This window comes from Oryza sativa, chromosome 11, assembly GCF_034140825.1.
Source record: "Oryza sativa Japonica Group chromosome 11, ASM3414082v1".
NCBI classification, from domain to species: Eukaryota; Viridiplantae; Streptophyta; class Magnoliopsida; order Poales; family Poaceae; genus Oryza; species Oryza sativa.
The window spans coordinates 22,939,286-23,011,215 of NC_089045.1; the positions used below are offsets into that span (position 1 = coordinate 22,939,286).

General features: G+C 42.9%; 4 protein-coding genes and 3 pseudogenes across 6 annotated transcripts; 5 read left to right on the forward strand and 2 right to left on the reverse strand.

Annotated features, from left to right (window-relative positions):
- The first annotated feature begins 1,981 nt into the window (after window positions 1-1,981).
- Window positions 1,982-6,729, forward strand: LOC136354212 (LRR receptor-like serine/threonine-protein kinase FLS2; annotated as a pseudogene).
- Window positions 6,730-12,865: 6,136 nt separating this feature from the next.
- On the forward strand, window positions 12,866-14,922 carry LOC107279386 (receptor-like protein EIX2; annotated as a pseudogene).
- Window positions 14,923-26,399: 11,477 nt separating this feature from the next.
- Window positions 26,400-30,040, forward strand: LOC107278245 (receptor-like protein EIX2). Its single transcript, XM_026021737.2, has one exon. It carries the CDS (start codon window positions 26,699-26,701, stop codon window positions 29,753-29,755), a length of 3,057 nt encoding a protein of 1,018 aa, XP_025877522.2. The 5' UTR covers window positions 26,400-26,698; the 3' UTR covers window positions 29,756-30,040.
- A 93-nt stretch (window positions 30,041-30,133) lies between these two features.
- LOC136354213 (probable leucine-rich repeat receptor-like protein kinase IMK3) lies at window positions 30,134-30,958 on the forward strand (annotated as a pseudogene).
- A 5,256-nt stretch (window positions 30,959-36,214) lies between these two features.
- On the forward strand, window positions 36,215-39,440 carry LOC4350737 (receptor-like protein EIX2). Its single transcript, XM_015760373.3, has one exon. It carries the CDS (start codon window positions 36,302-36,304, stop codon window positions 39,149-39,151), a length of 2,850 nt encoding a protein of 949 aa, XP_015615859.1. The 5' UTR covers window positions 36,215-36,301; the 3' UTR covers window positions 39,152-39,440.
- A 1,857-nt stretch (window positions 39,441-41,297) lies between these two features.
- LOC4350738 (wall-associated receptor kinase 4) lies at window positions 41,298-45,061 on the reverse strand. Of its 2 annotated transcripts, none has more exons than XM_015760262.3 (4): window positions 44,875-45,061; window positions 43,047-43,973; window positions 42,800-42,937; window positions 41,298-42,583 (listed from the first exon to the last, which is right to left on the reverse strand). In XM_015760262.3, exons 1-4 carry the CDS (start codon window positions 44,894-44,896, stop codon window positions 42,576-42,578), a joined length of 1,095 nt encoding a protein of 364 aa, XP_015615748.1. In that variant the 5' UTR covers window positions 44,897-45,061; the 3' UTR covers window positions 41,298-42,575. The 2 variants fall into 2 exon arrangements, with proteins under 2 accessions (XP_015615748.1, XP_066161262.1); XM_066305165.1 differs by having other exon boundaries at window positions 41,298-42,659.
- A 1,290-nt stretch (window positions 45,062-46,351) lies between these two features.
- Window positions 46,352-51,565, reverse strand: LOC4350739 (uncharacterized). 2 transcript variants are annotated; one of them, XM_015762495.3, is made up of 7 exons: window positions 51,341-51,565; window positions 49,995-50,033; window positions 49,028-49,165; window positions 48,404-48,540; window positions 48,243-48,325; window positions 47,375-47,490; window positions 46,352-47,113 (listed from the first exon to the last, which is right to left on the reverse strand). In XM_015762495.3, the coding sequence occupies exons 1-7, from the start codon at window positions 51,545-51,547 to the stop codon at window positions 46,694-46,696; spliced, it is 1,140 nt and encodes a 379-aa protein (XP_015617981.1). In that variant the 5' UTR covers window positions 51,548-51,565; the 3' UTR covers window positions 46,352-46,693. The 2 variants fall into 2 exon arrangements, with proteins under 2 accessions (XP_015617981.1, XP_015617980.1); XM_015762494.3 differs by having other exon boundaries at window positions 47,375-47,529; window positions 51,341-51,560.
- Window positions 51,566-71,930: the final 20,365 nt, after the last annotated feature.

A 71,930-nucleotide genomic window follows, 5' to 3' on the forward strand; every position in this document is an offset into this window, starting at 1 on the left:
AAGGCAAGAGGCTAACAGTGTATATTACCATAAGTCTAGAAGAGCTCTGTGCTCATATAGTCATATATACATTTATTTGTTCTATGCCATGACTGCAACATCTGCTGCATAAACTTGCAATACTAACAAGATAGAACTTTTGCATTTCGCTCTTAATTGAAACAGTGTAAAACCCAGGCCACCCCAAACCCCTTCCTCTCTCGTTTTCGCTCGCCTCACACCCGTCGCGCCATTGTTGACGCCTTGCCGCCGCTCCCACCTCTTGTCTTCGTCTCTTCGCCCGTCGCACGCGTCGGAGGCCGGTGCATGCGTGAATGCGAGACGAGGACTCCGGGCGCCCTCGATCTCCTTCCTCTTCCCCGGCCTGAGGCCGACGCCCCGTGCCGTCGGCCATCTTCCGGCGCCTCTTCCCGACACGGTAGTCCCTCCGTTCCCATCCCTTGACCTCTCCTAGCTCGCTAGATAGCTCGGCATTGTCGCCCCGATCGCGTAGGAGCTAATTCCTAGCGGCGCCACCGATCGGCATGGCCGCCGTCGCCGCCCGCTCCCGGAGGTCGCCGCTGGTCGCCAGCCTCCCTCGTAGTCCCCTCGCTCCATCCGAGCCCGGGAACGAGTCCCTCGAACCCTGGAGATGCTTTCGTCGCCTTGGATTGAATCCTCGTCTCCCCTCCGCTGTATCCCCTTTGCTCACCGCCGACGATCACCGTCGAAATCCTCCGCCGTCAAACTCCTTCCGGCGAATTAGAGCCTTCGGATTGATTCCTCTCGTATCCCTCTTCACACCAGTGTGCTCCCTTTGGCCGAAGACGTCTCGTCGAGGTCGAGCTCCGGTGAACTCCGCCGCCTCCCGCCGTCCGTTCCCCGGCCAGCCTCCTTCGTTCTCCTCTCGCCAGTCCACGTAGCTGCCACATAGGTGCCACGTCGGCGCCACATTGGTCGCAACCGGGTCAGCAAGATTGGTCAGCGCCCCCTCCGTCCCTTTTCTTTGGTGCACGCGGTCCACAAGAGCCGTGCGGCTGCAAGTGGGCCCACCGCCATTTGGCCTTCTCGGTGCACCTCGCGCAAACCGCACCCACCAAAACCCTAGCGCAGCGCCGCATAAAACCTCTCCTCGGTGAACCTGGCCACCGACAGGTGGGCCCCATCCTGGGACCCCGCGTCGTGGACCGAGGTCCACTGGCTTCCTGCCGCGCGTCTTGTCCGTTTGGGCCGCGCCTCGCTCGGCCGTGGGCCGTCACTCCCGCGCGCCGACCCACTCGCCTCGACCGCGCACGCAAATTCCTTGGGCTGCGCCTCACGCTTGGCCTAAAAGTCTGATTCCGGTCCCTCCTCCATTATCTTTTTCAAGGGAATTAATAATTCCTTTTCCTTTAGACAGAAAATCAAATAATCCTTAGAAAATTCATGTCTCCCGATTCGTAACACCGATTGACTCCGTTCCACTTCCAATAATTCCGTAAAATTGAGATCTATCCAATGGAACTATTAATTAGTCTAAATAGGATCTTTCTTTTGCTCTTTTGTTTAGGATTTCGATTGTTTGCGTATAGTTGCGGTTACCGGATTTTCGTCAATCGTGGATTTCTCGAAGATTCGTGAAGCTTCGTGAAGACCTTGAGCAAGGCAAGTCACCCTTTGACCAATTGCCCCTATAATTAGAAAATCATTATTATTTTGTTTGCAACTTGCTTTATTAGAATCACACGTTAACTTGCTTGGCCTCGGTTTGCGTGCCAAACCGACGGACCTACCCAGTAGTCGCACTAATTCGTGTAGGTTGTACTACCCTGATTCCTTGTCGCTCCACCATTGTGATACTTGGGTATCTTTGGTGGCCCTCCATATTTCTTGCTCCTCGCTTCCAGGCAAAACTCAGTCATTGACACAACGAAACCTCGCAAAACTTGTGGAGCTTGATGTCTCTATTAACAAGTTTGGCTATCCAGTTGAAGCCAGCCATGTCCCAGAGTACTTTGGTTCAATGAAGAACATAAGATATCTTGATGTGTCTGAAACATCCATATTGTTTGGTAGAGTGCCTCCTCAGCTTGGTAACCTTTCAAATCTACAACACCTTAACCTCGGTTTCATGGATACTGATATGTACTCAGTAGATATCTCATGGTTAACCAATCTACATCAACTTAAGTACCTTGACATGAGCAGCGTAAACCTAAGCGCAGTAAATGATATATTGATCACCTCTTGTGGTGAACACAATTCCATCCCTTGAGGTTCTTATTCTTTCGGGTTCCTCACTTTCAAGTGCAAACCAGACTTTCACACACATAAACCAGACAAAACTTGAGAAGCTTGATCTCTCTGGGAACCACTTTGGCCATCAATCGCATCAGGTTGGTTTTGGAAAGTGTTGTCGAAATGATAACTGCATATGTCGAAGGACGTGGTTACTCAACAGTGGTTGGAAGGAAACAAAGTGTATTGAATTTTTGAATTCTTCTTCTTGGATCCCCCCATTACATGGCCCTAGGGGACTATTTATAGCCCCATTACAGGTTCTTACTACTAGGCTTTAGGTTGTACAGGGGAATTTACATGATTACCCTCACAAAAGGGACATTTACAGGGGTACATAATGTTATAGGGGCTCATGGGCCCCTGATGGGCCATCTGGTGATCGCCGGCCCTGTAGGCCTTAGGCTTGATGGGCCGGAAAGGCTTCCTCGGCCCTCGTGGGGGCGAACTTGCTATGGCGAAGTCGTCTTCCTTCGGCAGATAGTCTTCGCCTTGCACCCTTCGCCTGAGACGCCTCTGGCCTGGCAAGGCACTCGTACGACTCTTCGCCTCACGCCGTTCTTGCTCCATAGCCTTCGCCACGGGTTTCGGCAGATTTAGTCGAAGGGCCTCATGCCATCCGCCAACAGAAAGTAACAAGCCTTAAGATCCTTGACCTCTCTCAAACCTATCTTGATGGTCCCTTTCCTGAGGCACTAGGAGGAATGAGGTCCCTCCAAGAGCTATATTTTTTCGATAACGGTAACAGAGCCACAATGACAGTAGACTTGCAAAATCTTTGTGAATTGACAACACTGTTACTTGATGGGGGGCTATCATCTGGGAACATAACGGAGCTTGTTGAGAAGTTGCCACGATGTTATTTAAGCCCATTGAAATACTTGAGTTTGCAAGGCAACAACATGACTGGAATGTTGCCAAATGAGATATCTCACTTAAAGAGCATAAGCTTTCTCAATCTTAAAAACAACAGCATTAGTGGACCTATAGCAGTAGGTATACAGAATCTGACTTGGTTGGATTCATTATTTCTCAATTCAAACAAACTAACTGGGCAGATACCAGAGCTGCCGAGAAGACTCCGGAAATTGGATGTCTCCATGAACTTCTTGTCAGGGAATTTGCCATAAAAATTTGGTTCTCCATGTATTAAAGATCTAATACTGTCCTGCAATCATATTACTGTTTGCAAGTTGTAAAACTTGTATATATTGGACTAGTCAAATAATTTAATTGACGGAGAACTTCCCCCTCTGTTTTAGAATGCCAAACGTATTTCTCCTACTCTTAAGTAACAACAGAATTTCAGGAGAATTCCCGTTATGCCTCCAAAGTATATCATTACTAACTTTCCTAGATCTTTCAAGGAACAAGTTCTATGGAGCATTACCAGTATGGATTGGAGACTTGGTGAACTTGCAATATCTGCAGTTAAGTTATAACATGTTCTATGGGGATATTCCAAACAGTATTACAAATCTTGACAGCATTCGATTCTTGAATTTAGCAGGCAACAACATATCAGGGTCATCCTCAACATTTGATAAAATTAACATCAATGACACCAAAACGTCACATGATATTAACGGAGGTTAGTTGGTACCAAGATGTCATAGGAAAATATGTACCCATGGAAATTTTTTCTCAAGTAATGAAGCATCAAGAACTAAAGTATGGTGCAGCTGAAATTTCTTATATGGTTATCGTTGCCTTGTCACTCAACCAGTTAACAGGTGGAATTCCAAATGATATAGGGATCGACGAAGGAGAGTGTGGAGGGGAGGGGTGGAATAGAAAGAAGATAAGAGAGGAGGCTGAGCGCGCGCGATACGAGGAGATAAGGAAAGAGAGAGCGCGCGAGAGATGGAGATGACACGGGAATAGAGATATTTATTCCCGGTTGGTATCATCAACCGGGATTAAAGCTCGTTAGGGGCCTAGCAACTATTGAAACTGGATATAAACATCATTCAAGCATCAATCCAAATCCAGAGCATCACAAACACATAATATTGGCATCAATTCAAATACAACACATTGGCATCATCAACAGAACAGATTAACAACACACAGATTAACTTAACATCCTTACAAACCAAAACACACAAGAGAACCCTAGCCGCTGAAGCCATCGGGGACGAGCCGCCGCTACCGCCGTCATCTGTCGGCTGCCTCTCCTCCAGCCAGATCTGGAAGAGGGTAGGGGAGGAGAGGGGTGGGTACGGAAGGGGAGGGCAGTGGCGCCACCCGTCAGGCAGCGTCGTCGTCATCGTCGTCGTCAGCTCCGCTGCTGCATGCATGCACATCTGCCGCCCGCGCCGCCAGCGGGGCAGATCCGTCCTCCCCGCCGCCACCTCTGTTGCGCCGCCGCCGGCGGCCTCCTCCCCTCGGACAGATCTGGGAGACGGGATGGGAGGGCAGGGGCGGCATGGGGAGCCACTGGTCATCGCCGCCGGTCACCGCCGCCAGAGCCGCCGCCGCCGTCGCCGGTGGGGAGGCCAGGAGGGAGGAAGAGAGTGAGGAGTGGATAATGTGACCAGATATGGAAAAAAGAGGAGGGGATGTGGAGAGAAGGAGAAGAGGATGAGGTAGGTGGGTGGTTTTAATGTGACAAGATATTTTTGGATCACTGACCTGGGTTTTCACTGGCGGTTTCGTTTAATGGCCGGCAGGAAAAATTCGACCACCAGCGAAGATTATCTATTTTCACCAGCGGCGCACCCAAGTGACCGCCAGTAAAATTCGACCACCAGCGAAGATTATCTATTACGACTTTGCTGGCGGTTTTCACATTTTTCCACCAATGAAAATAATAGGACAATGCTAGGAAAAATGGTTTTTCTAGTAGTGGTACCAAATCGTTTCCGATCGTTGGATCTAACAATAACAATTTTGCTCAGCTATATCCAACGATCGAAAACGATTTGGTACCGTGAAGTACCAGTATCTCGATGTACTTTTTGCTAGACCGAAGCAAATCTCTTAGTTTTATCTATAAGGCTTATGGTGCAAAGAATATACACTACCAACCGAAACGATTTGTCTAATGCTTTTTTCTTTATCTTTTAGTATTACCTAGTAAATTTCTAGGCCTTGTCTTTATAATGTATTAATACAAAGGTAGATCGATGAAAGAAATATATGCTCAAGCACAAATAACCACGGGCGATCGAGTTGCATAGGCAGATAGCTTGGATCACTGCTCGTTACCCATATCGCCACTATGCAATACCCCTCATCAGCTACCAAGTCTTCATGGCTGCTTCTCGTCGTCATAGCAGCCTGCACCGGCAGCTTATTCCTCGTCGCCGATGCACTACATGAGCATCATCATGGGCGGCCAAATATTGCCGGCGCGACCTGCGTGCCGCACGAGAGGGACGCGCTGCTGGCCTTCAAGGAAGGTGTCGTCGGCGACCCCGTGGGCCGCCTCGCTTCGTGGCGTACCGGAGAAGACTGCTTCCGCCATTGGAGAGGTGTCAGGTGCAGCAACCTCACCGGCCATGTCCTTAAGCTCCACCTCCGCAACACGGATGGTGGAGAGGCAGCTATGTCCGGCAAGGTTAGTAGCTCCTTGCTCTCCTTGCAGCATCTGAGGCACCATGATCTTAGCATGAACAACCTCCAAGCTCTCCCGAGATTTCTCAGGATAGCCGGAGAGGGTCCTATCCCAGAGTTCCTATTAGAATAATTGGGCTAGGCCCGATTTATTCTATTAAAATCTCAAAGGCCCATAATAAGTGTTAAGGATAATAATACCACCTTAGGATTTAAGCGAGGAGTATCTCAACCTAAATAGGGAGTTATTGGAGGCTCCCTGTTGACCAGTTGAGGTGGGAGTCGGAAAGCCACACGCGCGCGCGCGCCGGGCCGGGCCGAGGCCGAGGGCGTGGCTGGCGTGCGTGCGTGCGTGCGTACATCACGTCTCTATTCTTTTGCAACCACATTCCCACGACTGCCTCCGTAACGGCCCACGATCCCACGACGCGTGTGTTGCAACTAGCGGAATCTCTCCTGCTATCTAAGGAGGCCACTAGTCCGATCAGAACGATTCGCTTGCTTTTCTCCCTGGTGTTCTTCCTCCGCGCGCGCCTGTGCTGTCTCGCTTCTGATCGCTTGCGCGCACGAGAGATCGGAAGGAGCAGGGCCTCCGGAACCACACCTTCGCCTGAGATCTGCACCGGGTAGGCGGGTGATCAAGTTTTTGGGGACTGCTTCCCGCACGACTGCTCTGTTCGTCCACCATGTCTGCGCCTGGAGCCGGAGCTGCCGCCGGCGCCGCTGCTGCCTCTGGAGATGGCGCGCCGGGAGCCGGAGCCGTTCGAGCCGGAGCTGCCGCTGGCGCCGTTGCTGCCTCTGGAGATGGCACGCCGGGAGCCGGAGGCGTTGCGAACGTCAACTCCAACGGAGGCAATTCTGCCTCACAATCCAGCGGAGGGCCATTCTCGGGGTATGTCCTTCTCCTGTTATTAATTCATTTGTTCATACCGCTGTTAGTCATGCTAGTCGCAAGTCAATTGCGTCCTTGGTATGGGTATGTGCATGATGCTCATGATACCTTAAGCATGTTACTGGTTATGCTATATGTTGTCACTAGATCACCCCACATTGTTCATGCCATGATTATGATTATTGTCTTAATATTTTGGATTAAAATATGCTGATATATGACCATATTTCCAACAATCCAAAAACCTGATAGGTCATTTTCGGTAGTGGCTTTGCTGCTGCACTGAAACCACATGCTTTTGATGGTTCTAACTATAAGAGGTGGAAAGCACGTGCACTATTGTGGTTGACAGCGATGCAATGCTTCTATGTTTCACGGGGCAAACGAAGTGAACCACCTCTTTCTCCTGAGGAAGAGGCTAAATTCAAGGCTTCGGATTGCCTGTTCCGTGGAGCATTGATCAGTGTACTCGCTGACAATATAGTGGACGTGTACATGCACATGCCTTTCGGGAAGGACATGTGGGATGCACTTGAGGCCAAGTTCGGAGTTTCCGACGCCGGCAGTGAGCTGTATGTCATGGAGCAGTTTTATGACTACAAGATGGTCGATGACCGTTCTGTAGTAGAACAAGCTCATGAGATTCAGATGCTGACTAAGGAACTTGAGAACAACAACTGTGAGTTGCCGGACAAGTTTGTGGCGGGTGGCATTATTGCCAAATTGCCACCTTCTTGGTCGGACTTTGCCACTTCTCTAAAGCACAAGAGGCAAGAGTTCAGTGTTTCTGATCTCATTGGCTCTTTGGGTGTTGAGGAGAAGGCGAGGGCAAAGGACAACTGGGGCAAAAAGGTTGAGGGAGGTTCTAGTGCCAATATGGTACAGAAGAAGAACCGTCATGCATCCCACAACAACAACAAGAAAGTCAAGCCTGATGTCAAACCCAAGGTTGCAACCAACTTTAAGAAGAAAGGCAAGGGAAAGGCAAAGGGCGACTGCTTTGTGTGTGGCAAGTCTGGGCATTGGGCCAAGGACTGTCCTGAGCGCAAAGACAGGAAGTGTGCCAACATGGTCATTAGCGAGGGCGGAGGAACATCGGGGTACGGTAAAATATTACCTATAGTTCTCTTTGTTTTTCACTCACCTGATTGGTGGGTGGATACTGGTGCTAATATTCATGTGTGTGCTGACATTTCTCTGTTTTCTTCTTATCAGGTCAGGAGAGGTTCCTCCTTGTTGATGGGAAACGGGTCGCTTACGGCTGTTTATGGTGTTGGTACGGTCGATCTGAAGTTTACTTCGGGAAAGACCGTGCAGCTGAAGAACGTGCAACATGTCCCTTCAATAAAGAAGAATCTTGTTAGCGGCTCTCTATTGTGTAGAGAAGGTTTTAGACTTGTGTTTGAATCCAATAAATGTGTCGTATCTAAATATGGAACTTTTGTTGGAAAAGGTTATGACAGCGGATGCTTGTTCCGCTTTTCTTTGAATGACATGTGTAATAATTATAATGTTGTGAACCATATTAGCGAGAATGATGAGTCTAATGTATGGCATTCGCGATTGTCATGTGAATTTCGGTTGTATGACGCGCTTAGCTAACATGAGTTTAATTCCAAAATTCACTTTGGTCAAAGGTTCTAAGTGCCATACTTGTGTTTAATCGAAACAACCTCGCAAGCCTCACAAGGCATCTGAGGCGAGGAATTTGGCACCTCTAGAACTTGTTCATTCCGATTTGTGCGAAATAAACGGCGTGTTGACTAAAGGGGGAAAGAAATATTTCATGACACTAATAGATGATTGCACTATATTTTGTTATGTGTATCTATTGAAAACAAAGGACGAAGCATTGCATTTCTTTAAGACCTATAAAGCTGAGGTAGAAAACCAACTTGAAAGGAAAATCAAACGGTTGACGTCTGATAGAGGTGGGGAGTATTTTTCTAATGAGTTTGCATCCTTTTGCGAAGAGTTTGGAATTATTCATGAGAGGACGCCTCCCTATTCACCCCAATCAAATGGGGTGGCCGAAAGAAAGAACCGTACTCTAACTGAGATGGTGAATGCCATGTTAGACACTGCGGGGCTTTCCAAGGAATGGTGGAGTGATGCAGTTTTGATTACGTGTCATGTCCTGAATAAAATTCCAATGAAGCATAAGGAAGTAACACCATTCGAGGAATGGGAAAGGAAGAAATTAAATCTCTCATACCTACGAACATGGGGCTGTTTGGCCAAGGTAAATGTACCTATAGCCAAAAAGCAGAAACTTAGACCAAATACTGTTGATTGTGTGTTCCTTGGTTATGCTATTCACAGTGTAGGTTATAGATTCTTAATAGTAAACTCTAGAGTACCCGACATACATGTTGGTACAATTATTGAGTCCAGAGATGCTACATTCTTTGAGAATGAATTTTCCATGAAACATACACCTAGCACTTCTAGTCAAGAAACTGTCATGCCCCATAAGCACTTTGCACCGATAGAACACAATGATCAAACGCCTGAGGAAAATCCTGAGGAGGACAACATTGTAGATACTCGTAAGAGTAAGAGACAAAGGGTTGCAAAATCCTTTGGAGATGACTACATTGTATACCTCGTGGATGACACCCCAAGAACCATAGAAGAGGCATATTCATCTCCTGACGCTGACTACTGGAAGGAAGCAGTACGCAGTGAGATGGACTCGATTATGTCTAATGATACTTGGGAAGTCGTTGAGCGTCCATATGGGTGCAAGCCTATAGGATGCAAATGGGTTTTCAAGAAAAAGCTTAGCCCTGATGGTACAATCGAAAAGTACAAGGCAAGACTTGTGGCCAAGGGTTATACCCAAAAGGAAGGCAAGGATTTTTTCGACACATACTCACCAGTTGCTCACTTGACAATGATTCGAGTACTACTTGCTCTGGCAGCCTCTCATGGTGTTCTCGTCCATCAGATGAACGTTAAGACAGCTTTCCTAAACGGAGAGCTGGAGGAGGAGATCTATATGGATCAACCAGACGGGTATGTACTAGAAGGTCAGGAGGGAATAGTGTGTAAACTGTTGAAATCCTTGTATGGCCTTAAGCAAGCACCTAAGCAATGACATGAGAAGTTTGACACCACGCTTACATCTGCAGGCTTTGTTGTGAACGGAGCTGACAAATGTGTGTACTATCGCTATGGTGGGGGAGAAGGAGTGATCTTGTGCTTATATGTCGATGACATATTGATCTTTGGGACCAACCTCAATGTGATTGAGGGGGTCAAGGACTATCTGTCCAAGAGTTTTGAAATGAAGGATTTGGGAGAGGCTGATGTTATTCTTAACATTAAACTACAAAGAGGAGATGAGGGTGAGATTACACTTGTGCAATCCCACTATGTGGACAAGATTTTGAGTCACTTTGGATATAGTGGCTGCAAGCCAGCTTCTACTCCTTATGATCCCAGCGTGCTATTAAGGAAAAACCGAAGAATAGCAAGGGATCAACTGAGATACTCCCAAATAATTGGTTCATTGATGTACTTGGCTAGTGCAACGAGGCCTGACATCTCATTTGCTGTAAGCAAGCTGAGCCGGTTTGTCTTAAATCCGGGAGATGATCATTGGCAGGCTCTGGAAAGAGTAATGCGCTATCTAAAGGGCATTATGAGTTATGGAATTCACTATACCAGGTATCCAAAAGTACTAGAAGGGTATAGTGACTCAAACTGGATATCTGATGCTGATAAGATAAAAGCCACAAGTGGATATGTGTTCGCACTTGGAGGTGGCACTGTTTCCTGGAAGCCTTGCAAGCAGACCATCTTAACGAGGTCAACAATGGAAGTAGAACTTACAGCACTAGATACTGCGACAGTTGAGGCCGAGTGGCTTCGTGAACTCCTGATGGATTTGCCGGTGGTTGGAAAACCAGTGCCAGCTATCCTAATGAACTGTGACAATCAAACAATGATTATTAAAGTGAACAGTTCAAAGGACAACATGAAGTCATCTAGGCATATCAAGAGAAGACTGAAATCTGTCAGAAAGCAGAAAAACTCCGGAGTGATAGCATTGGACTATGTCCAAACGGCTAGAAATCTGGCAGATCAGTTTACCAAGGGGCTACCACGTAATGTGATAGACAGTGCATCGATGGAAATGGGCTTGATACCCACCTAAGGTTGCACAATAGTGGAAACCTGTCCATTGTGATCGGAGATCCCGTGAATTTGGATGGCGAAACAAACTATTGTGTGACTGAGAGAAGAGACCCTTGAAAAAGGCTCATTTTCATGATGTACTTCTCTTCTTTTCTGCATGGTAGGATGGCTCAAACCTTAATGTGATCCGAGTGGCTTTTCCAAGCAGAGATGTTGACCTGCAGAACATCTCAGAAGGAACACACCTATATGAGTTCGACTGCTAGTCACAATCTATGAGGTTTGGGCGATCTCTAGATACTTATGAAAGGCCTGGAGTTTGACTTATATGCTCCAAACAGAGGGGATGCGAACGGCAGCCCAATACCAGTTAAGGGTTTGAGTGAAACCTGATCACACAAGACTGACAATTCAAGGCATAGTCCATTGTTCAGTTGTGGTCTGATGTAGCTCATTTCCTAGGTGGAAGTTCAACTTAACAGTCTCCACCAAAACACTGCTATATCAAACAGGCACAACCTTGAGAACATTTCTTCTGAGCCTTGAAATTTGGTGGGGATTGTTAGAATAATTGGGCTAGACCCGATTTATTCTATTAAAATCTCAAAGGCCCATAATAAGTGTTAAGGATAATAATACCACCTCAGAATTTAAGCGAGGAGTATCTCAACCTAAATAGGGAGTTATTGGAGGCTCCCTATTGACCGGTTGAGGTGGGAGTCGGAAAGCTACGCGCGCGCGCGCCGGGCCGGGCCGAGGACGAGGCGAGGCGTGGCTGGCGGGCGTGCGTCACGTCACGTCTCTATTCTTTTGCAATCACGATCCCACGTTCCCACGACTGCCTCCGTAACGGTGCGTGCACGATCCCACGATTCCACGACGCGTGTGTTGCAACTGGCGGGATCTCTCCTGCTATCTAAGGAGGCCGCTAGTCCGATCAGAACGATTCGCTTGCTTTTCTCCCTGGTGTTCTTCCTCCTCCGCGCGCGCCTGTGCTGTCTCGCTTCCTCGCTTCTGATCACTTGCGCGCACGAGAGATCGGAAGGTGCAGGCCTCTAGAACCACACCTTCGCCTGAGATATGCACCGGGTAGGCGGGTGATCAGGTTTTTGGGGAGTGCTTCCCGCACGACTGCTCAGTTCATCCACCATGTCTGCGCCTGGAGCCGGAGCTGCCGCCGGCGCCGCTGCTGCCTCTGGAGATGACGCGCCAGGAGCCGGAGCCGTTGCGAACGTCAACACCAACAGAGGCAATTCTGCCTCACAATTCAGCGGAGGGCCATTCTCGGGGTATGTCCTTCTCCTGTTGTTAATTCATTTGTTCATACCGCTGTTAGTCATGCTAGTCGCAAGTCAATTGCGTCCTTGGTATGGGTATGTGCATGATGCTCATGATACCTTAAGCATGTTACTGGTTATGCTACATGTTGTCATTAGATCACCCCACATTGTTCATGCCATGATTATGATTATTGTCTTAATAATTTGGATTAAAATATGCCGATATATGACCATATTTCCAATAGTTCCTAGGCTCTGTGAGGAGCCTAAGATACCTTAACCTCTCTGGAATACCGTTTTCGGACAAGGTGCCTCCTCAGCTTGGTAATCTTTCGAAACTACGGTATCTCGACATCTCTGGCATGTCACATTTCAGTGAATCTTCATTAAGCTTAGATGCAATCAAACCGTATTCCACGGATCTCTCTTGGTTGACACGTCTACCTTTGCTAGAGCACCTTAACCTGGGGGAAATCGATCTCAGTACAGTGGTCAATTGGCCTCAAGTGGTGAACATGATTCCATTTTGAGGGTCCTTGGTCTAGGTGGTTGCTCACTCACTAGTGCCAACCAATCCCTCCCACACCTTAACCTTACGAATCTTGAGGAGCTTGACCTCTCCTACAACTACTTGGACTCAATCGAGTCTTGTTGATTTTGGAACCTAACGAGCCTCAAGAAACTCAACCTTGATGCTATTGGCTTGCATGGCCTATTTCCAAATGTGCTCGGAGACATGGTTTCACTCCAGGTTCTAGTATTATCATCAAATGAAATGACCATGAAAACAACAAATCTGACCACCCTGTGCAACTTGAGGGTCCTACAACTCAGAGAGTCATATTCATACGGTAACATATCTGAGCTAATTGAAAGTTTGCCGCTGTGCGCGTTTGGCAAATTGCAGGAACTGTATTTGCAAGGGAATCATTTCACAGGAACCCTACCAAATTGGTTGGGGCAGTTGACTAGTTTGGTCATCCTTGACTTGTCCATGAACAACATTACTGGACCTCTGCCAGGTATTTTTGGGAAATTTACTGATTTAAGGGACCTTAATCTTGCTGGCAATCAACTGACAGGGCATCTGCCATCCCAGATCAGTATGCTCAGTAACTTGACCAGGTTGGATCTAAGCAACAATATCTTGGATGGCCTCATCACAGATGAACACTTTGTTGGTCTAAAGGGCTTAGAGTATATAGACTTGTCTCACAATAGATTGAAGATTGTGCTGGGCTCACCTCCCTTTAGGTTGAAGAAGCACATTTTACAAACTGCCAGATGGGTCCTATGTTTCCTGCATGGCTTCAGTGGCAGGTGGATCTTTCTTACCTTGATATTACAAGCACAGGTATAGTTGACAAGCTTCCAGATTGGTTCTCCAACTCCCTTTCAAAGGTCATATATTTGGACATTTCCAACAATCAGATCAGTGGGGGATTGCCAACAAACTGGGAGATCATGTCAGTGGAACAGCTCTATCTGAGTTCAAACCAATTTACCGGCGAAATACCCTCATTGCCAAGAAACATTATCACCTTGGACATCTCAAGCAACTCTTTAACAGGTAATCTGCCATCAAATTTGTCTGAAACTCCAATGCTAGATACGTTGATTCTATTTTCCAACAACATCACTGGTCGAATTCCGGAATCGATCTGTAACCTTAATCTCTATGCGTTAGATTTGGCCAACAATCACTTTGAAGGTGATCTTCCTGAATGTGCTGAGATGGAAAATTTAGATATTCTTATGTTAAGTAACAACAGCTTCTCTGGCAAGTTCCCATCATTTTTGCAAAGATGCTTTTTTCTGTCCTTTTTGGATCTAGCATGGAATGAATTCTCTGGAACGTTGCCAATGTGGATAGGGAATTGCACATCGCTGCGGTTTCTACGACTGAACAACAACATGTTCCATGGGCATATTCCAGGCTCTATCACTGGACTAAGAGATCTTCGCCATTTGAATCTTGCGGAAAATCGGTTATCTGGTATGATACCTCCATGCCTATCGAATCTAAGTGCTATGGTATATGAATATAGTGCAGCAAATCCATATCCTCCTGCCTCAATTCGTTTTTATCGACTTAGGCTTGGTGAACTGTCTGTAATAACCAAGAGACTACAGCTTAAATACTAAGGTTTTAGTGTTTTGGATATAACGACCATTGACTTCTCACCTAACAATTTATCTGGTGAGATCCCAATGGACATTTCAAGTCTTGAAGGGCTGGTAAATCTGAACTTATCTTGGAATCAATTGAATGGGAATATCCCTCACAAGATTGGGAGTATGCATGCTTTGGAATCAATAGACCTCTCAAACAACAATCTTTCAGGAGAGATTCCTCCCAGCTTATCAAATTTAACATATTTAAGCATTTTAGATTTGTCCTACAATAATCTGACAGGACCAATACCATCAGGCGGGCAACTTGAAACACTGTACACGTATAACCCATTGATGTATAGTGGTAACAATGGTCTTTGTGGGTTTCCTCTTCAAAGGAGTTGCCCCGGCAATAGCACATCAAAGGATGGTGATCTTTCTAATGAAAAGCATGGGGATCAGCAGATACCTGAACTACATTCTGATGACCAAATGTTCTTCCTCTTTGGCTGTGGCGTTGGTTTCGTGGTTGGTTCCTGGGTTGTGTTCTTTTCTCTGCTGTTCGTGAAAACTTGGAGGATTGCTTATTTTCGCCTCTTCGACAGTGTTTATGACAAAGTATATGTGTTTGTGGTTGTTAATTGGGGTAGCCTAACTGGAATGAAAGTTGCAAGTTAACTAGAACTGTTCATGCTACTGCCATTTCTTCAGAGTAAGAGCACTGGTTTCCTATATATGAAGGTGGATGAACATTTTACAGCTTCTGTTAGGTTCGAGGATTTAGTTTTCATTGAATTAATATAATAAATAAATATTTTCTAGTGCTCGTGATTTGTGTAATTAAAGTATTTGTTGGCATGATGAAACCCTGTGATGATTTAGTTTTTCAGTACAGCTCCACTCTGATCAATATCTATCTGTTGTGCGTGATTATGTATGATTCAGATAGTCGCATACAATGCCATTTTTCAACTCATTTGGAACTTGGAAGAACTCTGCCTTTCGTCGAGCAGAGTAGCAAATACTCTTGCAACTGGGGAGGTTATCTCGATGAAGTACTCCATAGTTACATTAGTTCTTCGATTACAGGAGTCCGGCAAGAGAAGATTTTATTTCTAAACCTTGCCAATCCCCATGATGTGACAACGTTGTTTAGTAATACTGGCGATACTGGAATAGCATGGTTTTGTCACGCCAGCTAGGTTGGCTTGAAAAAAAAAACTGGCACACTCACTGTGAATGGTCTGATAATATTGTTGTGCCACGCCAGGTGTGATAGCATTGCCAAAAGATTCAGGTATGAAAATAAATTTTGAAAGAGAATAGTTTAAAAAATAATGAGAATTCTCGTTGTTATTCTGTGTTGGTGATGTAACAATGAGTGTTTCTGTGTTGTACGCTGTTTTTTCTTTTTTTGAACGGAGAACAGCACGAGTGTGCCTTTTTATTGAATAGAGCAGGAGAAAATACAACCTTAGGGGTAAAGAAAAAAGTGAGGTCACCGTAAGCTATACACTATACAAAGTGCGGAATGAACTCGCACAAGCGCTTAGCACCTGCAAGGGTCCAGAGGCTAGCCTCTTCTTTGATTTTTGTCAAAAGGAAACTCGTCGCCATCTGTTTGTGGTTGAAAATCCGCGGATTCCTCTCCTTCTAGATCTCCCATACAACTAGCAGAATCAGGGATCGAAGTCCTTTTTTTTGGGATACTGTACGTATTTGCTAGGTTCTCTCACCACTGTTCGACTGACTGGGCCTCCTCCCATTGACCCGGTTGCATTTGCTGGTAGCCCACCCATCTAGCTACAAGATGCCAGATCCTGCTGGTGTATCTACACGTGGCGACAAGATGCAAGGCTATCTCAGCTTCGCACCGGTAGAGGGGGCATTGGCCGTTGTTTTCCAACCCCTGATCGCGAGCCGGTTAGATGTCCAGACCCTGTTCTGAATGATAAGCCCAGCATGGAATTTGCATTTCCCTGGCACCCAAGCTTTCCAAATCAAGAGTTGAAGCTTGTGCTAGGCGCCCGCAACACTGCGCGCAGTAGGCCGAGGAGGCCGTGTAACGTCCGTTGCTTGTGAACTTCCAATCAATCTGGTTTGATTCTTTGTCATCCAGGTGTACACCCCGAACCACTTCCCACAAGGCTACTAGGTGGTCAATGAGGTTGACTATGATAGGTGGGTTTGCTTCAAGGGTCAAATCTTGTACCCAAGCGTCGTTGTCCTTTCCTTGGGGACTTTCCTTCCTTTTTAGAGATCGCATAGACTAGCGACATGAGGTCTTTCGGTCTGCGCCCATCAATTCATGTGGAGTCCTAGAAACGCACTATGTTTCCATCACTGACAGTGTTGTACGTTGTTAATCTGTATCATCGTAGGTTGTTAATTTGATAGTCAGTCGTGATAAACCTGCTGTTCTTTTCAGATCAATTTGTAGTGTCAATCCTTCATTACATCACAGATTCCTAAGCTACAAGGAAGAGGTCACATAAGTATACGCCGCAATCGAGGATCAGTATGCTCAGAGCATGTTCACTTGTATTCTGTTCTGGTGGTTATGAGTTCACTCCTTGTTAGAAACCTACTTCAGTGAATCACAGGAACATTCAAATACAAACAAGTGTTTGGTGTAAGGGAGAAAGAGGAAGATGCTAGAGTTTGTGCCGAATATATGTATGAAGTAGGTTATTGTTTACGACTTGGGAGTAGTAATAGGTGTAGGGTAGAGTTATACTCTATCCTAGGCTCTCTCTTCAACAGAGGGATGACCCTGTTCTAACCGTATGACAACTTAGAAGTAGCTCACCAGAAATTTCGAGTCACCCGTCCAAAGTATCCAATTGCACCAATTGGATCATCAATCACTTTTGCCAACATCAACCCGAGCACCACGTCTGGTCGTCTCCCTGTTGAAAGCAACCATTGAATAGTTCAGACCACTGCTGTCGCTGAAAGCAACCATTGAAGTGTTCGATTCAACCGATCAAATTCCGTTGATCGCTGTTGTGCTCCACCTTGTGTCCATGTCCATCATTTGACATCCTAAGTAGTTGTTGCGGTGTAAACCACTTCCCTCATATCTCTACCATGAATCTCCGGCAAATTCTGATACCACTTGTTATAAAACCAGCTTGAAATCACCATCAATAACTAAACGTGAATGAAACTCCATAGAAGATCCACACTGGTGACAACACTGAGGAACGATATTTGATAATGGAGTCCAACCATAGCCTATATCTCTGGGACACTGATTACGGACGTTCCTCCCTGATCCAGCATATTTATATATCGTATCAGAGTTACAACAACCCTTGGCAAGACACCGCTTGCATCCGTTCTCTCTCGCCTAAGCTAAGTCACCATGTGGTTACAACATATACGCATCTCTATTTAAGAAAGAGCCTAAGACAAAGTCCAACTCTATCTCTACCATACACCTATTAAAACTCTAAGTCCTAAATAATAACCAACTTTATACACATATTCGGCATAAACTTTAATAGAAGCAAGGGGATATAAATTACTAGAATGTTTTGAAAGCCAAGGACACCTAGTAGAAGAAGAAGGGAAGTCGGAGATAGATCGCCGAGGTGCCAAGCCTGGCCACCAGGATGCCACATTTCCGATGTTCTGTTATTTCTCAAACCATCTCCTTTTGTATCTCTATGTTGGCTTGCTTTAGAAGTTGAGTCTTGAGTTTGAAGCTTGGGTTGGGCCGGTTGCACTACTATAAAAACGATTTTTTTCTGTACAAGGAGCTCTTTAGATTGCGGTCTGCGGAAATCATTCTCCATTTTCATCTGCGGCTCCTTAAGAGGACCGTACGGAAAAATCGATTTTCACGTGCGGGCCTCTTAAGTGGACCGCACGTGAAAATAAGCCTAATTAATCCGTTATTAGCAAATGTTTTGTGTAGCACCACATTATCAAATCAAGGAGCATTTTGGTTTAAAAGGTTCATCTCGCAAATAATTAGTCACAATCTGTGTAATTTTTTAAGCCTATATTTAATACTTCATGCAGCTATTTAAACGTTCGATTTGACAGAGTGAAAAATTTTAGGTGGGATTTAAACAGGGCATGTGTCTGTGCCCACCTTTCACGGTAGGCAATTTTCTGGCAGTGAACGGGCGAGTCAATTCAGATATCTATACATTTTGTTTCTAGTAGTTTATTTTTTCCACAGCAAACTCTGGCATCTAGCTAGTGTGTTTATAAACAATTAATATATGGATTTGTCAGTCCGGCTCACTCTGCCACCACGCGTAGCTCGATCAGCTGCCAAGTTCTTACTCTCTCCGTCCCATTTTAAGTGCAACCATAAGTTTCCGCGTCTAACTTTGATCGTCCGTCTTATTTTAAAAAATTTTTATAATTAGTATTTTTGTTGTTATAAGATGATAAAATATGAATAGTACTTTACTCATAACTTATGTTTTTAACTTTTTTCAAAAAATTTTTAAATAAGACGGAAGGTCAAAATTAGGTACGGAAAACTATTGTTGCACTTAAAATGGGACGGACGGAGTACTGCTTATAGCTAGGAACCGCGGAGCCATCTCATCTCGCAACACATCTTAACCAACTATTCCAGCTCCACTATGGTGCCACAAGACACCCCACCTGTTTGAAACCACTCAGGTTCTCCGTCTGCCACACAGACCGGCTCTGGAACGATTCCGGCCCATCCCACAAACCAATTTCAAAAAGCTTTCAAAATCAGTGCTACGCTAAGAAAATCACCTCACATTCGCCCTTGACCGTAAGCACAGCTGTTCGAACAGTTTACACTCCACATAGGTTGTACGCTTTACCCACATGGCACGAAACTACCAACGGTCACCCGTCGACACCAGAAGTTTGTGGCAAGGCCTTTCTAAATCTAGTTCATGAAAACCCCATGCCACATAGTTAGTTGAATCGCACGACAAGCATCAGGCTGGCTAGCCATCGTCTACTCGGGGTACAACAAGGAGTCAAGGATGCTCCTACACCTATTTGTACCGTAAGCAGCACAATAGAGACGATTGCCATGAATGGTCAAAATCTCACAACACAAAACTCCGTCTCCTCATCCCCGTTGTCCCCAACCACTGACACACAAGGTAGGCACAAACAAACTAAGTACTACAAGATGCTTGGATGGAATTCCCAAATGAATCGGTCCTTAACAACAATACATAGCCAATCACACAGGTTCAGCCTACATATCATCCAGGTTCATAATCCAGTTTCATTTATCAAACACACCAAAATAAAATCTCGGGTTTTGAATATTTGGTTGGAAACCCATGTTTCCCCATACGACAATGCAATCGCAGCATAGCTAAGCAAAACTACCTCAGTGATCATACTTGTATGGTAAGTTACCGACGCATTATCTGTGGAGCTGTCCAGGACATGTTACTTCAATATCCTACTAGATTCAAGTGCGACTAATAGGTGAGTCCGTCGGTTGCATTCGCAAACCGAGACCAAACAGTTTAACGTGTAATCTAAGCATGCATATTTCCAAACAACATAATTTTGTACATATAGGAAGCAATATGGCCAAAGGTGGTTTGCCTTGGTCCTGCGTGGTTCTTCCTCATCAAGAATGGCTTACGGATCGTCCTCAGGCTTGGCAACTACACGCAAAAAGGAGTAAATCAACACAAAAGCCACTAAAGTACCTAAAATAGTAGGCGATAATATTGCCAATAGATAGATCTCATTTTTATAGAGATTTTGAGAGTTGAACGGAGTCAAACGGAGTTACCGTTTGCAAGATATCTATTTATGAAGTTCAAGTTAATTTCAGAACGAAAGGAAAAAGAGTTTCTTTTTAATGGAAAGGAATATTCTGGAAGAATATTCCTCGTAGGGCCCACTGTCAGTGGCACTGGGGGTTCGGTGCACGATCTACCGAGTCCACCGAGCACATGGCGCGGTGAGGTGGTGGATCGGCTCACGATCCACGGGTCGGTGCTCGTGGGACCCGGAGGTCAGTGTCCCGATGCACATGGACCGGGCGCGCAGAACGGATAAACAAAGGTGGGTCCCACATGTAAGCGACTCAAGGATTAATAGGATGTTTAAATAGAAATTAAAAACGGTGGGGCCCACATGTCCGTGAGAATTTAGGGAGGATTAAGAAGATAATTACTGTGCGGATTGGATTAAGAAATTATGGGGCCAACGTGGGTTATCAGTTTTGGATCTTCTATGGCATTTCTTCCTGTGAAATCAAAGTGTGTTTGGATTATTACTTCGTGATGAACATTTGGCATGTGCGATAGTTGGTTTTGATATTTAGAGATATTTGGCGAAGTGGTTTTGAAGATATGTGGTTTTCATATTGTGAACAGATATTTTTGTCTAACGGGATCGATCAGACCGGGCAGGTGCTGTCGGTCAGACTGGCGTGTGTTGCATAGTTAGACCGACCAACCTGACGGTATGACAGACCGGCTCTGCGTCGGTTTTGGTTTCGGGTCGTTTAATTGGATACTCGTGATTAATTCGTGTTTATGACTTTTAGATGATTCCTATGCATATGTAATGTTGTTGTGTGCTCATGTTGAGTAAAGTTAGAGTGAACTTGTGCTCAAATATGGTTTCTTATTTGATTCATGTGTAGGTGAGTCTTGATGCCTTTGGAGAGCATTGTCGGAGATGGATCAGTAGTCAACTTGGGGGAAGATTACGTCTGAACGATCAGGATATCTTGCGGGGTGCTTAGGCTGAAGATCAATGCACGTGGTAGATGGAGATTCCATATGGCATGTGATGGAGATATTGTGTTCGTGTGGGATGAGGAGTTAAATTTGGAGTGAGTCCAAATTTGGTACCATTAGAGTTTGTAAAAGTTTGTTTTTTTATACAGGAAGGTTTCCTAGGATATTAGGGCTTCTTGTATAAGTTAGATTATAGGCTTATGCTGCCTACCTCGAGTATAAATATAAAGTGAGGCCTCCCAGTATTGATTTTTAGTAAGTTGAGTTTAGAGAAAGTTAGGACTTCGAGTTTAGTCAAGATTTCTGAGATGAGTGATGATGTTGTATTTTGTAAACACAAATAGAAGTAAGAAAGTTTCATTCTACTTTGGGAGATTTGCAATTTGTGTTTTTCTCAGGTTCGGTGGTTCAACTGGCGGGACCTCATTGGTCACACTGGCGGTGGGAACAAGCAACGATGGCGATTCCGGGCGGTCAAACCGGATTACTAACACCGGTTAGACCAAAGGTCTTTGGGATGTCAAATCGGCACATCAATTCTGGTCAGATCGATCTTCATCGATTCGAGGGTAACTTTTAAGGAAAAAGTATAAATTACCCACCCCCGAACTATCGCGGTCGATCGAATTACCCCCCTAAACTCGAAAACCAGACATCGTTCACTCCGAACTTTCAATATCGGACAAATTACCCCCCTGGACTCAATCCAGAGCGGTTTTATCCTACGTAGCGTACGCGTGGCAGTCCGATCAGCATTTTATTTATAAAGAAATGTGGGATCCACCTGCCATACTCCTCTCTCACTCTTTCTCTCTCTTTTCCTCTCTCTCACTCTTCCTCTCTCTTTCTCGCCAGTCGACGGCAGGCGGGGGACGCGAAGCTGCGGCGGGGGCGGGGGACGAGGAGGCAGCGGCAGCCGTGGCCACGACGAGCAGCCACCCCTCGGCGCAGGGATGGATGGAGGTGGGTGCGGGCGGCGGCGCGGGATGCGGAGACGGAGAAGCGCACCGGCGGCGTGCTCCGCCTCCCCGTCATTGTCGGCGTCCTAGCGCCTGCGCCAGCCCTTCTACGCCGCCGACCTCCTCTCCGTGCCGCCGCCGAGCAGACCATCTTCTGCAACACCGTTGCCGCCCTGCTCACCATGCAGGAGGTCCGCAGCGGCAGCTCCACTTCTCCCTCCCGCCGATGACCCCGCTGCCGGACTCCGACTAGCTCATCCAGTCCGTCCAGCCGCCGCCACCGTCGTCGCCGCTCATCCCCACGTAGTCATCTTACTGTGTCACGGCAAATGCCAATATTGCGACGAGCTGCAACGTTGTCAAAAAAATTTATTGTCAACGCAAGGTGGAGCTATGCCTCTGCTCGCCATTGATGCTGTCGACGCGGTCGTGCGCAACCGATGGCGCCGACAGGCAGCAAAGTGCGCCCAAGATGCTGTGCGGTCCACCTGCAGCAAAATCAATTCATTCACTAGTGGCAAGAAAACTTTCTGTTCTGCAACTCATGCTCTCTGTGAATGTGCGAATTAAGTAGTAGAGTTGCTAGTGTCTTACGCTTGAACCCGTCGTTGCTGGCCTCGAGGTGGTTCGACACAGCGTCGCCGGTGACGCTGGCCTTGAGGAAGTACTCCTCCAACCAAGCCGTGACCTCCGCAAGGCTACGGCGCCTCACCACCATCCTCAGCTCCTCACCACCGCTGCCGCCGCCTTCTTCTCACGTGACTGACGGCACCTAGGGATGCAAGCGGGGTAGGCTAGCGGGCTTTTTTTTTCCCGCTTATCCCACTTCTACTTCATTTTTTCTTCTAAATTTTATACTATCATACGAGAAATAAACTAGCAAGCAGGTTTTTATACGGGTAGCGGGACAACCCACTTGCATCCCTAACGACACCCCCGCCCCGCCACCAACAAGATGATGATCATCAACAGTAGCGCCATCCTCCTCCTCCTGCGTGCGCCGACGCCGCTGATGCTCGATGGAGAGCAGGTCGGTGGCGTAGAAGGGCTGGCGCAGGACACCGGCGATGATGGGGAGGCGGAGCATGCCGCCGGTGTGCTTGTCCGTCTCCGCGTCCCGCACCACCGCCCGCACCCGCCTCCATCCATCCCCGCGCCGAGGGACGGCTACTCGTCGTGGCCGCGGCCGCCGCCGCCTTCTCGTCCCCCGCCGCCGCAGCTCCGTGTCCCCCGCCTGCCGCTGACCGGCAAGAAAGAGAGAGGAAGAGTGAGAGAGAGATAGGAGAGAGGAAAAGAGAGAGAGAAAGAGTGAGAGAGGAGTATGACAGGTGGGTCCCACATTTCTTTATAAATAAAATGCTTACTGAACCGCTGCCCATACGCCATGTAGGACAAAACCGCTCTGGATTGGGTCGATGGGGATAATTCGTCCGGTATTGATGTAAACGATGTCTGGTTTTCGAGTTTAGGGGGGTAATTCGGTCGACCACAATAGTTCGGGGCGGTAATTCGTACTTCTTTCAATTCCGCTAAAAATTTTGGTTTTAGGTACTCCAGCTATTCACCTCCTCCTTTGGTTGGCTTAATTCTTGCTATTTAATCCTACACAAACCTTTGTGTACTTGAACTTGAGTTGATCCGTTCGCTGTCATGATGAGTCGCCCCGACAAGCCTTCAGCAGGCTCACCGTAATCATAAGAATCCGCTATCCCCATAACTTCTTCCTCTTGACTCCAGCTACAACAGTGCTACACCATCTAACCTATCACCATAGTCATCTTACCGAAGCCGAATTGGACCCCTTCCCAACTGGCACATCATAGACTACCTGAAGAATACATGTTCACCTCCATCTATCGTCTTAAATTTGATTTAATCTAATTCATAGCCGAATAACAGATGGCATCACCAAATAGACAAATCAAACTCACCAGACATGAAGACCCTTACTTCCTTCCTTTTTATGAACCAAGCTAATAAATCCAACATCTACACTTCTCGCATGCTTAGACTGAATCCATGATACTTTAAAAATTTCACTGTCGCCTTAAATCGTGCGAATAAATTACGTGCATAGCAATTGCTCTGTAAGAACTCATGTTCACACTATAAGAACTTATCAAATTCAATTGAATTTTTGTAGGGATGGTTTATTACATAGAGAAACAAGTTTGTGTAATTTTTGAGCCACTTATATATCCGAGACCATGTACGGGTTACCCATACTAAATAGATGTGATAACCTAGTTTTAAGTTATAAGCCTATCGCCTAGTTTGAAACATATTATTTAATAATTATTACATCAGACTATCTATTTTTTATTATAGATATAAATTGTATATTTCTTAAAATGGATTTGATAAATAGCCTACAAGAACTATTATTATACAGCGCACAGCATGTTAGTTAGCCGCTCACCTGCTACCACTCCCCTCCTGATGTAAAAATAATAATTGTCGCCTCTTCCCTGAACATTGGCTCTGTACTCGTCCCGCTCGTATCCTTGCCACTCCCCAGCTCCTCCTATTCCCTCCAGTCTCCTGCTTCAGATGTGTAAATCATCCGTCCTAAACTTAACACCTAGAGGGGTTCTTTGAGGGACTAAGGCCTGTTTAGTTCACCAAAAAAAAAATTTTGGCCCATGGGTGTCGTATCGAACGTTTAACCGGATGTCGGAAGAAGTTTTCGGACATAAAAAAATCTCTCATTGTAGACTGTAGTCTTGGGTTAGGTGAAGCTGCAGAGCCCCATGTTTTTGGTTGGGATGATGTGGACTGTTACAGGTAGGAAGAGGAAGTTACTACCTCCGTCCCAAAATATAATAACTTTTGACTATGAATCTGGATACACAGTTGTCTAGATTCATAGCTAAAAATACTTATATTTTAGAACGGAGGTAGTAGTTCACAAAGTCACAATTTCACATCCACCGTAGCTATATATTTTAAGACTGAGAGAGTAAAAAGAATTACTCCTATTCACTCCACTCTCCTCACTCCCTCTCCTACTGACGTAAAAAGTTAACTCTTAGCTCTAGCAAAAAAAATATTATTGGTGCACCATTTTTTTACATTAAGGTGGTGTTTGAATCTTCTGAAGATAAAGATAAAGATTAAGTGTTTCACGCAAAACTAGGTGGTAATAACGTGTGTTTATTTGAGTTTTAATTATTACAAACTTGAAAAATGGATCAATCTGATATTTTAGAGCAACTTTCATATAAAAAGTTTTCACACGAAACATACCGTTTAGTAGTTTAAAAAGCGTGTCACGAGTATCCAAAATTTTATCCTCTGCTTACAGAGGAAACGAACAAGGCCTAAGAGGTCCGAGAATTTTTTTTTCCTATGAGAGCCTAGCAAGAGCACTTTATTATGAAGCTCCGTTGAGGTTGATTCCACGTCTTCGATGTTGAACCTAGCTTATAGCACACACCATGCAATTTAATCCAAGTCGTTGGCCTCAACCGTCAACTACATGGAAGTACCATGGTTACATTATGGCAACTCTCTCTCAGTTTTAAGGGTTGCCGCGTTATGGAGGTCAACTCTAACCCTACCCGTGTCATCGATAATAATTCTAAATCGAACTGTAACCTGTTAGAACTAATATATTCGACACCTGTTCTAATAGACCTGACAACTCCGGCAGCTGCCTAGGCTGGTAGGCAAACACATAATAAAATTTCGATGTTAGTGCAGCAATTTGAAGACATTCTTTTAAAGTAAATATTCAAGGTAGGTAGTTTTATTCGGCTCTAAAAATTTCCTGTATCCACCGTTGGTCCCAGCTTAGTGGAAAACACCATTATAATTGAGATGGGAGGTCATGAGAGAGTTGATCACATGCTATACATAACTATGAAGGTCCTCTTATAACTATGTCCAGGTCAATTGGCATGCCAGCATCAGTCACAGATTCATGTAGTATAACGGACAAAGGAATGCGGTACGATCTGAGAGGTCCATCTTCTTACTAGCACTGATCAAGATATGTGAGGTTATTTTCCATAACGATGGTGAATCAGCTGATCACATTTCTTATGCATAAAACTATGTGTGTGCACAATAAGAAAATGACCATTTATATGTGCACCTAAAAATGGCATTTCCATAGATCGAGAGAAGGAATTTTAGAGAGGGCCGACTAACACGCCACATTTCTGCTTATTGAATGACCTAAGACCAGTAAGACGTGGATTTCGGGCATAATTAAGGATGTCCTGTGGCCGTTACAGTGGTAACTAGTGGACAACTTGCCTGTTTGTTGAGAAGCCTTGATCATTAACTAGCACGCAGTATTAATTCCAGTTGACACAAAACTGTACATCCACACCGACGACTTGACTTGTATGTATGATTGCATGCCCAGGATTTTCACTTTCGATTTTCGCTTAATATTTGGGTAATTTCGATAGCACAAAAACTCCTGAAATTTAGGCAATTTTTGGACTGAAATTATTGAAAATTTTAGCACAACTTGACTGAATTTCAATAAATTTTGGGAAAATACACAAAAGTTTGAGAAAATGGAAAATTTCGGCCAAAAAAATGCCTTGCGGTGGGGGCAGAGGGTTCCGAATTTTTGAACCAAAAATACATTCACTGTGCATGTCCTGGAACTGATGGTTACAACCCGTCACAGATGAGGAAAGAGTTCGTGGTAGTGATGCCCTGGAACTGGTTACTATAAAACACAATGGAATGAACTGCACTTAATAACACACACCAAGCACCAAATCATAGCAATCAAGCAGCCCCAATCACTTGACCATGAATTCCCCCATGTGCACCTTCATCGTGGTCCTTACTTCCATCGTCTTCCTCATGGTCACCTCCAATGGCCAAGCACAAGCTCCCATTGGCTGCATCCCGCGCGAGAGGGACGCGCTGCTAGAGTTCAAGAACAGCATTACGGATGACCCGATGGGCCAGCTCAAGTTTTGGCGGCGAGGCGACGACTGTTGCCAGTGGCGAGGCATCCGGTGCAGCAACAGGACCGGCCATGTCATCAAGCTTCAACTTTGGAAGCCCAAGTTTGATGATGATGGCATGAGCCTCGTCGGAAACGGTATGGTAGGACTGATAAGTCCCTCTCTGCTTTCTTTGGAGCATCTGCAACATCTTGATCTCAGCTGGAACAACCTAAGTGGTTCAGATGGCCACATTCCAGGGTTCATAGGATCTTTTAGGAACTTGAGATATCTGAACCTCTCTGGCATGCCGTTCATCGGCGTGGTGCCGCCTCAGCTTGGTAACCTCTCAAAGCTGCAATTTCTTGACCTCTCATCTTGCATAGGGCTAGAAATGCAGTCAAGATCAGGCATGACATGGTTAAGGAACATACCTTTGCTACAGTATCTCAACCTTAATTCGGTAGACCTCAGCGCAGTTGATAATTGGCTTCATGTGATGAACCAGCTTCCTTCCTTAAGGGTTCTTAATCTCTCTAATTGCTCACTTCAAAGAGCAGACCAAAAGCTGACTCACCTTCACAATAACTTCACCCGGCTCGAGAGACTTGATCTCTCCGGGAACCAGTTTAATCATCCTGCTGCTTCTTGTTGGTTTTGGAACATTACAAGCCTCAAGGACCTCATACTTTCTGGGAACAGATTATATGGCCAACTCCCTGATGCACTGGCAGATATGACATCCCTCCAGGTCCTCGATTTTTCGATTAATCGTCCTGTACCTATCTCACCAATAGGTCTGCTTCCATCCAGCCAAGCACCCCCTTCCTCCGGTGACGATGATGCCGCCATCGAAGGCATCACTATCATGGCTGAGAACTTGAGAAATCTATGCAGTTTAGAAATCCTGGACCTCACACAGAGTCTCTCATCTGGAAACATAACTGAGTTAATTGATAATTTGGCGAAATGCCCGGCCAGCAAACTGCAGCAATTGATTTTGAAATACAACAATATCACAGGCATCCTGCCAATATCAATGGGAGTGTTTTCCAGTTTAGTATACCTTGACCTCTCACAAAACTATCTCACAGGACAACTGCCTTCTGAGATAGGCATGCTTAGAAATCTGACATGGATGGACTTAAGCTACAATGGCCTGGTTCATTTGCCTCCTGAGATAGGTATGCTCACAAATTTGGCCTATATCGACCTAGGCCACAACAACTTTTCTCATCTGCCTTCTGAGATAGGTATGCTCTCAAATCTAGGATATTTGGACCTAAGCTTCAACAACCTAGATGGAGTCATCACAGAGAAACACTTTGCGCATCTAGCAAGCTTGGAGTCGATATATTTGCCTTATAATTCCTTGGAGATTGTGGTTGATCCTGAATGGTTACCTCCCTTCAGACTAAAGTATGCATATTTTTATTGTTGTCAAATGGGCCCCATGTTTCCTAAATGGCTCCAAACACAAGTTGATATTATTGAACTTGACATAGCAAACACAAGTATAAAAGATACCTTTCCAGAATGGTTCTGGACAACAGTTTCAAAGGCCACATATTTGGACATCTCCAACAATCAAATCCGTGGTGGATTGCCAACAAATATGGAAACCATGTTGTTGGAGACATTTTATCTGGATTCAAACCTAATAACTGGTGAAATACCTGAATTGCCAATAAACCTCGAAACACTGGACATCTCCAACAATTACCTATCAGGACCTTTGCCATCCAACATTGGAGCTCCAAATCTTGCTCACCTGAATCTCTACTCCAATCAAATCAGTGGACATATTCCAGGATATTTATGCAACTTGGGAGCTTTGGAGGCCTTGGACCTAGGTAACAATCGTTTCGAGGGAGAACTTCCTCGATGTTTTGAGATGGGAGTAGGAAGCCTAAAATTTCTTCGATTAAGTAATAATAGATTATCTGGTAACTTCCCATCTTTTCTGCGCAAATGCAAAGAGCTACATTTCATCGATCTATCATGGAATAAATTATCAGGAATATTACCTAAATGGATTGGAGACTTGACTGAGTTACAAATTTTACGTCTGAGCCATAACTCATTCTCTGGCGATATTCCAAGAAGCATCACCAAACTTACAAACCTTCATCATTTAGATCTTGCAAGCAATAATATTTCAGGTGCTATACCAAATAGTTTGTCAAAAATACTAGCGATGATAGGACAACCATATGAAGGAGCTGATCAGACTCCTGCAGCATCAGGAGTAAACTATACTTCTCCTGTGGCCACAAAAGGGCAAGAGCGCCAATATAATGAGGAAAATGTGGAAGTGGTGAACATTGACTTGTCTTCCAATTTCTTGACCGGCGGAATTCCTGAAGACATAGTCTCTCTTGGTGGATTAGTAAATCTAAATCTATCAAGGAATCACTTGAGTGGACAAATTCCATATAAGATTGGGGCCATGAGAATGTTGGCATCGCTTGACCTATCAGAGAACAAGCTCTATGGCGAAATCCCAGCAAGCCTATCCAGTTTGACATTTCTAAGTTATTTGAACTTGTCATATAATAGTCTCACAGGAAGGATACCATCAGGGTCACAACTTGAGACCATCTACAATCAACACCCTGACATATACAATGGCAACAGTGGTCTCTGCGGGCCGCCACTTCAAAAGAATTGTTCGAGTAATAATGTACCAAAGCAAGGTCATATGGAAAGAACTGGACAAGGTTTCCACATAGAACCGTTCTTCTTTGGACTTGTAATGGGACTCATAGTTGGTTTATGGTTGGTTTTCTGTACACTATTGTTCAAGAAATCATGGAGGGTTGCCTACTTCCGCTTCTTCGATAAGATGTATGATAAAGCATACGTGCTTGTGGTCGTTGGTTGGGCAAGGCTGACCAGAAAGACTGCAACAATTTGAGGTTACTACCAAGAAGCTGATGTGGTTATAACATCTTGCACGGCGCATGGCATTTCTTTTCTGAATGAGATACTATAAGTATTATTTCAGTTTGTATCTCTACGAGAGGGGAGAAAACGAAGAATTCTAAGATGCCGATGTCTTTATTATGTTTTGCAGAGAGATGTCAACCATTGGTCTTCTTCGAACACATGAGCCTTTGTAGCATTTGTAAACTGCTTTCCTAATTTTTCCCACTGTAACATGTTCCACAAGCATGGTTAAAATCTTGAGTACTTGCCTACATAAGACTTATATAGTTAACTTATATATGTTGTCATCTTTTGGGGGAAATTATCAAGTTGGACAGCCAATGATTAATAGTAGCTTTAGCTGCTGATGGAGAAAGGGATTTCAAAGATTCAGGCACTTTTTGCTAATTTCAAATACTTCAGCATTTCACATGTATGCCCATAGATTTATTAATTAGCTTCCTTTTGGGAGATATTAATTAGCTTCCTCAGCTCGGTAGCCTTTCAAATCTCAAACACCTTGACCTCGGTTTCATATCGAATATGTGCACAACAGATATCTCATGGTTAACCCGTCTGCATAAGCTGGAGTACATTGACATGAGCTTTATAAATCTCAGCACAATAACTGATTGGCCTCTTGTGGTAAACATGATTCCATCCCTTAAGGTTCTCAGCCTGTACAATTGCTCACACACACACACATAAACCTCACAAAACTTGAGCACCTTGGTCTATCAAGGAACTACTTTGGCCATCCAATTGCTTCAAGTTGGTTTTGGAAAGTAAGAACCATAAAGGAACTTGGTCTTAGTGAAACCTATCTTCATGGTCCATTTCCTGATGCACTAGGGGGAATCACATCCCTCCAACAGCTAGATTTTACCAATAATGGTAATGCAGCCACAATGACAATAAACTTGAAAAACCTTTGTGAATTGGCAGCACTATGGCTTGATGGGAGTCTATCGTCTGGGAACATAACAGAGTTTGTGGAAAAGTTACCGCGATGTTCTAGTCCATTGAATATATTGAGTTTGCAAGGCAATAACATGACCGGAATGCTGCCGGATGTGATGGGGCACATAAACAACTTATCCATCCTTGATCTTTCTAACAACAGCATTAGTGGATCTATACCAAGGGGGATACAAAATCTGACTCAGTTGATTTCACTTACTCTTAGTTCTAACCAACTCACTGGACACATACCAGTGCTACCAACAAGCCTCACAAATTTCGACGTCGCCATGAACTTCTTGTCAGGAAATTTGCCGTCACAATTTGGCGCTCCATTTCTTAGAGTAATTATCCTATCGTACAATCGCATTACGGGTCAAATTCCGGGATCTATTTGCATGTTGCAAAACATTTTTATGTTGGATTTATCAAATAATTTTCTTGAGGGAGAACTTCCCCGCTGTTTTACAATGCCAAACTTATTTTTCTTACTCCTAAGTAACAACAGATTTTCTGGAGAGTTTCCATTATGCATCCAATACACATGGTCATTGGCTTTCATAGATCTTTCACGGAACAAGTTCTATGGAGCATTACCTGTGTGGATTGGAGACTTGGAGAATTTGCGATTTCTTCAGCTAAGTCACAACATGTTCCATGGAAATATTCCAGTAAATATAGCAAATCTTGGCAGTCTTCAATACTTGAATTTAGCAGCAAATAACATGTCAGGATCAATTCCTCGGACTTTGGTAAACTTAAAAGCAATGACACTACATCCGACGAGAATTGATGTTGGTTGGTACGAATCTTTAACGTATTATGTCCTACTCACAGATATTCTGTCGCTAGTGATGAAACATCAAGAACTTAACTATCATGCAGAAGGAAGTTTTGATCTGGTGGGCATTGACTTGTCACAAAACCAATTAACTGGTGGAATTCCAGATCAAGTAACTTGTCTCGATGGATTGGTGAATTTAAATTTATCATCGAATCACTTGAAAGGGAAAATTCCAGACAATGTCGGGGACATGAAATCAGTAGAATCACTTGATTTCTCAAGAAACAATCTTTCTGGTGAAATCCCACTGAGCTTATCCGACTTGACATATTTAAGCTCCTTGGATTTGTCACATAACAAATTTGTTGGAAGAATACCACGGGGAAGTCAACTTGACACCCTATATGCAAACAACCCATCCATGTATGATGGCAACAGTGGTCTATGTGGACCTCCTCTTCAAAGGAATTGTTCAAGCGTTAATGCACCAAAGCATGGGAAACAAAACATAAGTGTGGAGGATACTGAGGCTGTGATGTTCTTTTATTTTGGGCTTGTGTCAGGGTTTGTGATTGGTCTCTGGGTGGTGTTCTGCGCCATATAGTTCAAAAGATCATGGAGAGTTGCTTATTTCCACCAAGCCGACAACTTATACGACAAAGCGTATGTTTTTGCACTTGTTACTTGGGCCAGGTTAATTAGACAGGCAACTGCAAATTAAGCACTTCAAATCATATGCTTGTTCTGCTTCCTACAACTGACAGGTTTACTGGTATGAATGAATAAATGAAGGTGGAGAGGCACTCAAAAGAAAATGTCATTCTGTATACTTTTGTTTCCTGTGTTAGTGGTGTGACAGTCAATGTTGTCTGATAGTTGATTAATTTTCTGCCCACCACTAACCATATGTAATGTAGTCCACCATGTTATAATTTGTATCATCAGTTGTGGATGAGCTTGGTTAGTTCTTTGTCAGATTCATTGTGTTTGTGTTAATCGTTCTTACTTTCAGAGATTCCCTAAACTGTAAGGGGATTCTCAGCCATAGTAGTATATACCCGGGATCAATATTTTCAGAGAAAGCACCCCCACTCACCAAAATTTATCTGAATCATGATTTGGGTCCGGTTCATTCACCCATTCTTCAATTTAGCTGTCTAGTATCATCTCATTGCTTTACTGCACGCATATGCATATAATAGATTAATCTTACCGGAAACTAATTTTGTTTTCTTGAACTGACCAATCTCACCACAAAAGCAGAGCAAAACAGAGGACAAAACAGGGGATAAGAGGAAAGGAGGGGAGGTATCACCAGTTTGCTCCAAGAGGACAAGGCTTCTTCAGTTCTTCGCCGTCGCCGCCTGCATGCAGGAGCGGATTTGATCCCGCTCCGCATCCGGGGTAGGGTGGCGGCGCCATGCGCTCCACGATTCTCCTCGCCGAATCGAAGGCAACCACGCGGGAAGAGATGAGTTCCTCCTAAGTCAACACCGCGAGCGCCGCCGCCACCGCCGCCGTTCGCCACAACGCCGCCACCGCCGTTGCCCTCTCCTTCCCTTTTCTCCGTAACGGTAATAGGAGTATGAGATAAACCAAGGGCCTATATAAAAAAATCTCAATCTTTGCGCGGCTTCACAGCTGTTTTTACCTTGCATCTTTTTATTAAGTGACGATTTCAGAGCTGTTTTTAGCGCTCGATTAAGCTTCCTGTCTTGTAAAGTCAAACTGTATAGAATGTTTAAATTGGTGGGAGCAATAATGTAACAGCAAAATTGAATGGAGTAGTTATTATGTTAGTGCTCGTTGTTGCTGTACTGCTGATGTATATATAATGATTTTTATGTTGTTGCAAATATTAAACTTATGTGGAAAGATTGTTTTTCACTTTAGTTATCATTTTTTTAAAAATTCTGCTATAGAATTTTACTATATGTAGAAGAAATCTTACCCCAACATCTTAGTTGCGAACACAAAAGCTTTATATGAACACACCATGCACACCAACGAACAAATTTTTACTAAACCTTTAAAAAAAATGTACATGTACTTCAATAGTACTATACTTGTGTGTAAATTCTTAACCTTAATTAAATTCACTCTATTTTAGCCGTAATAAAAGAGATAAAAATTCTGACAGTTTTAAGACCTCTTAATTTGTTAGAATTTTGTCGTTTTGGTTAAATTAATTATAAGATCAGACGTTATCCTTATCCATCCATAAACGTAATCCATAGATGTAACACAATTTTTTCTTGAATTATTGGTAGAATTTTGTTAGCCGGTAAAAATACTTGTGTGTATAGGATATATTTCTTCCAAGTTGCAATCACTTGTGTCATTCCGACTGCCAAGGAGTACTGCCTATCTCCTAGAACATGTCTTACTGCTACCCCATCTTAAAATATAATTAATTTTTAAAGTGGACATGAGTACTAAGAAAATATGCAAAAAATAATTAATTGGAGGAGGTTGTGATGGTGATTTATAGAGACTGACTGTGACTGTCAAAAGATGATAGTATAGATAGTAATTTGAAGCGACTCGATCAACTGCAAAACAAGCAACATGCCCACGGAAGTCGCCGTTGATCTGGTCTATACTAATCACGAGCATAAAGTGGCAGTGTAGGTGGATGATATCTGGACTTCGAGAGTGGATATATATTTATCTTCTTTTTAATTATTTATATTAAATACATGAAACTATTATGTGAAGTTTGTCTCTCAAAGTTCTTCTCTAACTCTTAGCCTACCAGCACCAGTACGTGTGGTATTTAAATTCACACATACACATGATATGAAATGCAACTATAGCTAGACTAACGAGATTTTCTCCTACTCACTCCGTTTCAGATTATAAGATATTTTGATTTTGGTCAAAGTCAAACTATTTTCAACCCAAGACAAATTTAATATGAAAATATATTTAATTATTGATTTAATGAAACTAATTTAGTATTATAAACTTTAACCGTCTTATAACAAATGGACAGCTTGAGTATGTACACGCCGTTTATTAATTACTTGTGTTTGTTCTTTGATTTGCTTATCTTTTTAGTTATTGTAAATATTAAAACTTAATCGGTCCCTCCTTTAATTTATTTATTTACGACGTTGGCTAGTTCAGAACAACATATATAAATGGAGGGAGGAGTATATCATATATTATGCTTATTATATGGATTAAATTAAGGATGGAAAAAGTTAAAAATGTCTTACTATATAGAATATCTCAATTGTACAAAATTTTGGGAATAAATATAGTATGCAACATATATATTAAAACCAAGCAGTTTGCAAAACACCGAACTATATAGAAGTTACTACCTTCATTTTATATTATAAGTCATTTTTGTCTTTTTCTTTTTAAATTTCTTAAGTTTTGACCAACTTTATAGAAAAAAATAGTAATATTTTAAACGTAAAACAAAGAAACTATCAAAATATGTTTAATATTAGATCTAATAAAACTAATTTTATACCATAAATGTTACTATTTATTTCTATTAACTTGGTTATTCAACTTTCAAAAATTTTGACTTTAAAAATTATTATCCACCATCGCTACGGGGGAAGCCTTTTTATCCCGGTTTGCAACCCCCTTTACTCCTGAGTAGCAAATCGGGACCCCGAATCCGAGACTAAATTAAATAGGTATCTTTAGTCCTAGTTAAAATAATAGGACTAAAGATCCATTTTTAGCCCCGGTTGGTAACCTAAAAATGGTAACGCCATGTAGCACTACCATCTATTAAAGTTTTTTTTTTCCGTTGTTTTGTGCTTTGAGCACCAACGACGTCACCCCCCAAATCCCCACAAGTCATCCACAGCAAAATCATCTACAAATTCATAGGCCGATCCACAAATCATTCACAAAATCATCCACAAATCTAAAAAAATCTACAGATCATTCACAAAATCTTAAAAAAAAACCATAGCCGTGCGCCTCCGGACGGCCATTGCCGACATTGCCCCCAACACCGCTGCAGCCGCCGCCTCCCCTCCCATATCTAGTGGAGGGGAGGCCGCCAACCGCCGCCGCCGGGCCGCCGCCGCCTCGTGCACTGCCTTCCGCTGGGCCGCCGTCGCCTCATTTCCCGCCTCCCGCCGGAGAGGGGAAGGGGAGAAGGGAATGAGAAGGGAAAGGGATGAGGAGAGGAGATGGGAGGGAGGCGTGCATATGGAGTGAGGAAGAGGAGACGTGGAGTTTGCGTGGTTTAGTTCCAGAGATAAGATGAGGAGCTGAGGCCGGCGCGTGGTTGCCGTGCCAATCGAGGAGATAAGGATTGGGGATGCGCGAGATTTTTTTTTCCCGGTTGGTATAAACAACCGGGACTGAAGATAGTGAGGTCCCTGACGATTTTGGAACCGGGACTAAAAGTGATATTTACTAAAGATAAAAAAAATCGGTTAGGCTTTTTAATCGGGAAAAAAAAGTTTAGTCCTGTTTCAAACCGGTACTAATGTGGTTTTTGGTTAACCCAGTAAAGATGGTTTCTCCAGTAGTGCATAATGCTCGGCATTGATTCTCATCAAGCCCCTTCGGCTTTTAATACACAATTGATTAATGGAGCCATCTATTAACACCAGCCGATCCTGTAGGAGGGGAGAAGGCCAGCCAAACCACCGACGACTTGACCTAGCTTCTACACTGAAAGTCTGAAACGCTTATTAATGCCGAGCAACAACACATGCTTGCATCAAAGCCCCAGTAGCTAAGCTAACAGTAGTGTGAAGTAACATCACAGTATCGCACAGACACAGCAGCTAATCACTTGGCCGGCCGACCATGAGTACGGCCATTATCATCGTCTCCACCACCACCTCCTCCTCCTTCTTCTTCTTCCTCCTCCTCATGATCACTACCGGCGGCGGCTGCAAACCGCGGGAGAGAGACGCTCTGCTGGCGTTCAAGGAAGGCATCGTCAAGGATCCTGCAGGCCTCCTCTCCTCCTGGCAAAGAGGAGGCCACTATGATGATGATGATGATCAGCTGCTGGAAGAGGATTGTTGCCAATGGAGAGGCGTCCGGTGCAGCAACCTCACCGGCCATGTCGTCAAGCTCAACCTCCGAAACGATTACGCCGACGTTGGAACAGGTCTGGTTGGCGAGATAGGCCATTCTCTGATCTCGCTGGAGCATCTCAGGTACCTTGATCTCAGCATGAACAACCTGGCAGGTCCAACTGGACATGTCCCTGAGTTCTTGGGCTCTTTCAGAAGCTTGAGATATCTGAATCTATCTGGTATAGTGTTCTCCGGCATGGTGCCACCTCAGCTCGGTAAGCTTTCAAATCTGAAATTTCTCGACTTCTCCGGGATGTTGCCCTCCAGCATGGCTCCATTTCTGTACATTAGTGATGCTTCATGGTTAGCACACTTGTCCAATTTGCAATATCTGAACCTTAACGGGGTAAACCTTAGCACAGTACTCGATTGGCCTCATGTTCTGAATATGATCCCTTCTCTGAAGTTCCTTAGCCTTTCTTCTTGCTCACTTCAGAGTGCAAATCAGTATCCCACACAGATTAACCTCAGGCAACTTGAGATACTTGATCTTTCCAACAATTATGAACTTAGTGACCAAGCTGAATCTAGTTGGATTTGGAGCTTGACATCCCTCAAGTATCTCAATCTTAGTTCGACTAGTTTGTATGGTGAGATCCCACAAGCACTAGGAAACATGCTGTCCCTCCAAGTTCTTGATTTCTCGTACAACATGAGTGTTTCGAAGAAAGGTAACATGTGCATCATGAAGGCAAACTTGAAGAATCTGTGCAATTTGGAAGTTCTTGACCTTGATTATAGACTGGCATATGGAGAGATTTCAGAAATATTTGAGAGTTTACCACAGTGTTCACCCAACAAACTGAAGGAACTTCATTTGGCTAATAACAATTTGACTGGGAATTTACCAAAATTGGTAGGGAGGCTAACAAGCTTAGTCACTCTTGACCTCTTTAATAATAACATCACTGGACAAGTGCCTTCTGAGATAGGTATGCTCACAAATTTGACAAACTTGTACCTCCATTACAATTGCCTGGATGGTGTCATCACAGAGGAGCACTTTGCCAATCTAACGAGCTTGAAGTCGATATATTTGTGTTATAATTACTTGGAGATTGTAGTGGATCCTGAATGGTTACCTCCCTTCAGATTAGAGAAGGCATACTTTGCATCTACTTCGATGGGTCCCTCATTTCCCTCATGGCTTCAATCACAAGTCGATATTCTTGAACTTGCTATGAGCGATGCTGGAATAAATGATACATTTCCAGACTGGTTCTCTACAACATTTTCGAAGGCCACGTTTTTGGAGATGTCGCAGAATCAAATTGCTGGAGGCTTGCCAACAAATATGGAAAACATGTCATTGGAAAAATTATATTTGGACTGCAACCACATAGCTGATCGAATTCCTCGGATGCCGAGAAACCTTATGCTACTAGATATATCATATAACCTTATCAGTGGTGATGTTCCACAGTCTATTTGTGAATTGCAGAAATTAAATGGCCTTGACTTGTCCAATAATCTACTCGAGGGCGAGTTCCCTCAATGTTCTCTAATGAGCAGGGTATCATTTTTTCGTGCAAGTAACAATAGTTTTTCTGGCAACTTCCCATCTTTTTTACAGGGTTGGACAAAGTTAAGTTTCCTTGATCTGTCATGGAATAAATTCTCTGGGACTTTGCCTACATGGATTGGAAACTTTAACAAGCTAGAATTTCTGCAGCTTAAGCACAATATGTTCTCTGGAAGTATTCCTGACAGCATCACCAACCTTGGAAAGCTTTCTCATTTGGATCTAGCCAGCAATGGTTTATCAGGTCCCCTGCCTCAGCATTTGTCAAATTTAACAGGAATGATGATAAACCATGATACCACAAAATATGAAGAGAGACTATCTGGATGTGACTACAAATCTTTTGTGAACATGAAGGGACAGGAACTACAATACAACCAAGAAAAAGTAACAGTTGTGACAATTGACTTGTCTTCAAATTTTTTGACTGGTGTAATTCCTGAAGGCATAGTTTCTCTTGACGGAATTATAAATTTGAATTTGTCATGGAACAATTTGAATGGAAAAATTCCATACATGATTGGGGCCATCAAGTCATTGGAATCACTCGACCTCTCGAAGAACAATTTCTATGGTGAAATCCCACAAAGCCTATCTGATTTAACATATTTAAGTTATTTGAACCTATCTTATAACAATCTTACTGGAAGAGTACCATCAGGGACACAACTTTGTAGCCTCTATGACCAAAACCATCATCTGTATGACGGCAATGATGGTCTTTGTGGGCCACCTCTCCAAAAAAGTTGTTATAAGTATGATGCCTCAAAGCAAGGTTACCAGATCAGAAGCAAACAAGGTTTTCACATAGGGTCATTTTCCATTGGAGTTACAGTGGGATTTATGGCAGGCCTATGGGTGGTTTTCTATATTCTTTTGTTCAAGAAATCCTGGAGGATTGCTTACTTTTGCTTCTTGGACAATATGTATGATGAGGTTTATGTGAAGGTGATTGTTGTCTGGGCAAAGTTGACAGGAAGAACAGATGAAAGATTGCGAATGTCGCAGGTCGCATGGTCATCCATCGACTCTGACGAATACTATGAATAGACGAAGACAAAGAAGCTGGAGCAGGTCTACAACACTCTTAGTTGGGTTGTATATTTTGTCATAGATGGAACTTATTAGAACAAGTATCCTAAATGCATATGATGCATTGATCCACATTGATGTATATATTATTGTATCTGTTTGTACTAGAAGAGTTGTGTAGTGTCTCAGAAATGACCCTTCATACTGAACTCAGTTTAGCTCTGTTCTGAATTTTGTCAAACAGCTACAGTAACCTGACGAGGGATGAAAACAAAATAGGTATATTCATCAGCTTTTCTGCGCTAAAGCTACAGGTTTTGCGGTGCAAACTTCATCAGCTTTTCTGGGCTTATATTCTCCCTTAATTAATGTGCAAAATAAGCAAACTAAGTACATGCAAGAAGTAACTAGTATGTTGGTTTATCGCAACTTCGTCAGGCCTATGAGTTTTAGCAACTAAGTACATGCGAACATGCTACTAAATCGGAGCGAAATAAATTTAGTACATACAAGATCAGAACTCGAGTTGTCATAGTGCAGCCGTTCACTTTCCCCAGTAGTACTGACAAACTTTGACCTCAATAAGAACAATAGAATACCTAGATTCATGGTCCAAAAAAGATCTTCTATTTTCGTGACAAATCTAAAACAGATTAATGTGTCATGTAGAGATAGAAAACTGCAGCAATGTGACTAGTATGTTGGTTTGTTGCAAACGTAAACTCAAATAGTTTCCTAGGCTAAGTTCTGATCTGAAGACACCAATTTTGCAAAGTAGATAAACTACGTTTACTTACTTTGCAATGTCTCTGATGTAACCATTCTTATTGAAAGGTCTGGTTCATGGTTCGTTGACGCAAAGACTATGTTCGATCAAATTTAGATTACGCAATTTGCAAAGATTGATAGCTTGATTTGAAGAGACAAAAAGGCAAAGCAAATGTATTTAGGCATAAATATCATAACCTGACCAACATTAGTCACACGTACCCACACCAACATCCACATATATTTACGAACCAATTTTTATTAAATAAGTCATTTGCAAAGCCAATTGTTCATCACGAAATATTAATCATGATAATGATTTCAATGGAATTAATATGTCAAAACTTGTTTCTAAATTAAATTCTTTTAGTTCGCCGATGAAACTGGGAGATTTTTGTTATCAAGCTTCTAGCTAGTTACTCTATCCAGTTTCATAATTCCTTACGTTTTAGACAATGGCATGGTCTCCAAAATATATCTTTGACCTTGGTTTTTTTATTGTAACATATACAATAAATAAATGCATGTTTACTTTTATTATAGTACTTCGAAACATAAATTTATATATGTTGTTCTAGTTCCTTTAAACAAAATAATTTTAAAGTTACTGATAGTCAAAGTTACAAAAGTTTAACCTCAACATTGTCTAAAATGTCAAGAATTATGAAACCGAAGGGAGTAAACCCTTATGGATTTTTTTGAGGTAAACATCAAGAAGAAGGATAAGGTTTCTAATTATTAAGAAGAAAAAAGAGTTGGCCTTGTTTGAGGAAAACCAGGCCTGAAAACAACATAATCGCATTGTAAATTAAAGGAAAGAGTAAAGGGCACGAACAGTTCCTAAACTTGTACGGCCATGTCATCTAGATCCCCAAACTATCAAAATATATATTTAGATACCAGAACTCGACAAAATGTGTCATTCCGATCCCAAACTGTCACAGCCCTTCCAAGATCCTATATGGCACTGATGTGTCATGCCACATAAGCGCCAACGTGGTATCATCAATAACTCTACATTGACAAACGGAGCTTCGGCGTCTAAAAGAAGAAGAACAAAAAAGCAAATGAAAAGGGAAAGAAGAGAAAAATGAAAAATTTTGAATGGGCATCTGACTTTTTTTGTTGCCAAGCTAGCCCCACCATATAGGCAGCTCCGACTTCCTGCCCAACCATGGAACACAAACTTCCATGCGAAGCCTCCAAGGAGGAAACAAATATCAAGGATACTACCAACGCCCATCCGGATCACCGAACTAGGGTTTCACCTGAAAGAAGTGCAACCCACATATCGATGCCTCCGAGGAGGAAGACAACACCTACGGACATCAAAGTTGCAATCGCCAGTCACAACATAAATGCACAGCACCACAAAATCAACTGGCACCACTCAAAATTGTTTAGTGCTCCATGGTGCCTGGGCACCATGGTTGAAATTGAGTATATACCCAATTCAAATGAGTATAAAACTTTTTTAAATGTTTAGGTATTAACATTAAATATATATTGCATATCTATGGCCAACACAAACATCAAAACCTGATCATGTTACAAGTACGATGCTTATTTCCCCGTGCTTTGCGCTTCAATAGTTTACATACAACTGATTAATAACCATCAAACCTTATTCTCGAAGATCAAATTTCTCCACCAACCAGTGAACTATCCTCCGCATCCTTCTCAGATGACATAATTCATTTTTGGTTGATTTGTGAGAGGATGCCTTCGAGTGAACAGTTCACTTGTCTCATGGTAGGTCGATCCTCACCTCTTAATTCTATACATGATATGGCTAGTTGGGAAACCTCTTGGATTTCAGTGCCCCCTTCTTCTATAACTTGAGAATCTAGCATTTGGACCAAATTACCTACACTGTGTAAGTTGACAAAATCTGCAACAAGGCCATCACCTTCAGAGGACAAATATGGAAATAGTTTTCTCTAGGTGAGCAATTCCACTAGCATAACACCAAAGCTATAGACATCACTTTTATCATTGAGACGACCCGTGTAAAAGTACATAGGATCCAAATATCCTACAGTACCTTGAACTGCTGTTGTTAGTGCTGTTTTCTCGATTGGGATATACCTTGAAGCTCCAAAGTCCGATACCTTTGATGTCAGATTATCATCAAGAAGTATGTTACTGGACTTTATATCTCTATGGATTATTGGGATTGTAACTGATGAGTGAAGATAGGAAAGAGCATTTGCAATTTCGGCTGCGATCCTCAACCTATTGCTCCATGATAGCGACCTTGGACCCTCACCATGAAGATGGTGATACAGGGTTCCATTGGAAATAAATTCATAAACTAACAATGGAACTTCAGTCTCTAGACAACAGCCAATTAGTTTTACTACATTTTTATGGTTGATTTGTGAGAGGATGGCAACCTCATTTATGAAATCATCTATTTCTTTCGGGACCACTATATTTGATATCTTGATGGCTACCACATGTAGGTCTGATAGAATCCCTTTATAAACAGTGCCATGCCCTCCACCTCCAAGCTCACGAGCTTTGTCAAAGTTGTTAGTTGCCTTTTCAAGCTCATCTAATGTGATGATCATTCTTTCAGCAATATCTGCCCTTTGGGATACCAATTGTTTAAGCAGTTGTCCACGATTCAGAATGAAGAACTTTTGTCTTAGCTTTATTTTCCTCCTGTGCTTTATCCGTCTGGTAAGGAACATTGCAATGAGAACAATGCAAATAAAGCCTGTTGCGCTACCAACTCCTATACCAATGCTTAAACCTGAAAGTATATATATATATAGATATTTGTTTACCACTTTTAATAAAAAAAAGTTTCCCATGAAAATAGTTTGTTACTTCCCCAAACATGACTTGTGCAAAAATATTTTTCAAAAAAGCTAGTGAATATTATATATATACCTATGGTTGGAGTGCAGGGTATGATCTTGGGATCTTTGCTCTGAGTTCCAGATGGGCACGAACACGCATAGTTTCCAATCTTGTTACGACAGTTACCTTTGCAAGGATACAACCATGGATAATCGCACTCATTGATGTCTGTCCATCAAACGATGTTGGGCCAGGGAATTAAAAAGAAGTGGTGTCAATTTGTATGTTTCTAGTTGCAAGAAAAGGGGGCATGGAAATTTTTGGAGAGCATTCTCACCTTGGCAGCCTCCATGTAGGTAGGGATTTCCTTCATAACCTTGAGAGCAGTTGCAAAGGTACCCTGAGCGGCTAGGTCTGTCGATGCAAGAGCTGTTCGTAGCCTTGCACGCATAGGATAATGCGTTCCTTTTGGCTTCGTCACACGTTTCGTTACCAACAACCAAGTCGAGCACTAGAGGAACCCCGGTGCCCTTATTTCGATACTTTGAATAAAGTTCCATCGATTTGGCATATGAGGTCTTGAATTTGAACCAGTTCTGCTCCACGACGAAAGCGTAGACACACGGGACGCCGGAGTAGTTCACACCGCTTATTTTTAAGAATGAGGGCTGGAAAGCCTTGAGATTACCTGGGATGGAAGCCTGGCAGCAGCCCGTGTTGCCATTGCATTGCGTGCTATTATCTTCGACAATATTGCTATCGACATCATCACAGAATGATCGGCATCCGACCGTGTAATCAGGCTGGTTCTCTCCCTGACCAACGATGATCGCTGTGATACCACACCCGACTACTGCAAACTGGTTCTTGGTAGAGATTGTCAGATAGGGATAGTCATCTGCTAAGCCACCATCGTGCACTACCCATGGAATGCCGACGGCTTTACCGGTGAGGTTGACGCCGCAGCTTGTTGCTATGCGCTTCTGGATGAGAACCTCGCCCTGGGCCAGCTCGAATCGCAAGACCTTCAACTTCTTGTGCTCCTGGAGATAAACCGCATGGTCGTCTTCGCAGTAGACGCGGAAGGGTGGTCCCCGGAAGCAGCCATCTATGGTGCCAAAAGGATACGGCATGCTGACATTGCCGCACTTGTCTGGGCAGCCGGGCAACGCCGCGAAAGCTAGGCTGCTGGTGCTGGCAGCGGTATGCTTCAAGGTCAGGGTGGTCGACACCACAACTAGCAGTGATGATAATAACTTCTTTCCTGCAAGGCCGTAATTAACACAAGAAGCAGTGGTACATACTATTTTCTGAGAAAAAGATCACTACTACAAAAATGATTTTCGTAGAATTTTGGCTTTCTTTTCCACAATCGACCAAAAGGGAAAAAAAAAAGTAAACGCCTGCTAAAATGGTTTAGGCCACCTCAGGATAACAAACTGTGGCAGACCCAGGATTTATCCGATATCCAAGCTTGTCTACCCCAGATCACAATAGGCAGGACTAAAAGTAAGACATAAAACTAATCACACTATGACATAGAAGTAAAATACATTTTAAAATTGGGTTTACTCCTTTCAAGCCTATAGGAAAAGATATTTACATAATCATATATTAAATATGTTGATAAAAAAACAAAGTTAATACTAAGTAAATTTCATAACAAGAAGATAAAATTGCAATTACAAAAGGTAGTTTCATCTTTCGATTACCGTGTCTATATGTTAACGACCCATCAACACTATAGTTCTGAACATATTCATCGCAAGAAGTTCATTTGGAAATGTGGATCCACTCCCACATCAGATATCCAAATTTTAGTCAACCATAAAATCCTATGAATGTCCTAAGTTGGTCATCTTCTTATATATTCTCTCCCTAATTGCAAGTAAATTGAGTTGAAAGCATGCATCAATCTGCAAAAAAACTATATGAGGATAGAAATTGAGATTTGGTACTAGGGTCAGAGGCAGGACTGCATGAGAAGCAGGCTCGAGCAGCTCCTAGTCAGAATATTTCTAGGCCGGGTATAAATATGGCGAGGGTATACTGCTAATTGGACAAGACAACATTCTTAATATGACCTAGTAGTAAATGTTTGTGCGTTTGTGTTTGTTCTCTAAAATGTTGCCTGTACAAGTGAAAATAGACAAAGAAAACGATACCTGTAAGTAGTGGGCAAGCCATATCATATGCGCCGGATATGCGATTCGTTGGATTTTGCCGTCTCCGAGACCTCCGTGGGGAGCGCTAGCTACTCGGCAAGGTTATGTAGATTCTAGCAAAGCTACCGGTTGTTTCTGGATTATATTTGTCTCGTTGGGCAAGTCGACCTAATTAATTTCACTGCTCAGTGTGTGCTGATCGATCCGCTAATATATATATTGCAGCCTCTAATTAATTTCGTATGTGCCGTGTCTTCCATGGAATTCATCAGCAGCAACACATCACCATTTCACTGCGCCCGGGCGTCTTGTGTGTGGACGATGGACGGGGATCGTGTCGCTACGTACTCCAGAGTCGAGACGTTAATTCGGCGAGGATTGTTAATGCTGATCTTGTGTTACGTACGTATATGGACACGATTAGTCGGACCAACGTACGTGACTGTGAATTTAATTGACAATTCGGCACACACAGAGACTTTTAGAGCTTCGTACTCAGCAGGTATATGGGCGTGAGCGGCATCCCCGTCAATGCATACTCCCTCCGTATACTCCCTCCGTACTCGTAAAGAAAGTCATTTAGGACAATGTTTAAGTCAAACCTTAGGAATATAAATCATGAATAACTCTTAAGTTGTTAAGTTTGAAAATATAAAAATTATACGAATAGATTTGTCTTGAAAAATACTTTCATAAAAGTATACATATATCACTTTTCAATAAATATTTTTAAAGAAACAAAAAGTCAAAGTTGTATTTTGGAGACCGTGTCGCTGTCCAAAACGACTTCTTTCATGAGTACGGAGAGAGTATAGAGTAAATTATATGTACTGTACTGCACTTAAGGGTGCAAATAGGATGGGTCGTGGCTATCCGCGCTGCGTGTCCGTTCCATCGGTCATTTTTGGATTTGTCCTAAGTCAAACGCACGTTGCTCTTTTAAATTTGATCAAGTTCGTAAAAAAAAACATAATGTCTATGACACAAAATTAGTTTTATTAAATGGACCATTAACATATTTCCGTAGTATACTAATTTGTTTTGGTATACACCGGTTTTAAATGCGTCGGTCAAGCACAAGGAAATTTGACTTGGAACAAACCCAAGGTGATAGCACATTAGTTGTTGCTCGCCAGACCACACTCCTGCCCGCGTATATATCAAATAATATTGGGGTTTGGGTAAACCCATGAACCTGCCCAACAATTTCTGTACTATCTCTTGAGCTTTAAGCCTCCACCACATAGCATAAACTAAAGCTATATATGAATGTGAGAAATTAACTTTTAGATTAACTATTCATAAAGAGAGAAATCAGAAGATGAACAGCCATGCCATTCCTGATTCGGATTTCATCAGATGACAGCCAGAGGGGTCAAGGAACTGCAGCTTTGTAAGGTTGTTAAGTTGAGGAAGCACCGTGCCTGCCAACGAATATTTTGTGATAATAAATTTTAAAGTAAAGAATAAGAGGGTATTGATGCTAATAGCACAAAAAGTTTCTTATAAACACCAGGTGCTTCAATTGCATCCAGTTTGAAGAATTTGGCTGAACATAAGTACGTGCTAGCCAGATCTCTCACGAGTCACAACAGTGATATGCAAAGTCAAATTGATGTGTATACAGTGGCTAGTAGCTTCAGTTTCGCAGCAGTGACATGAACCGAGTTTAAAACTATAATATACTCTTAGTCATAACAACAGCATTGGATAATTCTGCCATGTTATGAGCCGTCTGATAGTGAGGCATGAAACATAGAATTGGTACCAGGCTTGCGATTATAACCGACAAAAAACAAACCTCCCACAACCTTTCCTGCTATTGGTGTGAAGTGTCTCCGCCTTTCCTCTGCCATTGTTGCCTAGCAGGTTGCCCTTGCCCATGTGGTTGTCTTCTTGAAGCATGAGATCGATGTCTCCTTCGATGACCTGAACTGCTGTTGTGCTTGGTGGTACCACCAGTGCTGTTTGTCTGGTTGAGTGGCTCCGTTCCTGAGGTTGAAGTTGTGGTGTCTTCACAAGAATCATCAACGGTGTCTCCTTCGGAAGCAGTAGGCGCGCTGGGAGGACGAGGGATGTACATTCCAGGCTGTATGGAAAGGTCTTTCTTTGGTTCAATCAGGCCATTTCGTTCTTGTTGTAGATTGAACAGCGATGCGAACTTTTCTTGACGGATCTTCTCTGACTCAGAATGAAGTACTTCTTTTTCATCTTCGTCCAGATCAATCGATAAAGATGCCTATAGGTGGAAGGGTAAATATCAATTATAGCTGTTTTCAGAGTACAATATCTCTGACAGGCTTTACTTGAAATATATAATGTGAACTGAAAAACGTACGAGGATGTAATTGTACTTTAAATAACTCTATAAAAGTTTGTGAGGAAAACCGAACACCAGTGATGATAGAAGATAATTGTGAACCAATGAATACGGTACAGGCATATCAAAACTGACAGTGCATGAAAAAGTTGAAAGCTGTTAACTTGTACTGATACATACCAGTTGAGAAGTATTTGCACCTAGCAGATCACGAACATGCTCAATATCCTTCTCATCAAACACTTTGCGGCAAACTGGACATAGTCCTTTGTGCTGACTTACATTGTGATGCTTAGCTGAGCTGGACAAATCCAATCCTTCAGAAGCATGAATAACTAGTAGCAGTAGTCAAGATTAACACTGATTAACACACCAACCAACAAAAATGTTAACTACATAAACGATCATATTTACATTGTCGATAATTGGTATACTGATGATATAAACTGCACTTGCATCCTTTAAAATATATGTTTAATGAAAAAAAATAAAATCAGCATAATGTCAAGCACTGATGCACACAAAAGCTTAAATTCATACTCTTAAGGTTCAAAAACAAAATACAAGATTGAAGCTCATTACTCTTAAGGGCAGAGGCTGGTCGATAAGGACTTCAGACGCTTTCATTTGTTAGGATGGAAATTTAGATGTGAAAGTCATCAAAGAACATAAGGCAATATCTATGTGAAACAATGGTAATCATGTTGCCAACATGAGGCTATTAAGAAAGTAAATTGACACCAGAAGTTTTAAACAGGTAAGCTGCTATTTTACTAGCTTCATTACGACAGCAAGTTTATACATGATTCTACCAGAATGTGACTATCCTTGTTTCCTTCGCACAGACTGGAACCTTGGGGAAATTAAAAAGGGACAGCATACAAGCATCTTTAACATAAATAACTGTCAATCAACCTAAATTATGTTTGTATTTGTAAGCATCTTTGACCCAAAAGTGCATGAAATAATTGTAGGCAGTTGAAAAGGATTAAAAAACACATTTTACAGAAGTGAAAAAAAAAAAGGCAAAATGAAATATTTCTAGCACCTTCAGTAGTTGCTGCTGTACTACTCTTCTTCGAGTCAGTATCATCATTCTGTAGCCATTCCCACCATCTCATAATGCAGTCACTGAAATTCCAAAATAATAAGACACTACTACAGAGTATTTCTTGCAATTGCACATATCAGTATGTGGCAGAAGTCAACCTGTGGAAGCAGTGGTAGCACGACATCAACTTCATAAATGGCAAAGCAGAACCATCATTCTCTTTGACTAAAGGATATAGACAAAGTGGGCAATCCCCAGCTGGATGATTCATATTTGAGAGCATCTCCACAGCTTCCTGCATGAGAAGTCAGATAGGTTTCATGTAAATCAAAATCCACCCTCTTAGACAGCAAACTGCTACAATGCATATGAGCATTTTTTTTGTTACAGAATTCCATAACACCTACAGATAAAGTGGATCTGATCGTGGTATGCAATAAATCCATAGTAGTGTCTTACAAAATTTTGAATTTCTGGAGTCATCTATAAGAATTTCTCAAACAGAGAAAAAAACCATCTAATACTTCCCAAAGACACTGTTATAGTTCGAATAGCAGCAGTCAGTGTCAATTGTTGGCACTATCCAATTTCCCTTCACTCCCAAATGAATGCCAATTAGACAATAATGTAAATTGAGTACCGCTTCTAAAAACTGCCATAGACTATGCAATTCACAGATAGTTTCAATTTACATGTAGTAAGTATGCATAATCCTCAAGACATTACTAGACGAAGCAAGTTTTGCTCTGTACTCTATAAGAAGACAATGAATGGAATAGTACCTCACACAGCGTCACAAGCATCGGGTAGCAGGAAAGTTCTCTTGCCTTGTTCTGGATGCTGCTAATAAGATACACCTGTCGATTCTCATCAAGGCCCTTACTTTCCACGGCATAAACATGAGGAGGTGCTTTTGGATACTGCAATTCGAAGAATAAAAAATCTAATGCATTAACACTGAGCTAGAACATAACCAGCTATAAAGTGCTCTAATCAAGGTGTGTAAGCAAAGGTGAATGACAGAAGCATACAGAATGGTGAAGGATAGTAAAGTTACAAACCAGCACCAGTCCTAATACAAATATTGAAATTGGAAAGGTTTGTAAGTTACAGCATAGAGTTGGTTGTGAAATTTAGGCTGGCCATGAATTAAAAAAAAAATGATTCACAAGTTGTCTGCTGGGTTGCTGCAAAAAGAGGTGCCTCTTGTCCTCCACAATAAATTTGTGTTGTTCCGAATTTATGATATCACAGATATTAGAGAGTTGCCTCAATGCAGTGAAACTGCATTACTGCTTCGAAGACATTACAATTGAGAGCCAGCCCAACAAAGAGCTATAATTTACATCATCCCAAAACAAAGTAAGTTTTCAATACAAGTTATAGGCATGTACCATGAAGAACTGCAGTTGTGTAAATGAATAAAGAGTGAGCCTAAGTGTACAAACTACAAAGACAGTTATGTCTTATGATTAACCTGTCATGTTCTTTAACATGATGGTCAGGTATATGTAAAAGTATTTCCATGTTCATAATGAATAACAATATAGGAACTCATGATCAACAGTGAGATAAAAACCGACAGGAGTTCTAAAAGACACAAACAAAACAAATAACCATATGTAAGAACCAGGTAAAAAGATATTTCAAGCCGATCAGTTAAACAAATTGTTTCCAACAACAAGTCACCATGAAAAATAAATGCATAGAACTGAATCTAGAAAGGAGGTAGAAGTTTGTAATTCATACCTGAGAAGATGCTTTAATTCCAAGAAATAGCTCCACGAACTGCAAAAGTGAAAATGGTCATTAGCAAATCTAAATGCATGATGATAAAACTCCTTCAACATAAGCAACTGAAATTAAGAGCAATATTGGCTTACAAAAATACATGGATCCCTTGAATAATGTAATCATACGTAAAACATGGAAAAGTTGATAATAAAGGACAATTATATCTTCTTTTCCACACTTCTGGTCACATGAAACACACTCAGGAAATGCGACAATTACAACCACCTCAAGGGTCACTGAGAGAGCATACCACCCAAGGACCTTTTAACTAACATGCTCAATCTTGCTCATGGTCATGTCGGCAGTTACTAGCTACCATTTTATTATGGACAGACCAAGGGATACCTATATGTTGGGAGGCAATGTGGAATGCCTCACTCTTGATCGGATGGAACAGAAAAGAAACAGTCTTGGTTACCACCAATTTATGTACCGTCCTTTGAAGTTGCCATTCCTTACACCACATTCCCACCTTCTTATTCCCTTCACCACCACACAATGCCCACTGCCTCCCCGAAGTACCCATCCTCCTCTCACATCTTTAATATCCCACTTACCCTTATCTCTCCCATTCTGCCTCCTTATCTAATATCCCCTTCACTGATCACCTTAACAGTGGTCTCCATCCCCAAAAAAATACCTGTACTCATAAATGAAAAGGTATGTTACCAAATTGACTCCTCTACTACTGAACTGAAGCGCCGCTCCGCCCCGATGGGCTCCAAGGAAAAGCCCCCCACAATTGATTCCTTCAAGGCCCAGAATTGATGCCTTCATCATGGGATAATCAATCAGTAACGCAATTGGTACTAGCCATACTACTCCCTCCATCCACAAAAGTTGCACATATTACTTTTGTCACCAAGACCAAGAAGAAATTAAATCATCTTGGATGTTACAAAATCAAGGAGTGAATGCAAGCATGCAACCAATGAGTATTTAGATGACTCCTTGGGCTCTCATCAAACATTTAATTTATCTCTTTATTTAAGTCTTAGATGCATAAAGACTACAAATAGGAACAACTTATTTGGAAAAAGTTAAATGTGAAATATATCTAACTTTTGTGGATGGAGGGAGTAATAAACTACATCAACCACGAAACACAAAGGCTCAGGTAACCACACTAATCCCCTCCTTCCTCCTCCTATCTGGGAGCTAGGGTTAGGAGGCAGCAGAGCACCGCCGCCACCGTCTCCGACCGACCGATCGACCGAATCCACGAACGGAACACCGAAATCGGGAGGGATCCGGATGCTGCGAAGCGGCTCGCCCGTGGAGCTAGGACGGCGAGCACTAACCTGCTGCGAGGAGTCGTCGGCGGTGCGGGGGCGGACGTGGACGACGAGGTGGGGAGGGAAGCCGCGCACCACGCGGCAGTCGTCGCCGTACACCGACGCCACCGCCTCCACCTCCTGCCGCACCTCCTCCTCCGCCTCCGCCGCCGCCGCCATTGCCTTCGGTGAAGATTTTCCTTTTTTCTTTTTCCTTTTTCTTTTTTTTTTCATCTTTTTACGTTTCAAGAGACAGAAGTGGCTAAGGAAGCCGCGTGATGACGGCGTGGGAGTTGGGCCTTTGGGCCGGCCCATTTCCGGCCATCTCGTACGGACGCGTGGCCGAAGTCAGTCCACATTGGTTTGGATCCAGGTTCTGGTACACGTGCCCATCGAACTACAGTATAATCTACCATATAGTTAAATAATCTACCATAAGTTGTTTGAGTCATTCATCATCTATTCTTTTACTCATTCATCATGTGATACGTCTGACGATCAAAAATCACCCAAGCATGAGATCCTTAATTACCCAGTACGAGATCATGCACGCGGGGTCACCGGCCAAAAATTACGCATGCCAGCAAATCAGTCGCCGCCCATTTTCCTTCACACGCCTTCCTCTGCAACCTTCCACTGAGTTCGCCTAGTTCGCCGCTCGCCATGGCCTTCCTAGGCCACTCCCATCGGCCTCCCGTCTCTTTGCACCCTCTCCCACCTTTGCCGCCACCGACGCCGCCGTGCGAGGGTGAGGGTGAGGGTGAGTTCGAGGTCAGGTCATAATGGCCCCTAGCCCGAGGCCATATGCTGTCATGTCTGCCGTTGCTTCCGACGTACTCCCTCCGTCCAAAAAAAGACAAACCCTGGGTTTGAATCTGGACATGCATCTCATGTGATGCATGTCCAGATTCAAACCCAGGGTTTGTCTTTTTTTTGTGACGGAGGGAGTAGTTGCGCGAGGTGTACAGCAGAAGGAGGCTACGCTTCGATCTGCTATTGGGCCATGACTGACGCCCAACTCGGAAGCTGCCTGGCACTAACGCGGGCACCCTCAACTCGCACTCCACCAATCGCCAACGCAAGCACGAGCAACCGTGAGAATTTCTTCAGGGCTGTTCAGTTCCTCAAAACTTTTTCCAAAAACATCATATCGAATCTTTGAACATATGTATGGAGCATTAAATATAGATAAAAAAAACTAATTACACAGTTTGCATGTAAATCGTGAGACGAATCTTTCAAGCGTAATTAGTCCATGATTAGCCATAAGTGCTACAGTAACCCATATGTACTAATGATGGATTAATTAGGCTCAAAAGATTTATCTCACGGTTTCCAGTCAAGTTATGAAATTAGTTTTTTCCATTCGTGTCCGAAAACCCCTTCCGACATCCGATCAAACATCCGATGTGACACCAAAAATTTTTATTTCACCAACTAAACAGCCCATTCTTTTTCCTTTTGCTATAGTCCTTCCCTTTGTGCGTGAGAGGAATGAATTAAAGATTCTATGTTTAACTGGTCTTCTTCAATCAAGGCATGACTTTTTTTGAGTTGGATTTGAAGGATATGGGGCATGGCATCGGGTCTGCGAGATTGATCGCCGCAAGACTGAGGGGCTGAGGCACAAGCAGAGGCCAAAATTTCTTCTTTTTTTTTTCCGTGAAGTACTTTCCTTGGTGTGCTGTGATGAGATGATTAAAGATCAAGTTTCTGCCTTAATTTCTCAATTGGAGCATGATTTTTCATGAGTTCCAATGTTTTAAGAATGGAACCAATAATGTTAGAATTTGCTTTATTTCAAACCTAGAAGAATGTGCGTTGCAGAGAAATCAAGAGGCCATGGTAGGAGACCTTGCCATATACTCTCTCCATCCCAAAATGTTTGACGCCGTTGACTTTTTAAAAAATATTTGACTGTTCGTCTTATTCAAAAAATTTAAGTAATTATTAATTCTTTTCGTATCATTTGATGTATTGTTAAATATACTTTCATGTATACATATAGTTTTACACATTTCATAAAAGTTTTTAAATAAGACGAACGGTCTAACATATTTAAAAAAGTCAACGGTGTCAAACATTTAGGGAAGGAGGGAGTATTTTTTTAGGAAGACCTTGCCATGTATATAGGTGAGGTATAGCATAATGTTCTATATTGATGCAACTTTAGGATAAGGGATATTTTACGTTCCTCTGATTCAGCTCATGCTGACAAGTTATGAGGAACACCTATGTCACGTCCGGAGTTTTCCTTTACTTAGGTTTCAAAATCACCAATAAATTATTAATGGAAATTACTTCGTTAATCATGAGGAAACCTTAATTATCAATGCATCTAATAACCGAAAAAGTCAGAGAGAATTTTTCCCGAATACTCTTTGCGTTTAAATCATTAACAGGATTTAAAGCAGAACGATCAGAGCAAAGGAAATAATAATCAGTAAGTTTAAAAGTGGCAAGAGTTGAATTAATAGTTTTCCCTCTCGGCCGGTTTTGGTCATGAACCATGCCCGGTTCATTCCCCTTTGTCCGTTCTCAGTTTTGTTTTGCATGACAAACCGAATCTCTTTTGTTTCCGGTACCGTTCATGTTCTTTTCCTAGAACGACACCGCTTTTCCTTTTCTATTTTGGAAATTCCCTCCAATCCTATTCCTACTCCGAATCCCTCTCCTCCTTTTCCCCCTTGCGCCAGCCTCCCCCTCCCCCACCAATTCGGTCCCCTCCCTCCCTGACCAAGTCCGACTCCCCCCTCTCCCCCCTCTCCCCCCTAGCCGGCCCCACCTCATTTTCCCCTCTCCTATATAAGCCATCATATCCCCTCTTTTTTCCCACATAAATTTATTGGAGTCCTAGCCAAAACCTTAACCACCACCTTGCGCCGCCACCGCCCTAGCCGCCGCCGCTCCTATCGTCGTCGCCGCCGGTTGCAATCGCCGCTGTCGTCGCCCTCGCGTCGCCGGTGAGCTCCTCTTCAATTCTTTTGGTATGATTTTAACCATACATATTTTTTCAATCATCTAATCTACTCGGTTCTAGGTTTAATCCAGTCGTCATCGTCGTCATCCCGGAGGTTGCCGCCGTCGCCTCCATCGTTTTCCTCGCCGCCGTCGTCATTTTCCGGTGAGATGCCCCTGTCCTGTCTTTGTTTAGTGGTCGTTTTAGTTTCCTAACCCCTAACCCTAGTGTTAACGACCAAATTTGGTATTTTTCGCATCAACACCTAGCCGCTCTGTGCCGCCGTCGACGCCCAGTTGCCGCTGCCGCCGTCGGTTGTGCCGCCGCCACCGCCTTCTGTTGCCGCGCCGCCGCCGCCTTGCGCCGCCGCTGCCGCGTCTCGTAGCTGCCGCTGCCATGTGCCGAGCCGCCGCCACCGCCCTAGTTGTTTGCCATGTCGTTTAGCGACTGTGGTCTCGTTAAAATAGAGTTTTAGTTGCTGTTTAGCCTTTGTTACTAGCTTGGTAAGTGTGTTGTCGAAGCTTTAGTTCGTTCAGTCGTCAGAGTCGTTCTTTAGGTTTGGATGGTCCCGTGACACGATGAGTTGGCTCGTTGAGTCACTAACTCGTAAGGCTTGCTTACCAATGATCTAATTCCTTTGTTCCTATTTATCTATGGGCATTAATCTATGATAAATGACTAATGTTTTCCCGTTAATAGTAATTACGTAGCTCATATTGTAAAATTCATATCTAAATAATCCAAGCTCCGTTTTAATCCATTCAAATTGCAGTAAATTCGTTAAAATGTCAAGAATCCAATAAAATTGGTTTCTTTATTTGTTTCAGTAGGTTTATAGCTTATATTTATTATGTGCTTTGTTTGTCGATTAGAATTAGGCAGTTTCGAAGCCCCCGTTTATTTCGAAGTGGTCGCCGAGGTTCCATCAGTTGAAGAGTAAGCCAAGTCACACATATATCATTGATCATATTGAGCCTATTTTGCAAAATCCCTACTTTTCTATTAAATTGCATTGTTTTCGAATATCATGTGGGATTGGATAAACCGTACTCAGCCTTTTGATTACCCTGTACCTTTGATAACTTGGGTTATAATTTGACTAAATGATTGGTTTAGGAATGTTTAGCCATTCTTAGATCAATTAGCTCAGAATGAGATTCATGTTAATTTAGTCCTTAATTGTTTAATGATTATATGCCACCTTGGTGTATATTTAAATAAACTAAAATATGCAATAATAGTGGGTTGTGGGTGCATGGTTTTGCAAGTTGTGCCCATAACAATTAAGGACCGGTTCTTGGGAATCCCTAGAAGATATACCCATACTAATCACAAGCCAGCGTGTGGTCCAGGCTGAGTTTAGAGTATAACTCGAACTAGTCAACATATCATGGCAAGGGTAGAGGCGATGGTGCAGGACAGACTTGGATTTTTGGTCTCTGCTGCTTCCGAATTTACCTAGGCACGAGAGGGGACTGCCCGCTGCCTGTATAGGAGAGGGGGTGAAACCTAAGGTGGGTGTATTCATTAGGGAGAGTTATATGATGGGTTCTGTCACGACCTCTATTCGGGTACTTCGGTATCGCGACTCATGGTAGACACGATGTTGAGGCTGTGTCTTGTGAGTAAAATTGTACACCTCTGATCAAAGTAAAATTATTCGACCAGCTCGTCTTGATTAGTCTCACTTTATTAATAATTTGACTTAATGAACGGGTATAGTTCAGGTGATTTGGTTGTGCCTGTTTCAACGTGGATTTAGCGTTGTACAGTGATGTTTAATATTGCTCAATTAAATATATAATGTTTTACTGCTTTCATCTTATGATTTATAAATGCTGCTTTTACTACAAATATCCTATGAGCCACTCCTTTGAATATCTCTGCCTCAGTATGACTTGTTGAGTACGGTGGTTGGTACTCAGTCTTGCTTTATTTCTCACCCCTCCTCCCAAGAGGCAGAGAATGTTTTGAATGGTGAGTTCTATGAAGATTAGGCTTGTGCCGGACATCGAGGTTTTGCCTGTGGATTTGGAGGAAGCTACGCTTTGCTAAAAAGATTAAGTTTAGATGGTCTTTAGTTTTTCCGCTGATTTTCTGAGTTTATTTTATATTTTTGTAAGTTGTGGAACTATATCAAATTATCATCTGTGTACTCTGGCTGGTCCTGGACAGAGATTCAATATACATTCTGCTTGGAATTCGGGTTAGCGAATTTCTGAGCGTGACAACCAAACACCTCCCAAAGTAAATTGCTATTGGTGAGAAATTGTGTGTATTTTGGTGGTATTTCAAACGAATAATGTGTTTTTTCAGTTCCATGATTAAAGAGGTGTACAAGAGATTATATGGATCACGATTCAGAGGTTTGCCTTTCAGTCCTATTAATCATTTTTTTCTTGTATTACTGATACATTGGGAACATAGGTGATACATTTGGCTAATTTTGGTGCATAATAGACAAACACGATATTAACAGGATAATAGAATTTTTTACAGAGCAAGTACATTTTTATGTGTAGATTCTTCTCTTCCCTGGGCAGTTTCTGTTGATGCTTCCTGGCATTTATGAGAACAATTTTCTGTCCTTTAAACTCCTGACATGTGTGATTAGGTATCCTTCCTGATTCTCTCTCTTGAAACCGAGAGATTCGTAAATCGGCTATTCGGTTATTCCGTTATTTTCACCTTGGGTGCCCTGTTGTTTATCTCAAATGGGTTGAAGTCTCTTTAATCAGTACAGCAAAAGCCAATGTACACAGTGATTTTAGTTAATAAAAGAAAAGGATGTAACGACAATCGTGTCTTTTCAGTTTTTTCTTCTTACTAGAAAAAGTGCCCGTGTATTGCAATGGGACAAACTAAAATTTCAATAAACATTAGATCTGTACTTTGACATTTTCCGAAAATTCCTCAAACTCAATTCAGAAATTTGAAAGTGAATTCAACTTTTACCTTTCAAATTAATTTTTTAATCAGTCTTTCCTCATTTACAATTTGTTCAGATTCTCATATATCAAAATCCACCCCAAGATAAAAAAAAAATCCTTATGATCCGCAGGATGATGGATGATAAAAGAAAACACAAAGATTTTTCTATGGGTAGATAGCGAAGATATTCCTAAATTAATTTTTATAATTTGATATAACTAATCATTATTAATATTATGTTTTAATTAAAGTATTAGTTATGAGATTAATCCTACTTTGATCCCCTTGGTGATCGAATGCAAACATATATTTACATATACATGTAACAAAGCGCAAAATCTTTAATACGTATTCATTAGCACAATACTGATATCTCATCTATACACTCAAGCAGCAAATCCAAGTTCACGATGAGCACAACTATCGCATGTTTCTGGTTAGCATCAAAGCTTCCAACGAAGCATGGTCGGACACGACAAACGAAACGGATTAAGTAAAGAATCAATTCTCACGGATGTACATGCTTTGGAAACAATTGTTGTGAACACACGCGTTTCCGTAACAATAATGTAGCATACCGCAGCGGAGAGAAAATGCGGAGATCGTAGGACGCCACGATGACGCAAGCAGATGGGAATCAATCTCGGATAAAAATTATGTCAAAAACATCTTCAATTTTTATAATAGTAGAGATACCAGTCTTCACGCTAAGTCACGTGTTATTCGGCTGCTTATACACTGGCACGGTATATGTTTAATTGATAATTATTGAAAATATAGGTGCAGTGAAGTACCTACTTTATAATTTGCCTTAAATATATGGCATAATTTGAATTAAAGCTACCATTAAACTGATTACTTTTATTAACACAAAATTTTAGTCATTTATTAAAAAAATATTTAAGGATCGTAGCGTTAGCACGGGTATATTACTAGTCTTCTTCTATCTACCCTATAATTCACCAATGGTATGTTACATCCTCATTCCACATTGATCGGTCAGGATCGCCCCAATCAAATCCAACGCCTCACGTTACTCCCACCTCCCCCATACTCTCTCCCCTACAAACCCCGTCCCGTACGGATCGCCTGTCCATCCATCCCCTCACGCGCAATCTCTGCTCCCTCTTTCCCGGAGCGCAGCCGTCGCCTCAACTCGCCGCTGCCACTGATGATCGATCATCGCCGGTGACCAACGGTACACCGGGGTCGTTGTCCTCGCCTCACCTCGCCTCCTCCGATCTCCTCCGCGTCGCTATAACTCCGTCGTCTCCCTCACCGGTCTGTAGTGGCCATTCGGCATGCCATGGACGTATGTCAACTTCCCCGGGCAGATGACATTGGTGAACCGCACACGCCGGCTTTGCGCACATGGCGAGGGGCAGCGGTCCGGCCAAGCTCTTGGTGAATGCTGGCAACACCGGCATACTACGCAGGGACCCGTTTGGGGAGGGAGAGGAGATAAGAAGTAGGGGAGGAGAAAGAAAGGAGACGAGATAAGGTAAGAACTACTGACATATGGAACCTATATGTTTTGTTTTCATTTCTTTCTTCTTTTGTTTAATTTAGTTTTCAGTGGCACGTCAATGTTACGTGGGACAAGAAGCAAGACAAATCATTCACGTAAGTCGGTTCTATGAGTTAAGAGACGTTATATCTTAGTATTGCGGGTTTAAGGACATGATTCAAACTACAATAGCCACGTCATGCTGAAAACATAGGCCGTCCAATTTTTCCTCCAAGCATTGTGAGCGGTTGGATCCTACAATTGGTGAAAGCTCTTTTCGGTCCTTCCAGAAACTTGTTTTGCAAACATGTCCTCCCACATCCCAAGTCCCAGTAGACCACCCCCATCCACCGCCGCCTCCTCCCCATTCCCCACGGCAACCGCTTCCTAAACCCTCCCCACCGCCATCGCTTCGTCCTCACCGGCGTGATGGATGGTGTTGGGGGAGTCGCCAAATGTGTCAGCTGTCTCATCGAGCACACCGACTCTGCCTTGTTGAGGAAAGGAGACACGGATGATGAGGAGAAGACGTCTCCTTCCTCTCACTATACACACGGGCAGCATAACCTGCGCCATGTGGTGCCGCCTCCTCTTCGTACCAACAAGCCCACGCCCCTTTCGCCACCAATGTCATCTTCCCTGATTCACTGCCGGGGCGATTGGAGTGGAGAATCCCATCTTCGTCCTCCTCCATCCAGGTATGAAAGCCCAAATCGACGAGCACTGACTTAGGGCCCTGTTTCTTTCAGCTTAGGATTATTATAACCTAGATTATTGAGTCAGATTACTATAAGCTAGATTGTTATAATCAGTAGTAGAATAAGCGGTTAGTTGTTTCTTTTCTAGATTATTAGAGCTTAGATTATTGGGTTTGCAAGTCTAAAGAGGGAGTGGGGTAGCATGGTGGGTAATTTTTCACCCAATAATCTAGAAAAAGCTCACCTAAATGAGCTTATCAGATTATAATAAGCTGGGCTCCAGATTATAATAAGCTACTTCAATAAGTTGTCTGTTTCTTTCAGCTTACTCTTAATAATCTGGATTATAATAATTCCAAGCTAAAAGAAAGAAACAGGGCCTTAAAAGGCTTAAAAGGCTTAAAGCTGACGCGATCACCTCTTCCTACCTCTCATCGGCATCACGCACTCCTCTCTCCCCCATCCCGACTGCCCTCGTGACCATCAGATGCTCGATAAATTGCTTGCATGGACATTAGGCAAGGTACCCCTTCTTATTGTACTAATGGAAGTGTGCTCTACGTGTACAACTTTTGTAGCTAATAAATCAAGCACCAAAATATGCACACATTTTAACATCTCACTGCTGATTAAGCTTGATTACGGATGAAAAGAAAATCCAGCGATCAGCTCACAGTATTCTAGTTTCTTACTTCGCATGTTTAATTAATTCCCTACAAGCTAGGAAAGAACTTTTGCACTTTACTTCACATTTCCTTTATTTTTCTCAGCTTGACTTTCCATTATCAATATTGATAATTGATTTCATTTCAGGTCATAATAAGGAAAATTTGTATTTTAGCATGTCACAGTTCATGAATTAGATAATATGAGTGTGTGAGAAAAGGGAAGACAATGTGCATATTAAATTTCCTTTTTTTTGGTGATTGTAATATACTCATATAATCGATAATATGAGTGATGTTGCAATGCACAGATGGCCAATTGGAAAAACTAAAGGTTTATCATTGCAAATCATATTGATAGAGGATATAGAAATTGAGATTTTTCTAGCAACACAGAAAGGAAGAAATTAAAAATATATATATATAGCAAAATTAAAACTGATACCATCCGACAACAAGGTTTTGCATCTTGGTCTTTACCTGAATTGACATCTATCTATCTATCTTCTATCTATCTATCTATCTATCTTCTATCTATCTATCTATCTTCTATTATATACTAAAAGTCCATTAAACTTCCTACAAACGCTCCTAGATCGCCATGTGGCGTTCCTATAAACGCTCCTAGATTGCCACGTGGCGTTTTAATAAATCCTAGAAATTCTAAGAAAAAAGCAAAACATCTGGCCATCGATTTTTCATTTAATCTGGTGGACCCAATATTTTAAACCATTAGATCTTTGTTAAAAAAAACCCAATTCAATCTATAAAAAAAAATTCCCACGTTACCCAACGGTGTCCCCATGGACCTGTATACGTACGCGTATCCCGTGTAAGTCTTTTTCTTTTTTCTTCTTCTTATATTCTTAGGTTAGATGAAAAACTAAAAAGTCCATGTTAAATTAAAGTTGTAAAAATATATGCTATTTCAAGTTTTATTCTAAATAGCGCATCTCATCAAAACATCCATTAAAAATATTAATAAATTAAAATTGTAGATTATATTATTGTATATCTCTTAAGAACATAGTTAAATTGGACTTATATTTTCAAAAAATAAAAAGAATTTAAATTATGAGCAGCGTTCTAAAAATTTACTCACTCCCTACTGTATAATATACCCAAATGACATTATTAAATTATCATGAATATATTTTCATATATTATATGTTCCTTTATTCATATATTTTTGGAAAATTAACGATCATATATTTTTTGACACCATGTGGATGTATTTTTTATCTCTTAGGCTTCATTCGGTCTACCTCATTAGATGAGCTTATCTAAGACATGCGAAAAAAAAGAATGTCGTCAGCTTAAGATTAATTAAGTATTAAATATTACATACTTGAATATGGATTTATTTGATCTTTTTAAAAAACTTTGCATAGAAAGTATTTGAAAACATGCATCGTTCCAGGAAACATCTCACCATAAAGGGACTAGCCAATCCAATAAGATTTTAGAACTCAACCTTAAATTTACTATAAAATATATAGTATATAATATATTTTATCAATTAGGAATAGAACCAAATATATCAATCATATATCCCTACTAATTCCTATGTGTATAAGTTTCATATACAAATCACTATCCACCAATTATCAAGTCATATTAATTACTTATGAGGCATCCGTGCTTAATGCACCTAATAATTAGATGACATCTAATATGCAGTGTGTTATCAAGTACTGATAATGGACAATACTAAGTGAGAAACCATCAACAAATGATATGTAAGTATTGATACCACCAAGCCACAACAAATAATAGTTGACTACAAATATATTGGTATTGGGTAATAGTGTTCCCACACACCTACATACATTCCTAGGATGCCACGTGACGCTCTAATAAATTAGGGTAAATCTAACAAAAGTTATAAGAAAAAGTAAAACATCTAGCCATTGATTTACACTTAAACTGGTGGATAAATTATTTTTAACCATTAGATTAGATATGTTCAAGTAATCCATTACGACTATGACTAAAAGCATTCCTGCACTTCCAAGATGCCGCATGACGCTCTAATAAATTAGTGATCATATAAGAAAAAATATATTAAGAAAAGCAAAATATAACTGTTTATTTACACATAAACCAGTGGATATATTATTTTCAATCATTATATTATATCTATTCAAGTAATCCCTCACTATGTACGTACACAACAGATGTTATAAAGGAAAAAAAGAAAGTGTGTATACGATCAGCCCCATCAAGTAGTTTTCTCTTTCTTTCTTTGCAGCTCTGAGATTTTCCACAAATTGTGTATATGAGTAGCGACCACTCCTGGCAAGGCTGTTGAAGAAGCCACGCTGCACAGCACCGCTACACGCCATCTCGCCAATTTTCTTGAAAGCATTTTTTTTACTATTAATGTTAAAGGCAATCTCGAGCGCATATATAAACATGCGGACACCCATCATAAAAATAGGCATACGCACACCTACACTGAGAGAAAAAATATTTGTCAAAAAAAGAGGAAAAAAATATGTACTTAATATTTGCCAGGAAAAACATAGATATATAGCATCGAAAATGTCGCATGTAACCACATTATATCTTTTTAATTATATCATTCCCATCTATATAATGATATGCTAATTATTAACATTATAGATTATTCCATCGTATATTACCCATGAACATGCATAGGTGAAAAAACAAAACAAAAAATATATTAACTCATATGTTAGCGAATGATGGTGATAGACGAGTTTAGATATAACCGGAACAATTCGCATCCGCACTTTCATTATAGTTTAAGGGTGTAATTCAGACTATTACCTTTTAAAATAGTCACTTCCACATAATAAGGATTCATAATACAAATTTAACCAATACTAATTTAGTAAAGTGCCCGCGCATGTGCGCGGGCCACCTTCCTAGTTTATGAATTAAATAAACATAAAAAAATTCTAATTATAAATTTAAGGTCCTGAAGATTTGCATGCTCTGAAACCTTTTCAAATTATACCATCATATAATTTTGAGGAACTTTTAAGCCATGCACCTAAATATCTCTTTTGTAGATCAGGCTTACAATGAATCCTAATCCTTCGTATTAGTACATATATTTACATTGTTTCTCATCCAGATGCATACTTCTTAATAGTAAAGTTTGCGTTAGTAAATTTGATGGGAATAATCAACAAATCCAGAAATTTATAGCTGGTGAGTAAGTCATTGAATCAAGTCCTTTTTTTTTTTTGGTTTACTGATTGAAGGCTAGCATAACTGAAACGCACACAAAACATCGATGTTTGACGGAAATATCAATCTTTGTGGAACTCCGCTTCAGAAGAATTGATCAGGCAATAAAAACAATATTGAGCATACAGTGAACAGAGAATTGGAAACTATTCATAGACTTAATTATCCTCTACTTCGGACTTTTGTAAGAGTTTGTGGTTGGCCTCTGAGTGGTGTCCTGCACTCTGCCGTTAAATCAAAAGAATCCTAGAGAGTTTTTGTAGTGTTTATTGTTCATACCTAGGGCAGGTTAGCTAATGGGTAACTTCCATTTGGTTCTGCAAACCAACTAATGCCGTTGCTGCAGCCAAAATACAACTGTCTGTTACATAATGACAGCAAAGAAGTAACGTTGTATATATATACAGTAGTTTATTTTTTCATATTCCAGTTTAGCATCTTTTTCTTGACAACCGAAACTTTATTATATTGCCATTGGCAGGGAATGAGCAATACAGTTTGACTCGGTACAGTCTAGCCCAGTAGACACATTGCTACACAAGAGAGACAGAAGGAGTATGTTGTCAATATAGTAAACTGGAGGTGCAGTAGAAAAAAAACATATGAAATGAGAAGCTCCAATGTGTTCTTAATTTTTGTAGGTTTCAATCTTAGTTTGTTGTCCGACGAGCTATTAAATTTTATGTTCCTTCAGGCCAAGAGCTTATCAAATGGATCTATCGACGTTTGATGTCGCGATTCCGGTATTTGCATGGTATGGGGATCGTTGGTACTAGGGTATACGCGAGACTGAGGTAAAAGAGACAGAGACAAGGATTTTTATACAGGTTCGGGCCCCTGAATTGTCAGATAATAACCCTACATCCTATTGGCCGAAGCCGGTATTGCTCTTATTCACCATAATCACACCAGTATAATACTTGGGGTAGCCTATCTAACTGTTGTCGTCATGGCGGTCTGAAGGTCTGACTCGTAGTCGACGACAGGGTAGTCTTCCTCCTTGAATCCATGCCCGGCGAGATCAGAGATAACGCTTTCGTCTCTCCTGACAGTATCCGGAGACACCGTAGGGGACTAGCCGTGCTTATCCCTGAAGTCGATATCCGGCGTCTTGTCTTGGCGTATGTTGGCTTGTATTGGCTTTGTGGCGTCTATGTTGATTGTGGTGGGTGTCGATTGTCCGTATCCCCTCTCCTCCTAGGGGGCCTTGTATTTATACCCATAGGTGTCCCCTTGTCCAAGTAGAACTAGGGAAACCAATATGGATACAATCCGAGTAGTCCTTGTCGTTTCCATGTAGAACTCTGGTTATCCTTCCTTATGCGGAACTTCTCCTATATCCGTAGGTTGTTTCCGTATAGGACATGGTATGTGGTGGGTCCTGCCGAGATTTAATCAACTACTATTAGGTATGTGGTATCCATAACCCTGACAGGATCCTTGAGCTAGCTACAGGCATTGTCAATTGAGAAATTGTTACAAACAAGAGAAGATTGTCTGTTAGTAGTCCCATCATGTTTATACTCATAACAGATTGTTTTAGCCTTCCAACCAGTTTTGCATATATCATATTGTTAAAGTAGATTTAAAGTTTATTACTATTTTTTTATAATCCTCCAAACTTTGCAAATTGAAACAATTTATATCACGAGAAAAAAAATATCAGTCATACAAGAGCCTCAGTAGCACCTGAGGTCCTAGGTTCGACTCCCCATGGGAGCGAATTTTCCAGGATTTTTCGGCGTTGTGCTTTCAGTGGTAGGCGACGTATCCGTCGACAGCGAGGCGCCTATGGTGACTTCGTCAATCTCTCCAGGATTTGCTGGCTCAGTCTTCGAAGATGTTTATAGGGGTAGGGTTTGCGTGCGTGTGTTCATAGGGGTGAGTGCGCGTGCGTTCTGAGTGTATGTGTTGTACAGTGTAATTTAAAAAAGAAAAAAGTGTCAGTCATACGGATAGCTACTGGTCGCGCGAATGCGGAATTTTTTTTATTTTTAATTTTTTTTATTAAAAGTTTTACAAAAGTAATTTTTCATTTTAAATTGACAGAAGTGGTCGCCTACCGCCCTCTGGGAGGGCTATTTTTAAAAATCGCCATCCCAGAGGGCGGCGAAAGTGACGTGGCAGACGGCCGTTCGCTCTCGGGCGACGGCCGTCAACGAAATTTGCAGGCGGCCCCCTTGCCGCCTTCCGCTAGGGCGATTTTGTACTGTGCGGGGGGCCGCCTGCAAATGGGCGGCGGGGGGCCTGGAATTTTGCAGGCGGCCCCCTTGCCGCCCTGGGGGAGGGCGATTTTTGCCTCCCCCCTATAAAGCCCAGCCCTCTCTCTCTGAAATTTCATTATATTCAGTAAAAATCCAAAAAAAACGAAAGAGAGAGAGGGGAGGGCAGCAGAAGGGGAGCGGCGAAGCCCTGCTGGTTCGCTCACTTCATCACAGGTTTGCTCCCATACATCTTTTGCATTTGTACTAATATGTTATGTTTGAGTATATATGTTGCGTTTTAGTTTTAGTTCCATATATTTTAGCAGATCTGTAGCACACAGCACATATGTGTAGATCCAGAGCATAGAATATAATAGTATGAATTGAGACATAGACAGTAGTGTTAATTGTAAGATGTAGTTTAGTTTGATCTGGAGAATATAACCTACTTTTAGAATTTTGGAGAACAATATTGTAGAGAATGTAACTTAGGGCGTAGTACAGAAATGCGAGGTTAACGCAGTTATTGTTTTCATCAGGCACAATGTCAAATAAGGTCACATTTTAGATAGTTCACGGTGAAGGAAATATTAGATTTGGTCCAGATGGTGTTGATCTGTCAGATTTTGTAATGACATCTAAGGGCATCGATAGGCCTGCGGAGAGAACATTTCAGTCAATTTATAGTTGGTTGTTGAGAGGATTTAGAATAGACCAAGAAGTCTACACAATGTCAGTATCAGTTGTAGTGAGTCGTGCAACAGAAGGTTATTTTTGGGAACTAATGCCGATGGACAGCACTGCTGCTTGGAGACGGTATGTGGAAATGGCTTTTGAACGGTCATGGCCCCTCGTTATATTTGTGTCGGTACAAGAGAAAGATATAAATGTTTCAATGCAAACCGAAGATGTAGAGGGTCCTATCAATGCAGGGGATGTTGTTGGACCATCGATGCAAAATGAGGAAAATCAACCAAGGGAGGAGCAGGCCATGGGCATGGCGGATGAGGGGGAGAGAGTCGGTATAATTGTTGATGAAATGGAGAGGGAAGATTCGGATAATGAGGAAGCGGACGACGACGCATCATCCGATGAGGAAGGTGATGTAATGGCCACTGATTGGGCAAATGAGGACTTCTCTGGACTTGTTATATTAGAGGGTGATCATGTACCCTGGGAGTATAAGGAGAACGAGGTAATTGAGGGTGCAAGGTATGCTCATAAGGATGAGATGAAGGAGGCGGTGAAGCATTGGGCAGTTTCCTTGCAGAGAGAGTTTAGGGTGGTCAAGTCAACAAATTATGTGTATGAAGTGAGGTGCATGAAGGAAGATTGTCCGTGGCGTGTCCATGCATATAAGGGTAAATGGAATGATTATTGGAAAGTTAGCATTGTGACCGAGCACAAGTGCTACTTACAAGGGGTGGAGAAGTATCACCGAAACATCACTTCAGCTTTTGTGGCAAGTGAGATGTACAGCAGTGTTGTTGGTAACATTGGCTTTGAACCAAAATCAATTATTAGGCACATCGAGAACAAATTCAAGTACACCATAAGCTATGCAAAGGCCTGGAGAGCCAAACAAAAGATTATTGAGATGAGGTATGGCACATTTGAAGCTTCTTATGATAATTTGCCTCGTTTGTTAGCCACCATTGCCCAGAGGAATAATAATACTTACTATGACCTACATACATTTACATCGGTTGATGATCGAACAAAGAGTGTGCTGCAAAGAGCCTTTTTCTCATTGGGTGCTTGCATCAATGCTTTTGTGCATTGTCGACCTGTTCTATGCATAGATGGAACTTTTATGACAGGTAAATACCGAGGTCAGATATTGACAGCAATTGGGTGTGATGGGAACAACCAGGTTCTACCTATGGCTTTTGCATTTGTAGAGAGTGAGAACACTGAAAGCTGGTACTGGTTCCTAGAGAGAGTGCACATTACAGTGGTGCGTATGAGGCCCAACGTTTGCCTTATACATGATCGTCATGCGGGTATGTTGCGGGCTATTGACTACTTGCAGAACGGTTGGGATGAGAAGGGACTTCCAGCTAAGTGGCCTGATGTTCGGAGTCGGTGGTGCATGCGTCACATGGGTGCAAATTTCTACAAGCAATTCAAGAACAAGCATCTTATGGAGCTCTTTAAGAGGCTCTGTGCACAGAACCAAGAGAAGAAATTTAATGAGTTGTGGGACAAGTTGGATGAGTTGACAACGAAGCAAACAGATGAGCAATCTCGCAGACCACAAGTTGAAGGTGACGAGCCTCCCATACCTCTTGGTGCATTACATGATGACCCACCAACAATGAGAAGGAGGTCAGGGTCGTCCATCAGAAATTTCACTCAGTGGATTGAGAATGAGCCTAAGGAGAAGTGGTCTCTATTGTTCGATACCGATGGATCTCGGTATGGCATAATGACAACCAATTTGGCAGAGGTGTACAACTGGGTAATGCGAGGAGTTCGGGTACTTCCATTGGTTGCTATTGTTGAATTCATCATTCACGGCACGCAAGCCTACTTTAGGGATCGATACAAGAAAATTGGTCCGTCCATGGCCGATAACAACATAGTGTTTGGCAACGTAGTGACAAAGTACATGAAGATAAAATCAAAAAGGCACGGAGACATAGAGTTGTTGCTCAAGGCACACAAGTGCATCGGTATGAAATAATGTGTGTTGATAGGAGCAGGCGTGGTATCTATCACAAGCAAGTCGTGCAGGAATGTGTCTTGAAGGCGGATGGTGGATGTACCTGCAGTTGTATGAAGCCGAAGCTTCATCACCTTCCTTGCTCACACGTTCTTGCTGCTGCCGGTGATTGTGGCATATCTCCCAATGTGTACGTCTCAAATTATTTCAGGAAAGAAGCAATCTTTCATACATGGAGTGAGGAGATATATGGGTTCGGGATCTCAGGATCTTACACAACGCTGAGTGCCCAAGTTTTTTATATTCCAGATCCATCTAAGTTAAGGGTGAAAAAGGGTCGACGCCAAACTAGACGCATCAGAAATGATATGGATGAGTCAGAAGCAGGTGGGAGGACTTTACGCTGCAGCAAGTGTGGTCTGCGCGGCCATACTTACAAGAAATGCCCGAAGAATGCAGAAGTTCCAAGCGGCGCAGATGCTAGTCCATCTGGACAGGCAAGTGATGGTAGGCGACCACCTGGTGAAGGAACAACAAGCAGGCGCGCAAGGCCAAGGCGTTGTCGCGCAGCAGGCGATTCCATGGTGTAACAATGCTATCGATTTAGGAAATAAAATGCTGTTGTGATGTGATGAGTGTTCGGACTAAATACTTCTATCGTGTAATTTCAATTGAATGTTGTTGTAATGAGTACCTCCGACTATTGTTGTACTAGTAGTATTGCGAACTATTCGGTGTTGTATCATAATGTTATCGTGATGAGTGTTCGGACTAAGTACTCATATCGTGTAACTGCAGTTATTGTTGTAATCAGAAATATTCCGTATGGTGACACTTTTGTTTGTTTGTACTCTTGTTTAATATGTGTTAATAATTCGCTTATGAACATTTATTACTTATGTTGAACTAATTATTTATATGTTTCTGATCAATCTATTTGATGCAGGTATGGCGTACGACACACCGGCGCTGTTCAACCGTGGGATTGACAGGAACCACCGCTCGTTCCTGTCAGCAGTCGAGGGTGCACAGCTCGGCACCTTCCGTCCACGCACGTCGCGCGAGTGGTTGCGTGTCGACCCCCGTCACGTTCCTTGGTACGCGTATGTTCACATTTCAACTCAACTTTGCTTTGTGTTGTACTTATGTTTGAAGTTTGCTCTATACAGGTTACGTGCGGCAGGCCTTCTACCACTTTGTAGGCTTGTTGAGGCGGCGGCGGACGACCGTGACCCAGCGAAGTGGTGGAATGCAGACCGGTCACTCCTTGCCGCTCTGGTAGACCGCTGGAGACCTGAGACGCACACGTTCCACCTTCCCTGTGGGGAGATGGCTCCGACACTACAGGACGTGTCGTACCTGCTCGGGCTACCGCTGGCGGGAGCACCAGTTGGTCCCGTGGACGGTGTTTTTGGGTGGAAGGTGGATATCACTGCGCGCTTCGAGCAGGTGATGCGCCTTCCACACCTAGGACCGGCCAACACCCTTCCTCCGTACTCTACAGTCGGGCCTAGCAAGGCTTGGTTGCTCCAGTTCACTGTAAGTAAATAAGTTGTTATTATCATACATGCTTATTTGCGATCAACAGAGTGTTTTGTACTAACATTTCATTCTTAATTGTAGGCGGACCTTCTGCACCCTGACGCTGATGATTACTCGGTCCGACGCTCCCTTGAGGCGTACCTGTTGTGGTTGTTCGGGTGGGTGATGTTCACTAGCACCCACGGGCACGCTGTGGACTTCGGGCTGGTCCACTACGCACGGTCCATCGCGGATGCTCAGCCACAGGACGTGCCGCAGTGGAGCTGGGGTTCTGCCGTGCTAGCAGCCACGTACCGTGCCCTCTGTGAGGCGTGCACGAAGACTGACGCGGGAGCGATCATCGCTGGCTGCCCTATGTTGCTTCAGCTTTGGGCAGCCGAGAGGTTTGCCATAGGTCGACCAGTGGTGGACAGCGCACCCTACGGGGTTGGTCGCAGCGCGCAGTGGCCAGAGGACGGTCCCACGATGGGGACTTACTGGTGTCGACGTGGGGTTAGTGCAACTTCGCTGCGTTACAAGTTTATCAGTCGTCTTCTTTTTTTTCTTCACATAACATGTCTAATTCCGATCATGTTTATTGCAGCGTCGTTACGCTCACGTCCAGGTGAGACGAGGTTACCCGGACTTCGTGTTCGAGTTTGACCGTCTCCAGCCGAGCGACGTCATCTGGGAGCCGTACACAGAAGAGGCCGTCGCTGCGAGAGCACCGCTAGGACTTTCGTCCTTGTGCACACGCGACCAGGCTTACTGGCTCACCATCCTGCCGATGGTGTTCGACATTTTCGTTGAGCCTCACTGCCCGCAGCGTGTGATGAGACAGTTCGGACTTAGGCAGGTGTTTCCGGGCAACGTGCAGCCGACCGTCCTCCCTGCCGACCACTCGTGAGTTCGGATTGTTCATTTCTAAATTTTTATGATAATTACTTCATCGAGCCATATAATTTACCTCTCTTCACAGGTTGACTCGACGGGGACAGCTAGCAGGCGCACTTTGGGCTCCACGTGTACAGCAGTACGTTGACGACTGGGTGTTAGCTACAGAGGAGGTGATCAACGAGCTCTTCCCACACACGGAGGAGAACTACCGTGACTACCTTCGCTGGTACCTTCCTCGCACTCGTGCGCGTGTGACCTTCACTCCAGACGCCCCAGAGCCGCACGTTGCCGCTGTCACGGACGCGTATCCCACGCACCGTGACCGAGACTACTTCGTGGGGGTACGTCGAATTTGTATTAGTTCTTACAATTATTTCATTTATCTTGCATAATATAGGACAATTACTGAATTTTTTATTTCCATCTTGCATAGGCTGATGCCGCACGGGATATCAGTGCCGATATCACCGCAGTCCAAGTGAGGTTGAACAGAGGTTTGCACTTGACTGACGTTGAGCAGAGGGTGACCTTCGACCGGATGCAGGAGAAGATGCATGCGGTCATGCGCGTCTTCTCCTGTCACAGCGCCGTGGACGTCGTACCTCCAGCTGGTCCGGTACAACCACGGCCTCGCGCGCCTACCGTCGGAGCAGGACCTCGACCTACGGCACCTGTTTTGCACGGTACTGCTCAGCCCAAAGGTTTCTTAAGTTTTGTTTCTGTTTTTGTACGAAAACATCACCCCGTCGTAACTTGATGTTCCATCCTCGCAGGACCTCGTTTGCCTTCGAGCGCCCCTAGCTTCGGAGCAGTGCGACCTACAGCACCGGTTTCGCACGGTACAGTTCAGCCCAGAGATTAGTTCATTTTTGTTTCAGCTTTTGCACGAATATGTCACCATGTTTTAACTGCACGTTTCCTCATCGCAGGACCTCGTCTGCCTTCGAGCGCGTTCGCAGGCACGACCGGCGCTTCCGCGAGCTCCGCAGTGGCGTTCGCCACCTCTTCGGGCGCGTTCGCCAGCTCTTCCTCTCACGGAGCGTCGATCCCTCGCCCACACGGTACTTTACTTTTTATTAATACTATTAAATACCTGTATGAAACTGATGGTCCTTGTCCAGCAGGATTTGCAGCCGGGATCTTCGGTACTGGGGCCTCTTCGTCTCACGCCGGTAGGACTGGTCCTACTAGCCAGTTCTACGACGACGACTTGCACGGTGCACACCACCACGACGTACTAGGCTCCTCTCAGCTTGGAGGAGCTCCAGAGGCGCACACTCAGGAGCAGCCAGAGGTCACACCTGTACAGGCAGGACGGGTTGGCCGTGCCGTACCCCCGGACCGACTCACG

Bases quoted from the DNA above. Each gene is read 5' to 3' on its own strand.
- LOC107278245 (XM_026021737.2), top strand. From the start codon at position 26,699: ATGAATTCCCCCATGTGCACCTTCATCGTGGTCCTTACTTCCATCGTC.
- LOC4350737 (XM_015760373.3), top strand. From the start codon at position 36,302: ATGAGTACGGCCATTATCATCGTCTCCACCACCACCTCCTCCTCCTTC.
- LOC4350738 (XM_066305165.1), bottom strand. From the start codon at position 44,896: ATGGCTTGCCCACTACTTACAG. The intron at 43,974-44,874 runs GTATCGTTTTCT...ACGGCCTTGCAG, and splicing joins GGCTTGCCCACTACTTACAG to GAAAGAAGTTATTATCATCA. The intron at 42,660-42,799 runs GTATATATATAA...ATATACTTTCAG, and splicing joins ACCCTGCACTCCAACCATAG to GTTTAAGCATTGGTATAGGA.
- LOC4350739 (XM_015762494.3), bottom strand. From the start codon at position 51,547: ATGAAAAAAAAAAGAAAAAGGAAAAAGAAAAAAGGAAAATCTTCACCG. The intron at 50,034-51,340 runs GTTAGTGCTCGC...TCACTTTTGCAG, and splicing joins CCGACGACTCCTCGCAGCAG to TTCGTGGAGCTATTTCTTGG. The intron at 48,326-48,403 runs GTTGACTTCTGC...TTGGAATTTCAG, and splicing joins TGCTACCACTGCTTCCACAG to TGACTGCATTATGAGATGGT.